The 72,089-nt window shown below is 43.9% G+C and overlaps 2 long non-coding RNA genes across 2 annotated transcripts; both read right to left on the reverse strand.

Annotated features, from left to right (window-relative positions):
* Nucleotides 1-26,914: 26,914 nt before the first annotated feature.
* LOC147964475 (uncharacterized) lies at nt 26,915-32,697 on the reverse strand. The gene is made up of 2 exons (XR_015607618.1): nt 29,299-32,697; nt 26,915-27,177 (listed from the first exon to the last, which is right to left on the reverse strand). It is a non-coding gene; the product is annotated as an uncharacterized LOC147964475 (long non-coding RNA).
* A 1,310-nt stretch (nt 32,698-34,007) lies between these two features.
* On the reverse strand, nt 34,008-37,161 carry LOC147964476 (uncharacterized). The gene is made up of 2 exons (XR_015607619.1): nt 36,391-37,161; nt 34,008-34,269 (listed from the first exon to the last, which is right to left on the reverse strand). It is a non-coding gene; the product is annotated as an uncharacterized LOC147964476 (long non-coding RNA).
* Between the last annotated feature and the right edge of the window lie 34,928 nt (nt 37,162-72,089).

Below are 72,089 nucleotides of genomic sequence, written 5' to 3' on the forward strand. Positions count from 1 at the left end.
CTCTTCAACCGCTTCAAGAGAAACGACAATGAGAATGTTCAGCTCACGTTTGATTGACTCACTGACATCACAAATGAGCTTCAAGCCCTCGGCGCTACTGAGATCACCAAGCATGAAGTCGTCAAGACACTCCTAAGATCACTTGACAGCTCGTTTGACACCCTAGCCCTGATGATACAAGAACGCCCTGACTTCAAGACACTCGATCCGTCTGACATACTTGAAAGGCTCAACACACATGAGTTTCAGCTTTTTGAGAAAAGAGACATCTACGGTCCCAACTATGGACGAACTCGTGCTTTGAAGGCAAAAGATGTTTCCTCATCTGAAGAAGAATCTGATTGCAGTTCTGATGATCCTGAAGACATTGGAAAGGAGCTTGCTATGCTTGTGAAGAAGTTCCAGAAATTCACCAAGAAGAAAGGCTTCAGAAAGTCCTCACGATCCAGCTCAAGGAATGATGAAGCTTCTGGTCATGACTACAAGCAGAGAACATGCCACAAGTGCAAGAAACCTGGTCATTACATCTCTGAGTGTCCGCAGTGGGACAATGAGAACAAGAATAAGAAGAGCAAGGAATATGATTCTGACGACAAGAAGAAGAAGAAATACACAAAGTCTTCTTCCAAGTCTTCCTTAAAGTCTTCATCACACAAGAAGAGCTCATCTGGAAAGGCTCGTGCGTTTGTTGGCAAGGAAATGGATTCAGAGGAGGAATCTGCTTCTGAGGAGGCGGAGGTGGAGTCTGAGGAGGAGTCCGATTCTGGCGTTGCAAGTTTGGCTACAGCCTACGTTGCCAAGTCCATCTTCAACACTGAAGACAATGACTTCGTCACCGACGTCGATGCTGATGATAAGGACAACTCCGCTCCCACCTACTGCTTCATGGCACGCGGTGCTAAGGTAAACTCACGCACTACTCACTATCAAGTATCCAGTGAAGATGACTCTGATTGTGGTTCCAAACCCAGCTACAAAACACTTTCTAAAATTGCAACTGAACAACATAAAGCTATGGAACATATTCAAAAACTGTTAGACAAAAGCGATGACCTGTTAGATGTTGAAATGACTCGATCTCAGTCCTTAATTGAAGACATTAAAAATCTTCATGTTAAGTATGAGGAACTTGAAAGTCATCATGAAACGCTCTCAACAACTCATGAAAAGCTTTCCTATGATTATCTTCAAAGGAAGCAAGATCTTGAGAAAATGAGAGCGGCTCATGAAGATCTTCAGAAGGAAAACGAGTCACTTCGCGCCAAACAGATCAGTTCTGCTCAGGAAGGATTTGAACCACCATGTCTTAAATTCATTGAGCATGATAACGCTACTTCTGTTGCTGGATGTTCTACTGCTGCTACTGTTGCAATATCTTCAACTGTTGATGTGGTAACTAACCCCTCTGCTGAGGATACCACTGCTATTGCTGATGAAAATGCTAGGTTGAAGACATTGCTTGAGACAGGGATGTACAAAAGTCTCAAAGGGCATCAGACACTATGTGATGTCCTCAAAAGGAAGATCCTGAACCGAAACCCTAGGAAAGAGGGTGTTGGGTTCGAAAGGAAAATAATGCTGATGGCTCTTACTGGAAACCTGAGTAGTACCCCAAAACCACATGGGTTGCTACAAAGGAACCTTCAGTGGATCCATCCGCCCTATCTGGCTTCACTTGTACTAATCCCATTGTCATTGATGAATCCCTTGATGCAAACTATAAACTGTTTCAGAATCAGAATGGTGAAGTGTTTGCCAGGTATATTGGTACTAACTGCAGGAATGGGCCACCTATGAAGAAAGTCTGGGTGCCGAAAAAGTGTCTGGAGAATCTTCCTGTGAATGTCGTCATGACACCACAAGTGAAGAAGACAAACCCCAGACCACAGGCTTCATATGGTCCAAAGGCTTCATACAGACAAAGGACTCACCTAAGTCACACTAACGCAAATGTTTTGCAGAGAAACCATACTCAGGCCCATGAATATGAGCGTGTTTCATCAAACCGCCATGTTCATAAGACCAAGAACTACTCTGCTTATTCTTATGAGTACTATTGTCCACCTGCAAGACTATTTGCTAGGGCTCCAAAGCCGAAGTTCTCAGATACTGCACTTAGACTCATTGCTTCGAAGCCACCCTTGAAGATGTGGGTGGCTAAGAAAGCTTAACTTTTTTCTGCAGGGAAGGGTCTCTAGCCGAAAATCAAATGTGTCTGAAGCTATTGCTGAGGACCTTAAACATCTTGTAGGGTGCAATATCAAATGCCCAAATGGTCTTATTATGTATTTTGTTCCTGAGTCGCTTGCTACTTGCCCTATCAGTCCTAACCTCGATCTAAGCTTTCATAATCCACTTGCTCGTCAAATGTTTATGCTTCACAATTCTCTTCATGAAGCCTATCCCCCTAACTGCACTGTAGGGTATGACACCAGCTGCTTCAGAATGGATTATTGATAGTGGATGTATTAATCACATGACGGGCAAGCGAAGTATTCTCATGGGCTCAACCTTATGTCCATCTGACAAGAGTCACATCACATTTGTTGATACTGGTAAAAGCAAGGTATTGGGTCTAGGTAGAGTTGCAATCTCAAGGGATCAGCACATGGATAAAGTGATGCTTGTTGAATCCCTTGGTTTCAACTTAATTTCTGTCTCAATGCTTTGCGATTTAAACATGATTGTGATGTTTGGAAAATATAGTTGCCTTGTTCTAATGGAATCTGACAAGTCTCTAGTCTTTGAAGGGTATCGGAAAGATGATTTGTACATGGTAGATTTCTCAGCAGGACCATAGCTTGCCGTATGTCTTCTTGCAAAAGCTTCAGAATCCTGGCTCTGGCATCGGAGGCTAGGGCATGCTGGCATGAGGAATTTGCACACTCTTGCAAAGAACAAGCATATCATAGGCATCGAGGGTGTCAAGTTCAAGAAGGATCACTTATGCGGTGCCTGCGAAGCTGGAAAGATGACGAGGGCCAAGCATCCCTCGAAGACAATCATGACAACGAGTCAACCCTTTGAACTGCTACACATGGACCTCTTCGGTCCCACTCACTACTCAACTCTTACTACTACTGCTTGTCTCTATGGCTTCGTCATTGTTGACGATTATTCAAGATATACATGGGTGCATATAATCCTCTACAAGACTGAAGTGCAGGATGTCTTCAGACGCTTCGCCAATCGAGCCATGAACAACTATGGCATCAAGATCAAGCACATCAGAAGTGACAATGGCACTGAATTCAAAAACACCGGCCTCGACACTTATCTTGATACTTTGGGCATCACTCATGAGTTCTCAGCTCTGTACACGCCACAACAGAATGGCATCATGGAACGCAAGAATAGAACACTCATTGAGATGGCCCGGACGATGCTCGATGAATACAAGACTCCAAGAAAGTTCTAGCCTGAAGCCATTGATACTGCATGCCATATCATCAACCGTGTTTATCTTCACAAGCTTCTGAACAAAACATCCTATGAACTTCTCACTGGTAAGAAGCCAAATGTCAGTTACTTCAGAGTATTTGGTGCCAGGTGCTGGATCAAGGATCCACATCACAGTTCAAAATTTTCACCAAAAGCACATGAAGGTTTTATGCTTGGATACGGAAAGGATTGGCACTCCTAAAGAGTCTTCAACCTCTTTCACTATAAAGTGGTTGAAACTATGGATGTGCGGTTCGATGAGACTAACGGCTCGCAAAGAGAGCACCTGCCAAATGTGCTAGATGAAGTTCCATCCAGTGAATCCATCAAGCTTATGGGAACTGGAGAAATCATACCGTCTGAAGCACAGCCAGAAGAGGAACTCATCATCTCTACACCTGATCAACCAGAAGACAATGCTCAGCCTGAAGACAATCCTTCTATCGATGACAATGATCAGCAAGAGCAAAATCTTCGTCCTGTTCATCCTCGTGTTGCAAATGAAGTACAGATTGAGAAAATAATTGATAGCATCAATGCACCTGGTCCACTCACTCGTTCAAGGGCAACACAACTAGCAAATTTCTGTGGGCACTTCGCATTCATCTCAATATCTGAACCCAAGAAAGTTGATGAAGCCTTCATGGAACCTGAATGGATTCAAGCTATGCAAGAAGAGCTTCAAGAATTTGATATGAATAATGTATGGGAACTGGTCAAGCGTCCTAATCCTCGTAAGCACAATATCATAGGCACCAAATGGATATATTGCAACAAGCAAGATGAGCATGGTCAAGTTGTCAGAAACAAAGCTTGTCTCATTGCTCAAGGATACACTCAAGTTGAAGGAATTGACTTCGATGAAACATTTGCTCATGTGGCTAGGCTTGAAGCTATACGCATACTGCTGGCATATGCAAATCATCATAACATTCTTCTGTATCAAATGGATGTGAAGAGCGCTTTTCTCAATGGCAAGATTGAAGAAGAAGTGTATGTTGCACAACCGCCTGGCTTTGAAGATCGAAAACATCCTGACATGGTGTATAAGCTCAACAAGGCACTGTATGGCCTCAAACAAGCCCCTCATGCTTGGTATGACACACTCAAAGACTTCCTGAAGAGCAAAGGCTTCAAACCTGGTTCCCTAGATCCCACACTCTTCACGAAGACATATGATGGTGAACTGTTTGTGTGCCAAATATATGTGGATGACATTATCTTCGGCTACACTAATCAGAAATACTGTGATGAGTTTGGATACATGATGCAAGAGCAATATCAGATGTCCATGATGGGAGAGTTGAAGTTCTTCCTTGGTCTTCAAATACGACAGCAACGCAACGGCATCTTCATATCTCAAGAGAAATACCTCAAAGATTGCCTGAAGAAGTTTGGAATGCAAGACTACAAAGGTTACATGACGCCAATGCCAGCTAAACACCATCTAGGTCCCGACGACAATGGTAAAGAGTTCGATCAAAAGGTATACCACTCCATGATTGGTTCTTTGCTTTATTTATGTGCATCTAGGCCAGGTATCATGCTTAGTGTTTGCATGTGTGCCCGATTCCAAGCGGCACCAAAGGAATTGCATCACTTAGCTATGAAGCGAATTCTTCGATATTTGGCTCACACCCCAACACTAGGATTATGGTATCCAAAGGGCTCAAAGTTTGATCTAGTTGGATTCTCGGATGCTGATTATGCTGGTGACAAGGTGGATCGCAAGTCTACATCAGGCAAATGTCACTTTCAGGGACGCTCACTTGTATGTTGGTCTTCAAAGAAGCAGAACTGTGTATCTCTCTCCACTGCTAAATCTGAATACATTGCTGCTGGATCTTGCTGTGCTCAGCTTCTATGGATGAAGCAAACACTCAAAGACTATGGCATTCATCTGAAGCAAGTGCCACTCTACTGCGACAACGAAAGCACCATCAAGATTGCTAACAACCCAGTTCAGCACTCGAAGACAAAGCACATTGAAATTCGTTATCACTTTCTCAGAGATCATGTCATGAAGGAAGATATTGATATCATACACGTCAACACTGAAGAGCAACTGGCAGATATCTTCACAAAGCCCTTGGATGAGAAAAGGTTTTGCAAGTTACGGTGTGAGCTAAATATCTTGGAATCCTCAAATGTCCTGTGATCAGGCACACATCCTAACACTTATGCATGTTGATGACTTAGATGTGCAACACACGAAGTAAAGTATATCTTCAAACAATGAAGACTTACATTCTGAGTGTGAATACATTAACGTGGAATTTGACTTCGGAGCGCCACGATAATTGTGCGCCATGTCTGGGTCTAATACTTCCTATACGGTGGGTAACGCCACCACCAAATTCTTCCCTTAGAAGTGTTTTTCTCATGGCGTTACATTTGCACAGTCTTCGCATTTTGTTTGTCTTCAATGTTAACATGGCCTCATGTTTATCTTCAATGTACTGATTTGGTTTCTGTCCTCTACAGCATTCACTTATAGCTATGTCTTCACGTTGAATTTTTTTAACTAAGTGAATGTGATCGGACCCTAACCTTTCTATGCTCCTGTCTCAAGTCTATCTATCCAAATCATATGCATTCTATTGAAACTGTCGAATGTCTTCATTGTGTCCTTGTCAGCAGCAGATACAGAGACAAACATTAAATCGGTTTTAAATGCTCAATCCTTTTGCCTGAAACCCGGAGAAGCGGGAACGACCACCCGACAATCCAGGCGTGCGTGGGAACATGGAACAACCTCCAATGTGTTGCATGATCGCCACGTGTCCTTCAGATGTGAACCATCAGGGGCACCTGCGTAATAACGTTGTGCCATCCCTGTCTCTATAAATACACGCCTCACCCCAGTCATTATCTCTTCTTCCACTCTCGCACAAACCCTAGAGCCACCGCTAGCACTCGACGACGCCGGCAACGAAGCGCTTAGCTACCGCGACCTCACCAACGCTGTCCTCACGCCGGCCGCGGACATCGTCTTCTCCGCCGTCGCCGTAGGTGTCCTCCGTCGCCAAGTTAGGGCACGGAAGATCGAACTGCTCGGCCTCCTCTTCCACTCCGTCTAGTAGTTCCTCGTGTGGTAAATAAAACCTCTTTTTATAGTCTTTTTGATCCGATAGATTCATCCTTTTCAACCACAAGTGGTTTCTGTTCCCACAAGTTGGATCTATCTCATTCTGCATCTCATAGCATGCCTAGTATGTTCACTTATGCTTCACAAAGTAGTTAGATTCCTCACTTGTACTTATTTGTGGATTCGTACAAATCTGGAACCAACTCTCTACATATGAGTGAACGTCTTCGCACTATGAGGTCAATGTCTTCTAAAATGATTTATCTTCAAAATCTTCTGAGAATGCATATGACCTCTTCCCCTTCCCTCGCACCTTTAATGTTGTCACAGGTACATGTCTGTGGGAGAATCCCTTGGTTCTCACAGTCTGCATTCCTTTACAGAGTTCTTACAGCATCATATAAATTCTCCTGAAGCCAGTTCTTGTCTGACCAGTAGACGAAAGACTTTGATAGTGTTGAAGCCTTTCAGTCTAAACTTCATGGCAACAGAAAAATCAGTCAGGAAGGGCGGCAGACAGCGTCGTGGAAACACTGCTAAGGACCTGCCACCGGATCTCTATGAACTATACAAGTCAGATCCAGAAGAGACCTATGGAGAACGCAAGAACTGAATCCAATGGATTCGAAGACATTGTGTAGAGGAATGGTTCAAGTACAGATTCGTCACCGACGAATATGCTGAGAAGAGTGCCATCAAGGGCCCCTGGGGAGATATAATATACAAAGGTCTTCAGCCCAAGTCGAAGTCCGAAGCTATTGCTCAAGGCTTCTACCCCTGCATGATTCGTGGACCTCAGCCTACTAATGCCGACCCATCCTCTCTGTTACGGTGTCGAGAAGATAATCTCTTCAAGTGCAACTATCAGTTTGCAAAGAACCCGGCCAAGGAAAACAAGAAGTCTTTGGGATTAGACTTCAACCCAGGCCCCTCTGCACCACGTGCTGACGGCACACAAGAAGTTGAACCCAATCTTGTTGGGCGCTTCTACAACTTAGAAGGTCTCATCACTCACATAATGGTTCAAGGGGAAGACGTGGATCAACCTGCAGATGACGCTGATTCTGACGAAACGCCTGCACCACCGAAGCCTGTGAAGCAAATGAAACCCAAGGCTTCAAAGCCCTCTTCAGTACCAAAGGCTTCAAAGCCCTCATCTACACCAAAGGTCTCACGGGCGAAGCCTCTAGCCACTACACCTCCTGAAGTCAGTGTGCAGTATGAAGATCTCTCACGCATCTCCAAGTCTGCCAAGTCAAAAAAGCCCATGCAACCCACTGGTCAAGCACTGACCCCTGCTGCTGTCTTGAGAAACGAGAATGACGCCATTGATCTATCTAGCGACGATGATCTTGGTGATGACACTCTTGAGCAGTTGATCAAGAGCAAGCAAGAGGCGGAAATCTTCAATGATCTTCCTCTCTTTGATGTGGAAATCTTAAACAAGTTTATTGATGAGTGGTTTGACAACCTAGATGTCAGCTTTGATGATCTTCAGATTCCCATTGGCCTCAACGTCGCCTTCCACGGAGCCATTTCTCCTGAGCTGGCTCTAGCTCAGAAAATTGTTGAGCTGAAGCATAAGATCGATTATGAAAAGGCTTAGTTCAAGAAGCACATGGCCAAGATCAATGTTGAAGACATTCAAAACTTCAAGCTCATGATGCATGAGCTCTAGGAGGCATTCCACAAGAAACGAGAAGAAGTAAAAGGTTCTCGTGAGCGCATGAAGAATCTTGCTGCCAAATGTGTTCAAGGCTATAATGAAGCTGAAAAGCGCAAGGCCTTGGGGTGACCAGGCATCGACCCCAGAATGGCTGCCAAGAAGAAGAAGCCAGTTGTGGCAGAACCAGAAGCATCAAGGCAGGAAGAACCTCGCATTGTCTTCCCAGCCAGTATGACAGGCTTGAAGCCTAAGGTCCCCACAGTGGCTTCAGAATTCAAGAAAACTAGAGTAGCTGAAGCCGAAGCCAGAAAGCGCAAGACCAAAGCCACCACTGATGATGCTCCCCCAACCAAGAAAAGGAAAACAAAGAAGAGAGACCGGGCTGCTCCCATAGAGCCCCTTCTCATCGAGCCAATTTCTGTTGCTCGTCCTATGTTTGAACATCGAGAGCGCCAGTTGATAGTTCATGAGCATGCTTCCACAGAGGCTCCTGAAGCTGAAGACAATCCAGCTGTTGACCCCACCGCAGCTGAAGACATTGGTCCTCACGACAATGTTTAAGATGATGAAGTCCTTCCTCAGATCGAGCACAATTTGGTATCATCTCTTGTGCTCACACACAGTGAGCTCATCAGCATTGGTCGTCCTCTGACGCCAACTGCTTAGGATGCATCGTGGGCTGATCACCCACAACAACAAGACACCCCAAGTTCTCCCCAACCACAAGTCACCTCACCAGTGCAAGATGACAATGACTTTGAGGCCCAGACAACTCCATCTCCACAGGTGTCACCAGCGTTACGCAGGCTTCGCAAAGGACCAAGGCCCCAAGTCACTCTTCCAAGCATTCCAGAAGGAGAAGTGCACCACCAATCGGTTGCACGTCAAGTGTTCCCAGAAGCCACTCCAACTGTGAACGCCTCTGAGTCTGAAGCCAAAATGACTGAATATATTCCGGCTGCATCAGCCAATGAAGAAGAAGTACCACGTGATGAAGAAAGAGTTGCTACACCACCAACCAGTCCTGAAGCTGTTCTCGAGGAGAACGTGTCAGACCCTCCAGCTCCTGAAGTGGAGGTTACCAATACTGAGGTGGCCACCAACATCAACACTGAAGCCAATGATGTTTTCATGGCTGAAGCTAATGTGGCGCCTGAAGCTAACGTCACCACCACCAACAACACTGCCGACAACCCTGATGTCATCATGCCCGAAGCCAATAATGAAGCCCCTGAAGCCAATGTGGCCCATGAAGCCAATGCTGCACCAGACGTAATCATTCCTCCTGAAGCTATTGTGCCACTTGCAGCCCATGTCAACGAAAATGCCAATGCTCCTGTACCCCCTCCAAGACCTCATACTATTGAGCTGGCATTTGATCGTGGTCAGCCTGTTATGGTCTGATGGCCCATTCTGGTTCCTCCACCTGCTGCGGGTTCACAATTTGACTATCATGTCGAGCACAGGCCTCAAGTCCAGAAGCCCAAGACAAGACTTCCAAGATTCCCAAGCACTGCAACCTCACCTGGGGTCTTCAATGTGAATGGCTTCGTGGCACATAACACCTTCTTCAACAGCGCTAAGAACCCTTACTCCAAACCTCGCATTTCATCGGATCGGTTCTGGAGCTATCAGCAGCGCAGCTACTACTCATGTGTCTTATACAATCAAGGGCGCATATTTCCACATATGTGTCTCGACACTGAAGCTATAGCTGGCCTGCCCTGTCTAGGAGAAGCATTGGATTGCTTCAGAGACGCTGGACTCCTGCAATTTGTCACAGACAAGGAACACTGGAATGAAGAGCTTCTATTACAGTTTTATGCAACTCTTCACATTCGAGGCTACAACAGGGATCCAAAGACTTGGGACCTTGAGTGGATGACAGGCAATGTCCATCATGAAGCCAAAGCTCTTGATATCATTGAGCTCACAACCCTGCCCATTCCTGGTGAATACTATGAACCAGGTTGTCAACAACACCAGAATGCTTTGGAGAGCATTTTTCAGAAGCCAAAACCCAACATGAGCCAAACGTTGAGCATGATGAAGCCTTTTCCTCACGACGCTAACTACCCATCTAAATTCTTTGTTGAAGACCTAGAGTATCTGCCTCGCACCATTTACCATATCATTAGAAAAACTCTATGGCCTGTCAAAGGACATTCATCTGCAGCGAAGCTTGAAGGAGCAATGAAGACTTTGGTTTTCTATATCTTCAATGGCGTTAGCTTCAATGCTCAAGACTTCTTCATCAGACAATTGGCTGCATCTGGCTCTGACATTTTTGGTTTGAAGTTCTATGCTCCATGGGTAATGCGTCTTATCAAGCTGCACTCTGCCTTCAACTATCAGCAGTCTGCGTGCAATCATCTTGTATTCTTGCCAGAGGTTGATTTGTCTATTGAAGCTATTTACCCATAGCCTTCTAAGGATCCGATTTATCTTCACAATGTTGATCGTCAAAGCTTCACCCAGCCCATTGAAGGAGTTTAGTCAGTCTCTCGTGTTTATCCCTTAGCTGGTAACACACGTGCCCCTCACGCTCAAACTGACGCCACTGGAAGCACCATTGCCCAAAGGCCTCGGAAGCGATCTCGTGTTCTCAATGACCGACAGCTTCTCGTCGCGCTACATCAGAAACAGGATAAGCATCATGACTGGCTTAAGCGTCAGATATAAAGCCTCTTGGTGGACGTCAATTGCATTCGCAATCTTCCCACCAAGAATGCCTTTGTTACACATGAAACCTGTCGGAGGTCTTGGAAGAGTTTGACATTGCTTAGTATTGAAGCTGATCTGCAAGACGATGGCTTCACAGAAAGATTCAAGTTTGACTCAACTCGTCCAAGGAATTCTCACTTGCGTCGAACTCCCTCACTTGAAGACTCCGACTATTCGTCCTCAGCTGCGACGGTGAATGCCAGAGTCATTGATGACCAAGATGATGCCACTTCACCTCCTCCAACTATAGTGCGTGTCGACACTGCACCGAGTTCTTCTGCACCACCGGACCTCAACGATGACCCTGCTTCCTCGCCTGCACCTCATGGGAACGAGTAGAAGCTCTATGTCTTCAAACCTTTTTGGTCATTACTGACAAAAGGGGGAGAAGCATATGAGTTGATAGTCTTCAAGCGGGTCCATATGGGTGGTTGCTTTACTTTTTGCTACTTTTGCCAAGTACTTACAACTCTCGCTTTTTGATACATTTGGTTCTTTGAGTTGTAACACTTAAACTCAATGGTCGTCTGCTACTTATTTGCTATCCTATGATGCGATGATAAATTCTGCATGTGCGATGATAACTTCTGCATTTAGGTCATTTTGCAGACGTCCATTTTTCAGTATGCATGTCATTATCTTCGTAATATCAAATCATGCATGATGAATTGTCATCATAAGTTGAAGAGGATCTCCACAAGTACAACCTGCCATGTGCATTTGCATTCCAAAAGCAAATTACTTACATGCACATCTTCAGGGGGAGCCTTTGCCACTTATGAAGACAATACCCTATCCTTTACAATTTCACATATTTTATTCCCTGTTGAAAACTTCAACCAGTTTGTCATCAATCACCAAAAAGGGGGAGATTGTAAGTGCATCTAGTGCCACTACTAGTTGGTTTTGGAGTATTGACAACAAACCTGGTTGAGGGACTAATATGTTTGTGAGAATTGCAGGATAACACAGGTAGAAGTCCCTCATTGATTCGGTTTTCCTACCGGAGATGACCCCTAAAAATGTATGAAGACATTGAAGTCGAAGGTGGTATGTGAAGACATTCACATTGAAGACTGTGACAAGAGAAGACATCGCGTGAAGACTATGGAGCGCGAAGACTTAGTTGTTTCATCGTTCCTTTTCTTCTTTGTTGAGTCATAGGAACCACCGTACTATTAAGTGGGGTCCAAGTGAACCAGTCAGAATGACTGAAGTGATGCTTAGTCAAAATCCTATGTCTTCGAGTGAAGACAATGAGAGCAAATCTTGTCCAGAGCTGGATAAGTCAGCTTTGCTTGTAGCTCAAGTAAAGTTGTCATGTGTGTTTGAAATTTGACCGTTGGAACACGTGTCAGTTCCTTAGTGACCCAGGGTCATTTCGGACAAATCAGGTCGGTTTGCCTAGTGGCTATAAATAGCCCACCCCCTACACCATAAATTGGTTGGCTGCTCAAAGTTAGTGTACGGCTTCTATCGTTTGAGAGAAACCCACCTCGAAGCCTTTGAGAGAGAATTCCTTGCGAGGACAAAGCCCTAAACACCCAGAGCCAAAGAGTGTTAGGCATCACTGAAGTCTTCCTGTCTGTGTGATCTGAAGACTTATTACACTTGAGGACTGTGAATCCTCCAGCCGGTTAGGCGTTGCGTTCTGAGCATCCAAGAGTCATTGTGGATCGCTGGTGAACGAAGTCTGTGAAGGTTTGGAAGTCTACCTTGAAGACTTACCAGAGTGATTGGGCGAGGACTGGGTGTCCTTAGCTCAAGGGGAATAAGGTGAAGACGCGGTCTTCTGAGTTGAATCTCAGCTTCTGTAACCAGAGGTACAGTTGTCACAGCAACTGCTTCAACGAGCCACTAGTTATATCCTTCCCATCTCTTTATTTGCGTATTGGTCCTTGTGAAGTCATTGCCTGTTTGCATTATCTATTTCTCTTCACTGTGTGACTGCTTGTTCTGATTGGCTTCATACTATCTTCCATCCTAATCTATACTGCCTAGCTGCTATTAGTCTTTGTGCTTTCATTTCATTGAATACTTGACTATGGCTTGCTTAGTGTAGTCTACCTTCCGCTGCATGGTAATAGGTTTATTTCTATCGTTTGTCTTCGAAACATCCATGTTTTGAAGACTTTCATAAAAATCGCCTATTCACCCCCCTCTAGTCGATCACTGGCACTTTTAATCCTCTTTGGGTGTATCTACCATGTATATGTCATATGTGGAGGTGGTCGTCCAACATCCGGTAAACAAAAGGTTTTGACCTTGTTCATCTCCGACATCGTCGTCCATACCGTAGATGTCTTTGGAGGTGTAGTCCAGCATGTCGGTTAGATCTTAGACATTGGCTATGAAGTGGGCGGTGGGTGGGACGTAAAATTCCCCGTACTCAGCCCCTAGTCTGGGCTGGGTGTAATTCGGAAGCGATCCTTCTGTAATGGCGAGTGATCGCATTAAGTCCAGAGCTTCATTTAAAGGCGAAGTTTGGACATAGAAACGAGAGTCCGTGGGGCTGTCCAAAGTTGGAGCCTCCTCGCGGTGCCTTCTTGACACGGACCCCGAGAGTTCGGACTTAGAGTCCGGCAGAGTGCCCGGTGCTTCGGTGGTAAGGAGGGTTTGGTTCGTCTTTGGGTTGGCCGATGACGCCGTCTCCTCCGGATCTCCGGTAGCAAGCTCCATAATTGCAGATAGTCCAGTGGGCTCTAAACTCCCGTCTTCGGACCAGACGGCCTACTCTAGATCTAAGGCCATAGTGGTAATCGGGGCCGCGAACCCTTCGAAGATCAAATCTCCTCGGATATCGGTGACATAGTTTAGGTTCCCGAAAATTATCTGATGACCAGGGGCGTAGCTGTTGATCTGCTCGAGGTGGCCAATCGAGTTGGCACGCAGCGCGAAGCCGCCGAATACAAAAATTTGGCCAGGGGGGATTTCCCCCGAAACAGCATCATTGTGGATGATCGAATGAGCCATCGAATCCTTTGTCGACAGCACAGAGGGACTCTCAATGAAAGCACCAATGTCGGTGTCAAAACCGGCAGATCTCGGGTAGGGGTCTCGAACTGTTTGTCTGAGGATCGAAGGTAACAGGAGGCAGGGGACATACCCAGGTTCGGGCCCTCTTAATGGAGGTAATACCCTACTTCTTGCTTGATTGACTTTGATGAGTATAGGGGTTACAAGAGTTTATCTACCTCGAGATCGTAATGGCTAAACCCTAGATGTCTAGCATGTATGATTATGATTGCCTCTATGGACTAAACCCTTCGGTTTATATAGACACCGGAGGGGGCTAGGGTTGTACAAAGTCGGTTTACGGAGAAAGGAATCTTCATATCTGAACGCCAAGCTTGCCTTCCACACCAAGGAGAGTCCCATCCGGACACGGGGAGGGGGGAAGCCTTCTATCTTGTATCTTCACGGCCCATCGGTCCGGCCCATGTCACATAGCCCGGACGCCTGGAGACCCCCTAATCCAGGACTCCCTCACTCGTCTTCTCTGCTGCCGCCACCATAGGTGTCTTCCACCACCAAGTTAGGGCGCGGGAGATTGGACTGCTCGGCCTCCCTTCTGCCTCGTCTAGCAGTTTGTTTGTGGTAAATAAATCTCACTTTTTACAGCCTATTTGATCTGTCAAATCCATCCACTTCAACCAAAAGTGGTTTCTACACTTCCAAATCTGGATCTGTCTCTTTATGATCTCATATCTTGCAAAGTATATTTAGTTATGCTTCATAACTAGTTAGATTCCTCACTTGTACTTATTCATGGATTCGTACAAATCTGGAACCAACTCACTTTAAATAAGTGAATGTCTTCGCATTATGAGGTCAATGTCTTCAAACTGATTTATCTTCAAAAATTTCTGAGAATGCATATGATCTCTTCCCCTTCCCTTGCATCTCTAATGCTGTCACATGTACATGTCCGTGGGAGAATCCCTTGGTTCACATAGTCTGCATTCATTTGCAGAATTCTTACATCATCATATTGACTCCCCTGAAGCCAGTTCTTGTTTGACAAGTAGAGGGAAGCCTTTCACTGTCTTGAAGCCTCTCTGTCTGAATATTATGGCTTCTGAGAAATCTGCAAGGAAGGGTGGCAGGCAGCGCCCCGGAAATACCACTCTAGATCTGCCTCCGGATCTGTATGAAATGTACAAGACTGATCCCGAGGAGAATATAATCAACGCAAGACTAGGATCCAATGGATCTGAAGATATTCGGCTGAACAGTGGTTCAAGTAAAACTTCGTCACTACTGAATATGCTGAGAAGAAACTACTGAATATGCTGAGAAGAATGGCATCAAGCGCCCGTGGGGCAATATTCTTTACAGAAATCTGCAACCCAAGTTGAAGCCTGAAGCTATTTCCCAAGGTTTCTATCCTTGCATGGTCCGAGGACCTCAGCCAGAAAATGTCGACCCATCGTCTCTTCTATGGTGTCGTGATGACAATCTTTTCAAGCACAACTTTCAGTTCGCAAAGGAGTCAGCTCCTAAGAACAGGAAGGCGCTAGGACTCCACTTCAACCCTAGTCTGTCTGCTACAAGGCCGGATAGCACACGTGATGCCAACCCTAATGTCATCAGCACCTTCAATAGCTTTGATGGGCTCCTCTCCCACATTGCTGCTAAGAGGGCCACGATGGAACAATCTGCTGGTGATGCAGACTCTGAAGATGTTCCTGCACCACCAAAGTAGAAGAAGAAGTCAAAAGCTTCAAAGCCCTTTGTTGCACCAATAGCTTTGACTGTGAAGCCATAGATGACTACACCTCCTGAACCGAGTGTGCAGTCTGAAGACTTGTCTCATGTCTCGAAGAATACTACGAAGACCAAGAAGCCCAAGAAGATTTCAGGGCATGACCTGACTCTTGCTGCCATTCTGCGCAATGAGGAGAACACCATTGATCTGTCCAGTGATGAAGATCTTGGTGATGAAGCTCTAGAGATGTTGATCAAGAGCAAGCAAGAGGCCTAGATCTTTCAAGATCTGCCTCTCTTTGATGGTGATATTCTAAACAACTTCAATGATGAATGGTTTGAGGACCAAAGCATCAACATTGATGATCTGTAGCTGCTAGTGGACATTAGCGTCACGTATCACGGAGCCATTGCCAATGAACTGGCCTTGGCTCAGAAAATTGTCGAGCACAAGAACAAGATTGATTATGAGAAGGCACACTTCAAGAAGCACATGGCCAAGCTCAGCGTGGCTGATGTGCAAATCTTCAAGAAGATGATGTATGACCTCAAGGCAAAGTTCACCAAGAAGTGTGAAGAAGCCAAAGTCTCACGCGAGCGCATGAAGTACTATGCGCAGAAATGTGTGCAAGCACACAATGAAGCTGAGAAGAGAAAGGCTCTTGGGCGTCCTGGCATCGACCCCAGGATGTCTACCAAGCAAAAGAAGAAGTCTGTTGAAGCCATACCCGAAGCTCAGAGGCAGGAATGACCAAGCATAGTCTTCCCTGCCAGCATAACTGGCTCGAAGCCAAAGGTCTCCTTAGCAACTTCTGAAATGAAGAAGACAAGGCAAGCCGAAGCCAGGAAGAGGAAGCTCGGGGACACCTCTGATGATGCTCCCTCCAAAAATAAGCTGAAGACTAAGGCCCCAAAGTCTTCAAAGAAAGAGTGTGATGCTGCCCTAGAGCTCCTCATCATTGAACCCATCTCAGTTGCTTTCGCTGCCTCTACCAACCAAGAACACCGCCTGGTGATTCATGAGCCTGCTTCCCAGAGGCTACAGAAAGTGAAGAATTTCCAGCTGTTGACCCCAACGCAGCTGAAGACATTGGTCGTGAAGACAATGTAAATGATGATGAGGTCCTTCCTCAGCTTGAGCCCTAGTCGGTATCATCGCCTGCTCCCACGAGCAGTGAACTTATTAGCATTGGTCGTCCCTTGACGCCAATCCCTCAAGATGACTCATGGGTTGAGTAGCAACAATAAGACACCCCTATGCAATATGAAACACCACATACTCCACCTGCTCAAGTCACCTATTCGGTGCTTGATGATGACAACTACATGGGGTAGACCACTCCCTCTCCAAAGGCGTCGCCAGTGTTTCGCAGGCTTCGCAAAGGCCTCGGGCCACAGGTCTCCATGTCAAGCATTCCAGAAGAGGATGTGCAACACAACAACTCACTAGCATGTCAAGTGTTTCCTGAAGCCACCGCTTCTACATCTGCCTCTGAGTCTGAAGCCAAAGCTGTTGAAGACATTCCGGTTGCATCAGCCGAAGACAAAGAAGAAGAAAGAGAAGCCACACCTCCTGCCAGTGATCCAGTCATTCAAGAGAATGTGATCGTGCCCAACCCTCCAGTTATTGAATAGATGGAGGTTGAAAACAAAGAGGTTGCCACCAACAATGCCACTGAAGCCAATGACACTGTCATGGCTGAAGATAATGTGGATGTGAAGCCCTGAGACCGTTGCGCCAGTTGTCTTCCAGTTATCCGTCGTCGTTTCCATGTCTTTCGCTTGCGTGTTGCATCTAGCCATGTCGTCATGTGCATTGCATCATCATGTTTTCAAAACTTGCATCCGTCCCGGTCTCCCCGTTCCTTCCGTAGTCTGTTCCGAGCTCTTTCACACTCGCACGCGCCCGCGGCACGTCCGAAATATTATTTTATAAGTGGCCGAAAAATGTTCTCAGAATGGGATGAAAGTTAGTGTGCAGTGTTGTTATGTTGTCAGTAGACCGCCTGCCAAATTTCATCGAATTTGGCGTTCATTTGATGCCCCAACGGATAACTATAGCGGCAATATAGCCGGTCTTCTCATCGGATGTTTTCGGTCTTCGAAAACCATTGTCGGGCTGCTATTCTCTTCTCTCGTCTCAGCCCAACTCATCTACACAGCCCATTACCTAACCCACCTAAACACTAGCCCCTTCCTATTTAAGCAGCCCCCCTTGCCATTTTGGGCATCCCTAGCCCCTAAGCCTACCCTAACCCTCTTCCCACCTGCAGCCGTCACCCCCCTCTTTGCATTCCGTGCCCGGCCACCCTTCCTCCGCCACTTGGTGCAATTCCTACAAGCATATATTCCTCCCCCATAATAATTTTTAGTAGCATCATGAATGAATTCAACAATATAACCAGCACCTAAAGCATTCTTTTCCTGATCTACAAGCATAGAAAATTTACTACTCTCCACACAAGCAAAATTCTTCTCATGAATAATAGTGGGAGTATCATAGGAAACTTGAATACTATAAATTGTTTCCACATTAAAAGAGTAATGTTCAGAGAAGGGGTATTCATAATCATGACAAGTTTTATAAATATAATCACTACTTTTTATAGCATAAGTATCATCACAATAATCATCATAAGTAGGAGGCATGTTATCATCATTATAAACTTGCATATCAAAACTTGGGAGACTAAAAATATCATCTTCATTAATCATAGCTTCCCCAAGCTTGGGACAAACATTAATTGCAGCAAATATATTCTCAAATATGTCATCCTCATCAAACATAGCTTCCCCAAGCTTGGGCCTTTTCATATCATAAGCATAATCACTCTCATCATTAATAGTATAGATAGCACCGATAGTATAGCAATTATTATATTCTTCCAAGGAAGTGCCAAAAAGATTTTCTAGATCATAAGAAGTATCATTATCTTCCACAATTGTATTTTCATGAGGCACAATAGTAATAGGAGCAGCATTATTTGTGGGAGATATCTTTTTACCTCTCTTCCTTTTTCTTTTCTTCTTCTTCACCACATCATGTGTGGGTTCAATCCTCTTTTTGGAGCTCCTTATTAATGAGATTGGTTTAATAGGAGGCTCCTCCTCGTTACTTGATTCATCATAAGAAATAATAGGAGGATATTGGGAAGTCTCTTCCCTTTCATTAGTATTATCTTCATCCTCTATTTGTTTTCTTTTCTTTATGTAATTGGCAATATAAGGATTTTCAATGCAATTCACCGCACAATACATATAAATTTTCTCTAGATCAAAATCAAGAACTCTATCAAGATTAAACTTTGGAATACCCTCAGTTATACGTTTCATTTCTTCATAACCCAAAAGAAGGCTAAGCTCTTTATGATGCTCAAGGGTAATCAAATTATCACAATGTTTGGACACGACTTGATCATGAAACAAATAGCATTGGAGCTTTAAATGACCATGTTCATTGCAAAGTTCACAAGGGGCACGAAAAATATTGAATCTATCAGCACATTCATCTAGCTCTTCTTGCAACAATTTAGTTTCTAAGTACTTATGCCTCTTGCAATATCTATCTTCCCTACTTGGTGTGTACTTGCAAACCTAGTCTACTCCACAAAAATTGACATGTTTATAGGAGGCATTTTCATCATAACTAGTGCAATCATCATTAGCATCATGGATATTCAAGGAATTCATACTAACAACATTGCAATCATGCTCATCATTCAAATATTTAGTGCCAAACATATTATAGATTTCTTCTTCTAGCACTTGAGCACAATTATCCTTTCCATCATACTCACGAAAGATATTAAAAAGGTGAAGCGTATGAGACAAACTCAATTCCATTTTTTTGTAATTTTCTTTTATAAACTAGACTAGTGATAAAAAAAGAAACTAAAAGACTCGATTGCAAGATCTAAAGATATACCTACAAGTGCTAACCTCCCCAGCAACAGCGCCAGAAAAGAGCTTGATGTCTACTACACAACCTTCTTCTTGTAGACGTTGTTGGGCCTCCAAGTGCAGAGGTTTGTAGGACAGTAGCAAATTTCCCTCAAGTGGATGAACTAAGGTTTATCAATCCGTAGGAGGCGTAGGATGAAGATGGTCTCTCTCAAGCAACCCTGCAACCAAATAACAAAGAGTCTCTTGTGTCCCCAACACACCCAATACAATGGTAAATTGTATTGGTGCACTAGTTCGGCGAAGAGATGGTGAAACAAGTGGTATATGGATAGTAGATAAAGGTATTTGTAATCTGAAAATATAAAAACAGCAAGGTAACTAATGGTAAAAGTGAGCATAAACGGTATTGCAATGCGTGGAAATAAGGCCTTGGGTTCATACTTTCACTAGTGCAAGTCCTCTCAACAATAATAACATAATTGGATCACATAACTATCCCTCAACATGCAACAAAGAGTCACTCCAAAGTCACTAATAGCGGAGAACAAACGAAGAGATTATGGTAGGGTACGAAACCACCTCAAAGTTATTCTTTCCAATCAATCCGTTGGGCTATTCCTATAGGTGTCACAAACAGCCCTAGAGTTCGTACTAGAATAACACCTTAAGATACAAATCAACCAAAACCCTAATGTCACCTAGATACTCCAATGTCACCTCAAGTATCCGTGGGCATGATTATACGATATGCATCACACAATCTCAGATTCATCTGTTCAACTAACACAAAGGACCTCAAAGAGTGCCCCAAAGTTCCTACCGGAGAATCATGACGAAAACGTGTGCCAACCCCTATGCATAGGTTCATGGGCGGAACCCGCAAGTTGATCACCAAAACATACATCAAGTGAATCACGTGATATCCAATTGTCACCACAGATACGCACGACAAGACATACATCAAGTGTCCTCAAATCTTTAAAGACTCAATCCGATAAGATAACTTCAAAGGGGAAACTCAATCCATTACAAGAGGGTAGAGGGGGGAGAAAACATCATAGGATCCAAATATAATAGCAAAGCTTGTGATACATCAAGATCGTATCACCTCAAGAACACGAGAGAGAGAGAGAGATCAAACACATAGCTACTGGTACATACCCTCAGCCCCGAGGGAGAACTACTCCCTCCTCGTCGTGGACTGCACCAAGATGATGAAGATGGCCACCGGAGAAGGATTGCCCCCTCCGGCAGGGTGCCGAAACGGGTCTAGATTGGTTTTCGATGGCTATGGAGGCTTCTGGCGGCGGAACTCCCGATCTAATCTCTGTTCTGGAAGTTTTACGATATGTAGGTATATATGGGTGCATGGGGTACGTCGGAGGAGCTACGGGGCCCCACGAGGCAAGGGGCGCGCCCCCCACCCTCATGAGCACCTCCCGTATCTCCTGACGTGGAGTCCAAGTCTATCTGGTGGCTTTCGTTCCAAAAATAACTTCTCCAGTTGATTTCGTTCCGTTTCGACTCCGTTTGGTATTCCTTTTCTTCGAAACACTAAAATAGGCATAAAACAGCAAATCTGGGCTGGGCCTCCAGTTAATAGGTTAGTCCCAAAAATAATATAAAAGTGGAAAATAAAGCCCAATATTGCCCAAAACAGTAGATAATATAGCATGGAGCAATCAAAAATTATAGATACGTTGGAGACGTATCATCTGCCGGCACCCGCGCCATGTCACCGGTGCTCGTGCCCACCATTCCCGCGCCGGATCCGGCGAGCCGCCGCACGGATCCGCTTCCTCCGCCCGTCCCCGACCCTCCTGCGTCGCGCCGTCGCCGCCGGAGAGCGCCATCGCGCCGTGTCCCTGCTCAGGATCGAGCAGGAACCGATCCATCGCAAGCACGCACGTGGGCCAGCGCCTCCCGCGTCCCAGGTCCCGTCGGCCCACTTCCCCTAGGCCCAGCGCCACCTCTGCCTTCCCTTCAACCGGCCGGCCTCCTCTGCGCCAGCTGGGCCTTGGCCCAGGGTGAGAAACCCCGCCCTCTGTATGCTCCTGTTGGGCCAGCTGGTTTCGGCCCAACTCATGTTTTTTCTCGCGGAACAATTTACTAATTATCCAGATAACGCAATTTTACATAAAAGTCCCTAGACTTCATGCATTTAATAACTCCACAACCATGCATCAGATTAAAATGTTTTAAATATTAAAAATGCTTAGATTTTCGTTTAGTTTCATAATATGTTGCTTTCATGCATGTTAAAAATGTTTAAAATGATGTTTGTGTTTATTTTGCATAATGCCATGTTAAAATGCTTTATTTCATAACTAAATAACCGTAGCTCCAAACTTAAAAAACTTTATATGTAAATGGGGTAGAAAAATGCCTAGTTTAACATGGTGCACTCATCTTGCATGTTTAACAACTCTAAAATATGGTTTAGGGCAGAATAGTACCAACTCTAAAATTTTGCATACGAGGATTTTCCGGAATTGTTGTTTGTTGTTCCGGCCTCATTTAAACTTGCCTAGATAGGTACTTTTCATATGCTTCACCCCTTGCCATGTTTAATAACATTTAATTTTGTTGAGTACATAACCGAGAGAGAACTAAATAAGTCATGTGGTGTTTCGTCAATATGGAACTCGTTGCATATTGAGCTCCGCTTAACTTGTAGTGTTGTTTGTGCACTTTGCCATGCCATGCCTCATTAAACCGGACATGCATCATACTTGATTGTGCGTCATGCTATGGTTATGCTTGTTGGTTTACCATGTTGTTTGCTCCTTTCCGGTGTTGCTTCTTCTTGTTAGTTCCGGTAACTTTGCGTTTGTGAGGATCCATTCGACTATGTCGGTTTGTCTTCTTCATGGACTCGTTCTTCTTCCTTGCGGGATCTCAGGCAAGATGGCCATTACCCTCGATATCACTTCTATCTTTGCTTGCTAGTTGTTCGTTATATCGCTATGTCGCACTACCTACCACTTGTTTTATCATGCCTCCCATATTGCCATGTCAAGCCTCTAACCCACCTTCCTAGCAAATCGTTGTTTGGCTATGTTACCGCTTTTGCTCAGCCCCTCTTATAATGTTGTTAGTTGCAGGTGAAGTTGAAGATTGTTCCATGTTGGAACATGGATATGTTGGGATATCACAGTATCTCTTATTTAATCAATGCATCTGTATACTTGGTAAAGGGTGGAAGGCTCGGCCTTATGCCTGGTGTTTTGTTCCACTCTTGCCGCCCTAGTTTCCATCATACCGGTGTTATGTTCCTTGATTTTGCCTTCCTTACGCGGTTGGGGATTTATGGGACCCCCTTGAAAGTTCGCTTTGAATAAAACTCCTCTAGCAAGGTCCAACCTTGGTTTTACATTTCCCTAACAACCTAAGCCTTTTTCCCTTGGGTTTTGGGAGCCCGAGGGTCAACTTTATTTTAACCCCCCCCCCGGGTCAGTGCTCCTCTGAGTGTTGGTCCGAACCGGGCAGCCTGCGGGGCCACCTCGGGGAAACTTGAGGGTTGGTTTTACTCGTAGCTTGTCCCATCCGGTGTGCCCTGAGAACAAGATACGTGTGACTCCTGTCGGGATTTGTCGGAACATCGGGCGGCTTTGCTTGTCTTGTTTTACCATTGTCGAAATGTCTTGTAACCGGGATTCCGAGACTGATCGGGTCTTTCCGGGAGAAGGAATATCCTTCGTTGACCGTGAGAGCTTGTGATGGGCTAAGTTGGGACACCCCTACAGGGTATAAACTTTTGAGAGCCATGCCCGTGGTTATGTGGCAGATGGGAATTTGCTAATATCCAGTTGTAGAGAACTTGACACTTGACTTAATTAAAATGCATCAACCGCGTGTGTAGCCGTGATGGTCTCTTTTCAGCGGAGTCTGGGAAGTGAACACGATTTTGTGTTATGCTAGAACGTAAGTAGTTTTAGGATCACTTGTAGCTTCACGACCATTGTGTAGCTTCTCATCTTACTCTTACTTGCGTAGGTTAGCCACCATATTTTCTTAGCGCTTGCAGCAGCTCCACTTCATTACCACATCCTACCCATAAGCTTAAATAGTCTTGATCACGCGGGTGTGAGATTTCTGAGTCCTCGTCACTCACGAATACTTCTAAATAGTTGCAGGTGCCGATGATACCAGTGTAGGTGACGCAACCGAGCTCAAGTGGGAGCTCGACGAAGATCTTGGTCGTTGTTGTGTGTCTTTTCCAAATGATTAGTAGTGGAGCCCACTTGGGATGATCGGGGATCTAGCATTTGGGGTTGTCTTCTTTTATTTTGGTTTCGTAGTCAGACCTTGATTGTACTCTGGATGATGTATGTTTAACTTGTTATTTGTGTGAAGTGGCGATTGTAAGCCAACTCTTTGTCCCTTTCTTATTCAGTACATGGGATTGTGTGAAGATTACTCCTCTTGCGACTAAACCACCATGCGGTTATGCCTCTAAGTCGTGCCTCAACACGTGGGAGATATAGCCGCATCGTGGGTGTTACAAGTTGGTAATCAGAGCCATCCCCGACTTAGGAGCCCCCTGCTTGATCGAACCGCTCACATTGTTGAGTCTAGAACAAAATGTTTTGAGTCTTAGGATTATATATATCGGAGAGTAGGAATATTTTTACTCCTCGGTCTCTTCGTCACTCTGGTGAGGTCTCCTGACCTAGAAGTTTTGTCTTTACTCTCCTCAAATTTCACGAAATTTTTTAAGGATCGCGCAGGTATCTTGGAATCGTTCCGATATTCTTGTGACGAGAACATTGTTCTTGGTGCCTCCTGACATTTAGGGGTTGTGGCAGTGTCCCGGGGAGTTGAGCTCCGAGGTGTTGTTGTCACAATTTTATCGTTGCAGTTCTGGAATACCTGAGTTTCCCGACATCTAAAAACTCTTTTATGCAGTTGTTGGTGAGATAACCTCGAGGCCACCCAGTACTGGGGCGGGAGTTCGGCAGTATTGCCATAACACGAATAACGGATGCTTTTTGAAAGTTGAGGTACATGATTTCCGAAGGTTTCTTGGTTATGTGTTGATGGATGGATACAGTTGGAGCGTAGGGCTTGTTAGTTGTGTGATATATATATATATATATTGTGCCTCCCTATATCCCCAACACCAGATTGCATAACTAGAAAGTTTTGGGAGTTTTTAGGTGGGAATTCAAGTAGCTCCTAGGATATCTTTCCAACAGATACAGGATATGAGATTGGGGTTCGACGTCTAGTGGTCCGCCTATCCACGGTTGGTTTTACAGTGGTCTCGTTGTGTCTTAAAGAGTCCTTGGCTATGCTGACTCGGGGACGCTTCGTATGTCATGTGCACTGCCTTGTACATGATGGTGCTGTACGATCGAGCCTGTGTGGGCCCCACCACGAAAACTTCGGACGAAATCTCTATCATATGTTTGTTCTGGCTTATTTTGCAAGCAAATCTTTTGTTTTGTTTTGAGTTGTGGTATTCGAGTTGCTTCAATGTCAAGTGTTGATTCCATACCTTCCCTAAGTGGTGTTCTCATATTTCTATGTGGATGCTAATCCTTCATGATCATCGAGATTGTCATGTCAATTCTTTCCAACCGGTGCGCTTCTCTTTGAGATGATCCCATCATTCTCCCCTTCCACAAGGTCAACTCTAAGTTTTTATCAACGGTGTTTGTTTCATCCGTCCCAAGTTGTCTTTGTTTTCCCACCCTCACACCCTTTTTCTTCAAGGACTTAGATTTCTTAATCAAGTATCCATATTATGGATGTGAAGACTCTTCATTCTTTTCTTTCAATGTTCTTATCCGGTGATTGTCATGAAGGTGGACAGAAGTTTCAAGTTCATCATTCTTCATTCTCTTTCTTCTCTGGTGGTCTAAAATCAAGCTTCTTTGTTGATCATATATCTTCCTCTCATTTCACATGATTTCCATGTTGGAAGTTCTTATCTAAGCATCTCATAATCGTTCACTTCTCTCTATTCATTTGTTTTGGAGTACGGAAGATATCTCAGGAGATTCGTGTTTCTATTCCTAATCCGTTCAAGTTATTTCGTGGTTGTTATCTCATTCAAGCCAGTTAATTCAACCGGTGCAATCTCTCTTCAAAATCGTTCAACGGTGTTTCTCTTGAGTGGGCCTTAACCCACATGTCTTTTCCCAGGATCTTACTTGACTCTTCTAATTTATCCGTAGTGATTCCCAAATTCTTTTCAAAAGGTTGACGTATGAATGATTTATCATCAGTCAAATGTCTTTCTCCAAGATCTTTCAAATTCTTTTCATCGTTGGTTCAACCTTTCTAATTTTCATTCCAGAGTGCCTCAACAATTGATGATGGTGTTTCTTGTCCTCATTCTCGGATTGTAAAGACCGAAGAAGTGTTTCCTCTAAATCTTGGTCCGTTCTCTTGAAGATTCATGGTTCTAGCATTATGCCATCCTCTCATAATTGTTTTCGATTGTGAGAATTATTTTCACCCATCCGGAGCAATTCAGGAGTCTTTTCATTTCGATTCTCCGGAGCCCATCATCTCAGAAGTATTCATTTCAGCTTTCAACTCTCATTCTCCAAATCTTACCGGTGCTTCGCTCAAGTATTCTCTGGTCAGTTCATGATCTCTTCGTTTCACTTGTATCTAAATTCTTCTCAAGTATCTTCGTTCATTTTCCAATTCTTCCTGCTGATGCGTTCGTTTTCTTTGTTCGTTCTTAATCTTTACGGTGGTTCGTTCAAGAGTTTTGTTCCTTGGTAATCATATCAATTCATTCGTTCTTTCCAATCCCACCGGTGTTCCATCAATACCTTCTCAAGTTTGTGCTATATCTCTCCTTAATCCTTTTCAATGAGAATGAGTAGTACGCTAAATCCATTGTGTGTCATCAATTTAGTTGTTGAAGGATACGCACAACGTAATTCTTATTATTGTTTCATCCAAGTGATCTAGTTTCTTCTTTCCAGAGTGTTCATCGTGTCACATTTCACGGTTCGAGATGCTTCATCTTTTCTTTTCCAGAAATCCAAGCTTCCCGCTTTATCTCATCGCGAAGCTCCATCTAAATCATCGCAAGACTTCACCTTATGTTCTCAACTTCTCTTTCTTTTTATAATCCTTTTATTACCGGAGTTCTTCATGGAGGCTCTACATGGTTGTTCGTCAAGGATTACTTTCATTCTTCAATGGTTCTTCAAGATTTCTCTCAAAGCTAAGATCCGCCAAGCTATACTCTAAAATAAACATGGTGTTCAACACATTTGTTGTTTTGAGGAGTTCAAGCATGTAACGCCCTCAATGCGGCTATATCTCCCACGTGTCAAAGCACGACTTAGAGGCATAACCGCATTGAAAGCAATGTCGCAAGTGAGGTAATATTCACACAACCCATGTAATACATAAGGGAAAGAGATACATAGCTGGCTTACAAACGCCACTTCACACAAATACATGAATAAAGCATTACATCATCCAGATACATTCAAGGTCCGACTACGGAACCAAAATAAAAGAAGACTACCCCAAAAGCTACACAGATCCCCGATCGACCCCAACTGGGCTCCACTACTGATCAACTAGAACGAAACAACACAAAGGACAAGATCTTCATCGAGCTCCTCCTTGAGCTTGGTTGCATCACCTGCTCGGTAACATCGGCACCTGCAAACTAGTTTTGGAAGTAACTGTGAGCCACAGGGACTCAGCAATCTCACACCCTCGCGATCAAGACTATTTAAGCTTATTGGTAAGGTAAAAGGTATGAGGTGGAGCTGCAGCAATGACTAGCATATTTGGTGGCTAACATATACGCAAAAGTGAGTGAGAAGAGAAGGCAAAGAACGATCGAGAAAACTATGATCAAGAAGTGATCCTAGAACAACCTACGTCAAGCATAACTCCAACACCGTGTTCACTTCCCGGACTCCGCCGGAAAGGGACCATCACGGTTACACACGCGGTTGATGCATTTTAATTAAGACCAACTTCAGGTTTTCTACAACCGAACATTAACAAATTCCCATCTGCCCATAACCGCGGATACGGCTTTCGAAAGTTCAAATCCCTGCAGGGGAGTCCCAACTTAGCCCATCACAAGCTCTCACGGTCAACGAAGGATATTCCTTCTAGCGGGAAGACCCGATCAGACTCGGAATCCCGGTTACAAGACATTTCGACAATGGTAAAACAAGACCAGCAAAGCCACCTGAATGTGCCGACAAATCCCGATAGGAGCTGCACATATCTCTTTCTCAGGGCACACCAGATTGTCCAAGGTTCCGGTAGGCCAGCCCAGAGTTGCCCCTGGAGGCCACCGGCAGCTGACAGGTTGGACCAACACTTAGAGGAGCACTGGCCCGGGGGTTTAAATAAAGATGACCCTTGAGTCTGCAGAACCCAAGGGAAAGAAAAGGCTAGGTGGCGAATGGTAAAACCAATGTCGGGGCTTGCTGGAGAAGTTTTATTCAAGGCGAACTGTCAAGGGGTTCCCATTATAACCCAACCGCGTAAGGAACGCAAAATCCGGGAACATAACACCGATATGACGGAAACTAGGGCGGCAAGAGTGGAACAAAACACCAGGCATAAGGCCGAGCCTTCCACCCTTTACCAAGTATATAGATGCATTAATTAAATAAGAGATATTGTGATATCCCAACGAAATATCCATGTTCCAAACATGGAACAAGCTCCAATCTTCACCTGCAACTAACAACGCTATAAGAGGGGCTGAGCAAAGCGGTAACATAGCCAAACAACGGTTTGCTAGGACAAGGTGGGTTAGAGGCTTTGTTCAACAATATGGGAGGCATGATAAGCAAGTGGTAGGTATCGCAGCATAGGCATAGCAAAAGAGCGAGCAACTAGCAAGCAAAGATAGAAGTGATTTCGAGGGTATGGTCATCTTGCCTGAAATCCCTCAAGGAAGAAGAACGAGTCCATGAAGAAGACAAACGGACGTAGTCGAACGAATCCTCACAACACGACGTTATCGGAACCAACCCGAAGAAGCAACACCAGAAAGGAGCAAACAATATAGTAAACAACCAACACATGAACATGGCATGATGCACAATCAAGTATGATGCATGTCCGGTTTAATGAAGCATGGCATGGCAAAGTGCACAAGCAATCCTACAAATTAAGTGGAGCTCAATATGCAACGAGTTGCATATTGACGGAACACCACATTGAAGTTATTTAGTTCTCTCTCGTTATGTACCCAACAAGATTAAATGTTTATTAACATGGCAAGAGGGTGAAGCAAAGTAAAACTACCTATCTAGTCAAGTTTAAATGAGGCTGGAACCAACGAACAACAAGTCCGGAAACTCCTCATGTGCATAAATTAGGTTTGGTACTGTTATGCCCTAAACACAATTTTAGAGTTGTTAAACATGCAAAGCGATGCCACCATGTTAAACTAGGCAAAATTCTACCCCATTTACATATAAAGATTATTTAATTCAGAGCTACGGTTATTTAGTTATGAAATAAATCATTTTAGCATGGCATAGGAGCAAATTTAACAAAACAGCATTTTAAACATTTTTAAACATGGATGAAAAAGACAAATTATGAAACTAGATTAAATTCTAAACATTTTACATATAAAGTTTGTTTTAATCCGATGCACGGTTAATTAGTTATTATATGCATGAAGTGCAAGGGTGTTTCTGCAAAACTGGCAGTCTCTGAAAAAATCGTTAAATCGCGGATCTGGGAAAAAATGGCTATGGGCCGAAACTGCACATGGGTCCATAGTGCAAAAGGAGAGGGGGCGGCTCACCCAGGGGCCTCGGCCCGGTCGGTGGTGAGGGACACAGGCAGGCCGGCTTGCGGCTGGGCCATGAAGAGGAGACCGGTGGAGGCAGATCCAGGCCTTGGGTGTTGTGGCGGCCCACGTGGAGCTGGGCCGTTCAGGGCAGGCCGGTTGCCGGGCCTTGGACGAGGTCGGGCCCAGGGGCGACACTCCCCTCGTCGTCTCCTTCGTCCGACTGCACGAGGCAGGAGGCCGTGGCGCGGTCAACGGCGGCCGGGGAGGGTATCCGGCGAAGCGGGCACGGCAGGGATCGGCGGGAACGGGTAGATCCGAGCTTGAGGACTCCGGATCCGGCGAGATTTAAGGACGATGAGGCCGGCAGCGAGGTCTTCCATGGCGGCGAGATGATGGAGGAGGTTTAGGTGGGTTTTGGGCCACTTTGGAGGGGTGTTGGGCTGCAACACACACGAGGCCTTTTCGGTCCCTCGGTTAACCGTTGGAGTATCAAACGAAGTCCAAATGGCACGAAACTTGACAGGCGGTCTACCGGTAGTAAACCAAGGCCAAATGACAAGTCACGGTCCAATCCGAAAACGTTTAACACCCGCACACGAAACGAGGTAGAAAGGGACACCGGGTGAAATAGGAGCGCCGGATTGCAAAACGGACAACGGGGAAAATGCTCGGATGCATGAGACGAACATGTATGCGAATGAAATGCACATGACGACATGATATGAGATGCATGACACGCAAGCAATGACAAGGCAACAACAGCGAATACCCGGAGGACACCTGGCACATCGGTCTCGGGGCGTCACAACACTCCACCACTACGAGAGGATCTCGTCCCGAGATCTATAATGGCACCGGAGGGAAAACGGAAGGGAAAAGAAGAGGTAAAATTAAGTTGCTTCTTTGACAAATGAGTGAGACCAAAGAACCTTGAAAAGGTTAAACCATTTCAAGAAAATAATACAATGGAGATAAACGAAGTTGAAAACACTCCGTTAGAAAAGAGGAACGAGGAAGGACAAAGTTGAAAGCACTCCGGTAGGGAAGAGATGCAAGGCTTGATAAGGCAAAAAGAACTTGAGCAAAGGGGCACAAAACTCCAGTTAAAACAAGATAGGGTAGGAATAAGAATGATATAATTTGGACAGCACTCCACCTGAAAGAAAAGGAATTGAATAAGAACTTGACAAGATGAGAGTATGCTTGATGAAATCAACAAGACACTGCCTTTGAAACTATTGAAAGAATGGCACAAGGGTAGAACGATTTCAAACAGCACTCCGGTTGAGAAGGGATGGAAAACTTGATAAGATGGGAGGACTTGAATAGAAGGCACGACACTCCGGTCAAAAGGATAAGCATGAAAGAACACGATCCTCACAATTCGAGATGATGAGAGAAAAGAGAAACATCACAATGCCTCCGGAAGAAATGAAAGAATAGAAGAAAGTTAATTGAAATAAAAGAATGGAGAAGAAAAAATGCCAACTTCTGCCACAAAAGAGCTTGAAAAGGCATCCTTAGGAGAAGGGTCAAACGGAGTTGTTGGGAAAACCAACAACGAAAGAGTAAGCTTGTTGTGGGCTTATGAAGAACCTCTCAAAACTATGATGTGAAATTCTGCCACTAACAGAAATGATAGATTGGATTTATATCAAGAAGGAGACGAGAAACTTATATCCCTAGGAGGATAAATGATGAACTTGGGTTATTTATAAGCACCATAGATAGCAACAATCCTTAGGGAAGGCTTTAGGTGAAGTATAACCCAAGATAACTCCAACTAAGAGGTTGATGGATTTAAAATACCTCATTCTTAACAACATGTGAATCATGAAACATGAACTCAAATTATCAAGAATGACATAATACCACCTCCAATGATACTGTAGAAAGAATTGCACTCCGGGTAGCAACATGAAGAATGCTTGAACTCCTCTGAAAAGAATCTTGATGAACACTTCGAGAACGAATTAAATCCTTGATGAACCATTATGTAGAACCTCCATGAAGACCTCCGGTACCAAAAGAATGATCAACCGGAAAGAAGGAGAAGTTGAAAACACAATGTGAAGACTTGCAATGATTTAGATGAAGCTTTGCGATGAGATAAAGTGGAAACTTGGAACTCCGGAAAAGAAAAGATAAGGCATCTCGAACCGAGAATGTGATATGATGAACAAACTCCGGAAAGAAGAAACTAGACTGATTGGATTAAACAATAATAATAATTATGTTATGCGTATCCTTCACCAATTAAATTGATGACAAGCCACGGATTTGGCATACTACTTATTCTCGTTGAAAAGAATAACAGAGAGATATAGCGCGAACTTGGGAAGATCTTCAACGAACCACCGGTAGGATTGGAACAACGAATGAATCTGATATGATAAGGAAGGAAAAGAAATCTTAAATGAACCACCGTATGAGTTGGAAAAGAACGAAGTAAAAGATAAAGAAACACCGGGAAGAATTAGCAAATAAACGAAGATGCTTGAGAGAATTTAGATTCATTAGAACGAAGGGATCACGACTGATTAGAGATCACTTGAACGATGCACCGGTAAGTTTCGAGAATGATAACTGAAAAGCTGAGAATGAATAAACCTGAATTGATGGACTCTAGATAATCAAACTGAGAAGACTCTTGAATTTGCTCCGGATAGGTGAAAAGAATTCTCACAATCCAAAAACAACTATGAGAGGATGGCAACAAGCTAGAATGACGAGTCTTTGAGAGAAGGATAAGATATGGAGGAAAAACTCTTCTTCGGTCTTCAAAATCTGAGAATGACAACGAGAAACACCACCAAGTATTGTTGAGGCACTCCGGAGTGAAAAATTGGAAAGGTTGAGCCAACGATGAAAAGAATTTGACAGATCTTGGAGAAAAACATTTGACTGATGATAATTCATACTTACGTCACACTTTAGAAGATTTGAGAAAAACTCCGGGAGAATAAGAAGAGTCAGGTAAGATTCTGGAAAAGACTTGTGGGTTAGGGCCCACTCAAAAGATACACCGTTGAAAAGATTACTTGAAAAGAGAGATTGCACTGGTTGAATTAAAAGGCTTAAATGATATAACATCCTCAAAAGAGTTTGAACGAAAGCAGAGTGGTAACATGAATCTTCAAAATATCTTGAGCTCTCCGGAACAATTGAATAGCGAGAAGTGAATGATTAAGAATTGCACCGACATGAGAAAGCATTGAAACGAGGAAAGGATATGATCAACAAAGCTTGACTTGAAACCACCGGAGATGAAAAGAATGAAGAATGATGAACGAGTAGAGCATCTTCATGAGAAACACCGGGTAAAAACATGAAGGAAAAAGAATGGAGAGACTTCCATCAATAAAATGGATAGTGATTAAGAAATCTGAATCCTTGAAGAAAAAGGGTGGGTGGGTGGGAAAACAAAGACAACTTGGAACGGATGAAGCAAACACCGTTGAGAAGAACTGATAATTGATCTTGCGAATGTTGAAGTGATCGGATCCACTAGAAGAGAAACACACCGGTAGAGAAGAAATTTAGATGACAATCTCGATGATTAAGAAGGATTTGTATTCACCTAGAAATATGAGAACACTGCTTGGAAAAGGTATGGAATCAACATTTGACTTCGAAGCAACTCGAATACCACAACTCAAAACAAAACAAGGATTGGCTTGCAGAATAAGCCAGAACAAACATATGATAGAGATTTCGTCCGAAGTTTTCGTGGTGGGGCCTACACGGGCTCAATCGTACAGCACCATCATGTACAAGGAAGTGCACATGACATAAGAAGCGTCCCCGAGTCGGCATAGCCAAGGACTCTTTAAGACACAACGAGACCACTGTAAAACCAACCGTGGATAGGCGGACCACTAGACGTCGAACCCCAATTTCATATCATACATTTGTCGGAAAGATATCCTAAGAGCTACTTGAATTCCCACTTATAAACTCCCGAAACTTTCCGGGTATGCAATCAGGTGTTGGGGATACAGGGGAAGCATAATATCTCACCCAAATCTAGCAAATCCTACATCCAGCTGTACCCATCCTTCAACACATAACCAAGAAACCTTCGGAAATCGTTTACCTCAACCTTCGAAAAGCATCCGTTATACGAGTTATGGCAATACTCCCGAACTCCCACCCCAGTACTAGGTGGCGTCGAGGTTATCTCACCAACAACTGCATAAAAGAGATTTTCGATGTCGGCGAAACTAATCTCAGGTATTCCAGAACTGCAATGATAAAATTGTGACGACAACACCTCGGAGCTCAACTCCCCGGGACACTGCCACAACCCCTAAATTTCAGGAGGCACCAAGAACAATGTTCTCGTCACAAATCGATCGGAACGATTCCAAGATACCCGCGTGATCCTAAAAAAAATTTAGTGAAATTTGAGAAGAGAAGAGTCAATACTCTACGTCAGGATGCCTCACCAGAGCGACGAAGAGACTGAGGAGTAAAAAGAATTCCTAACTCTCCGATATATATAATTCCTAAATGACTCAAAACATTTCTAGACTCAAAAACGCCAGCGATTCGATCAAGCAAGGGGCTCCTAAGGTCGGGGAAGGCTCTGATTACCAACTTGTAACGCCCTCGATGCGGCTATATCTCCCACGTGTCGAAGCACGACATAGAGGCATAACCGCATTGAAAGCAATGTCGCAAGTGAGGTAATCTTCACACAACCCATGTAATACATAAGGGAAAGAGATACATAGCTGGCTTACAAATGCCACTTCACACAAATACATGAATAAAGCATTACATCATCCAGATACATTCAAGGTCCGACTACGTAACCAAAATAAGAGAAGACTACCCCAAATGCTACACAGATCCCCGATCGACCCCAACTGGGCTCCACTACTGATCAACTAGAACGAAACAACACAAAGGACAAGATATCATCGAGCTCCTCCTTGAGCTTGGTTGCGTCACCTGCTCGGTAACATCGGCACCTGCAAACTGGTTTTGGAAGTAACTGTGAGCCACAGGGACTCAGTAATCTCACACCCTCGCGATCAAGACTATTTAAGCTTATGGGTAAGGTAAAAGGCATGAGGTGGAGCTACAACAACGACTAGCATATTTGGTGGCTAACATATACGCAAAAGAGAGCGAGAAGAGAAGGCAAAGCACGATCGAGAAAACTATGATCAAGAAGTGATCCTAGAACAACCTACGTCAAGCATAACTCCAACATCGTGTTCACTTCCCGGACTCCGCCGGAAAGAGACCATCACGGTTACACACGCGGTTGATGCATTTTAATTAAGATCAACTTCAGCTTTTCTACAACCGGACATTAACAAATTCCCATCTGCCCATAACCGCGGGCACGGCTTTTGAAAGTTCAAATCCCTGCAGGGGAGTCCCAACTTAGCCCATCACAAGCTCTCACGGTCAACGAAGGATATTCCTTCTAGCGGGAAGACCCGATCAGACTCGGAATCCCGGTTACAAGACATTTCGACAATGGTAAAACAAGACCAGCAAAGCCACCCGAATGTGCCGATAAATCCCGATAGGAGCTGCACATATCTCTTTCTCATGGCACACCGGATTGTCCAAGGTTCCGGTAGGCCATCCCAGAGTTGCCCCTGGTGGCCACCGGCAGCTGACAGGTTGGACCAACACTCAGAGGAGCACTGGCCTAGGGGTTTAAATAAAGATGACCCTTGAGTCTGTAGAACCCAAGGGAAAGAAAAGGCTAGGTGGCGAATGGTAAAACCAATGTTGGGCCTTGCTGGAGGAGTTTTATTCAAGGCGAACTGTCAAGGGGTTCCCATTATAACCCAACCGCGTAAGGAACGCAAAATCCGGGAACATAACATCGATATGACGGAAACTAGGGCGGCAAGAGTGGAACAAAACACCAGGCATAAGGCCGAGCCTTCCACCCTTTACCAAGTATATAGATGCATTAATTAAATAAGACATATTGTGATATCCCAACGAAATATCCATGTTCCAAACATGGAACAAGCTCCAATCTTCACCTGCAACTAACAACGTTATAAGAGGGGCTGAGCAAACCGGTAACATAGCCAAACAGCGGTTTGCTAGGACAAGGTGGGTTAGAGGCTTGGTTAAACAATATGGGAGGCATGATAAGCAAGTGGTAGGTATCGCAGCATAGGCATAGCAAAAGAGCGAGCAACTAGCAAGCAAAGATAGAAGTGATTTCGAGGGTATGGTCATCTTGCCTGAAATCCCGCAAGGAAGAAGAGCGAGTCCATGAAGAAGACAAACGGACGTAGTCGAACGAATCGTCACAACACGACGTTATCGGAACCAACCCGAAGAAGCAACACCAGAAAGGAGCAAACAATATAGTAAACAACCAACACATGAACATGGCATGATGCACAATCAAGTATGATGCATGTCCGGTTTAATGAAGCATGGCATGGCAAAGTGCACAAGCAATCCTACAAATTAAGTGGAGCTCAATATGCAACGAGTTGCATATTGACGGAACACCACATTGAAGTTATTTAGTTCTCTCTTGTTATGTACCCACCAAGATTAAATGTTTATTAACATGGCAAGAGGGTGAAGCAAAGTAAAACTACCTATCTAGTCAAGTTTAAATGAGGCTGGAACCAACGAACAACAAGTCCGGAAACTCCTCATGTGCATAAATTAGGTTTGGTACTGTTATGCCCTAAACACAATTTTAGAGTTGTTAAACATGCAAAGCGATGCCACCATGTTAAACTAGGCAAAATTCTACCCCATTTACATATAAAGATTATTTAATTCGGAGCTACGGTTATTTAGTTATGAAATAAATCATTTTAGCATGGCATAGGAGCAAATTTAACAAAACAGCATTTTAAACATTTTTAAACATGGATGAAAAAGACAAATTATGAAACTAGATTAAATTCTAAACATTTTACATATAAAGTTTGTTTTAATCCGATGCACGGTTAATTAGTTATTATATGCATGAAGTGCAAGGGTGTTTCTGCAAAACTGGCAGTCTCTGAAAAAATCGTTAAATCGCAGATCTGGGAAAAAATGGCTATGGGCCGAAACTGCACATGGGTCCATAGTGCAAAAGGAGAGGGGGCGGCTCACCCAGGGGCCTCGGCCCGGTCGGTGGTGAGGGACACTGGCAGGCCGGCTTGCGGCTGGGCCATGAAGGGGAGACCGGTGGAGGCAGATCCAGGCCTTGGGTGTTGTGGCAGCCCACGTGGAGCTGGGCCGTTCGGGGCAGGCCGGTTGCTGGGCCTTGGACAAGGTCGGGCCCAGCGGCGACACTCCCCTCGTCGTCTCCTTCGTCCGACTGCACGGGGCAGGAGGCCGTGGCGCGGTCAACGGCGGCCGGGGAGGGTCTCCGGCGAAGCGGGCACGGCAGGGATCGGCGGGAACGGGTAGATCCGAGCTTGAGGACTCCGTTCCGGTGAGATTTGAGGACGATAAGGCCGGCGGCGAGGTCTTCCGTGGCGGCGGTGGATCCTGTTACGAGAGAGAGAGAGAGAGAGAGAGCTCCGGTGAGGGACAGAAGGTAGCAGGAGGAAGAAGGGGCGAGGCGCGGGTCTGGCCTGGCCGGACACGGTCCTCTGCGGCGACGTTGGGTCGCCGGCCGGCGCGAGGAGGTGGGAGGAGCAGAGGCTCCAGCAGACGGCGGCGGGGCACTCCGGCGAGACGGGCGCGGGCGGTGGCGCACTTGGGCGGCGGCGCGGCTTCGGGCCCGCGCGGGCCCCGGATGGGCTCCGCGGGCCACGGCAGTGCTGGAGGAGAGAGAGGGCAGCGGTGGATGATGTGTCAGGCTGGGATTCGCCGGCGGCGGCGGTTGGACATGTCCAGGCGCGGTGGGAAAATGTCCGGCGGCGCGAGGAGGACGAAGTTAGGGTTTCATCCGCGAATTTTGGGGAGGGGATCACATATTTATAGGTAGAGGGAGCTAGGAAGCTCCAAATGAGGTGCGGTTCGCGGCCGCGCGATCATGATCGAACGACCAAGATGATGGAGGAGGTTTAGGTGGGTTTTGGGCCACTTTGGAGGGGTGTTGGGCTGCAACACACACGGGGCCTTTTTGGTCCCTCGGTTAACCGTTGGAGTATCAAACGAAGTCCAAATGGCACGAAACTTGATAGGCGGTCTACCGGTAGTAAACCAAGGCCGTATGACAAGTCTCGGTCCAATCCGAAAACGTTTAACACCCGCACACGAAAAGAGGTAGAAAGGGACACCGGGTGACATAGGAGCGCCGGATTGCAAAACGGACAACGGGGAAAATGCTCGGATGCATGAGACGAACATGTATGCGAATGAAATGCACATGATGACATGATATGAGATGCATGACACGCAAGCAATGACAAGGCAACAACAACGAATACCTAGAGGACACCTGGCACATCGGTCTTGGGGCGTCACAAAGCATTCTTCATCTTGCATTCTGAAGTGCAATTATTTCTACCTTATCATTTGAGGTAGTGGTATGTCACTCTTGACGATTTCCCTTCGTGTTTCATGATTCACAAGTTGTTCAGAATGACATATTTTAAGCCCATCATTTTCAATTCGTTCATGAGATCCATTGCAACCCACCAATCTCTTCATTGGATTTATCTTGGGTTATATTTCACCTAAAGCTTTCCCTAAGGATTGTTACTATTTATGGTGCTTATAAATGACCCAAGTTCTTCATTTATCCTCCCGGTGAAATAAGTTTCTTGTCTCCTTGTTGATATCAATCCAATCTATTGTTTCCATTAGTGGCAGAATTTCGCCTCAATTTTGAGAAGTTTTCCATAAGCCCACTACAAGTTTATTCGTTTCGTTGTTGGTTTTCCAACAACTCCATTATAACCTTCTTGGAAGGGCGCTTTCCAAGTTCATTTGTGGCAGAAGTTGTCATTTTCTTCTTCGTCCCTTTATTCCAACGATCTAGCTTCCATTCGTTCGTTCTGGAGGCATTGTGATGTTGCACTCTTTGACCCATCATATCATTTTTGTCGAGGATCATGTTCTTTCCTTTGCTTATCCATTCAACCGGAGTGGCGTGTCCTCCATTCAAGTATCCTCTCATCTTGTCAAGTTCATGTTCAATTCTGTCCATTTACAGTCGGAGTGTTGTCCAAATTATATCATTCTTATTCCTTCTCTATCTTGTTTTAACTGGAGTGGTTTCAATATCTATCTTGTCACTTAATCTCTTGGTTCTCGTCTTATCCCATGTTCCTCTTTTCTGACAGAGTGTTTTCAACTTTGTTCATCTTCATTGTATTCTTTCTTTCAATTCGTTCAACCTCTCAAGGTTCGTGGTTTCACTCGTTTGTCCAAGAAGCAACTTAGTTTACCTCTCCTCTTCCTTTTCTGCTTCTCTCCGGTGCCATCCCAGATCTCGGGACGAGATCCTCTTGTAGTGGTGGAGTGTTGTGACGCCCCGAGACCGTTGCGCCACGTGCCTTCCAGTTATTCGCCGTCGTTGCCATGTCTTTCGCTTGCGTGTTGCATCTTGCCATTGCCATGTCATCATGTGCATTGCATCATCATGTTTTCAAAACTTGCATCCATCCCGGTCTCCCTGTTCCTTCCGTTGTCTGTTCCGAGCTCTTTCACACTCGCACGCGCCCGCGGCACGTCCGAAATATTATTTTATAAGTGGCCGAAAAATGTTCTCAGAATGGGATGAAAGTTGGTGTGCGGTGTTGTTATGTTGTCAGTAGGCCTCCTGCCAAATTTCATCGCATTCGGGGTTCGTTTGATGCCCCCAACGAATAACTATAGCGACAATATAGCCGGTCTTCTCGTCGGATGTTTTCGGTCTTGAAAAACCGTTGTCGGGCTGCTATTCTCTTCTCTCTTCTCAGCCCAACTCATCTACACAGCCCGTTACCTAACCCACCTAAACCCTAGCCCCTTCCTATTTAAGCAGCTCCCCTTGCCATTTTGGTCATCCCTAGCCCCTAAACCTACCCTAACCCTCCTCCCACCTGTAGCCCCCCCTTGCATTCCGCGCCCGGCCACCCTTCCTCCGCCACTTGGTGCCGCCCCACTCGCTAGCGCCGCCGCAAGCCACCTCCAGCTAACCCGCTTGCGCCACCTCACCTCCCAGCCGCCACCCACAGCCATCCCTAGCGCGCCACCTGTCCCCTGCCCCGCGTGCCGCCGTTTGGCATCCCGCGCGCCCAGCGCCCGCGCCCCGCACTGCTCCTCCAGATCTGCCGCTGCGCCGCTTGCCGGCCTCGCCGCCTGGCCAGAGTTGCCTCCGCCGTCGGCGAGCACCACGCCCAGGTCGCCGCCTATTCTCCCTCCGTTTCTCTCTCTCTCTCTCTGCTCCTCACCACCACCGCCGTCCTGCAGGTCCGCCGTGATACGTCTCCAACGTATCTATAATTTATGAAGTATTCATGCCATGTTTACAATAGTGTTATATGATTTTGGTATCATTTGATTAGAACTAACCCGGACTGATGTTGTTTTCAGCAGAACTACCATGGTGTTGTTTTTGTGCAGAAATAAAAGTTCTGGGAATGCGATGGAAATCAACGGAGAATTTTTCTGGAAAATATAAAAATATTGGAACAAAAATCTACCAGAGGGGAGTCCCGTGGGCCCCACAAGGGTGGGGGCGCTCCCCTGTGCCTCGTGGACTTCCCGTGGGGCCCCCTGACTTGCTCTCGACGCCAACCTCTCCTATAAATGCCCAAACCTCCAGAAAATAACATAGATCGGAAGTTCCACCACCGCAAGCCTCTGTAGCCACGACAAATCAATCTAGGCCCTCTCTGGCACCCTACCGGAGGGGGGGCATCATCACCGGAGTCTATGGAGGAGGATCCTGGAGGGGCCATCATCACCATGAAGGCCAAGGACCAGAGGGGGAACCTCTCCCCATCCAGGGGGAGGCCATGGAGGAGGAAGCACAAGGGGGAGAACCTCTCCTCCTCTCTCTCGGTGGCGCCGGAGTGCCATCAGGAGGGGAATCATCGCCGCGGTGATCATCTTCATCAACATCACCATCATCATCACCATCCTCATCTCTTTTACGCGGTCCACTCTCCCGCTCCCCGCTGTAATCGCTACTTGAACATGGTGCTTTATGCCACATATTATGATCCAATGATGTGTTGCCATCCTATGATGTTTTGAGTAGATATCCTTTGTCTTTGGGTTGATTGATGATCTAGATTGGTATGAGTTGTATGTTTTATTTTGGTGTTGTCCTATTGTGCCCTCCGTATCGCGCAAGCATGAGGGATTCGCGTTGTAGGGTGTTGCAATATGTTCATGATTCGTTTATAGTGGGTTGCTTGAATGACAGAAGCATAAACCCGAGTAAGGGGGTTGTTGCATATGGGATAAAGGGGACTTGATGCTTTAATGATATGGTTGGGTTTTACCTTAATGATCTTTAGTAGTTGCGGATGCTTGCTAGAGTTCCAATCATAAGTGCATATGATCCAAGAAGAGAAAGTATGTTAGCTTATGCCTCTCCCTCGTATAAAATTGCAATGAAGACTATCGGTCATGTTAACAATTGCCTAAGACAATTCCGCACACCGATCCACCATTATTCCACACTCGCTATTTATAATATTTAGTAATATATTCTAACTTTATGATAACAACACCTAATTTTATGTTTTAGCTCTCTGATATCATGCAAAGTTATCCTCTTCATACCCACAACGTAGTTTTATTTCTCGTTTCTAGTTGGAAGCAAACGTTCAGTGTACGTAGAGTCGTATCAATGGCAGATAGGGCTTGAGAGAAAATTGATCTTACCTTTAGCTCCTTGTGGGTTCGACACTCCATACTTATCACTTCCACCTTTGGGAATTGCTACGATGATTCCCTGCACTTGGGGATTATCACGCCGGCACCCGCGCCATGTCGCCGGTGCTCGTCCCAGCCGTTCCCGCGCCGGAACCGGCGAGCTGCCGCCCGGATCCGCTTCCTCCGCCCGTCCCCGACCCTCCTGCATCGCACTGTCTCCGCAGGAGAGCACAATCACACCATCTCCCTACTCGGGATCGAGCAAGAACTGATCCATCGCACGCACGCACGTGGGCCAGCGCTGCCCCACGGCCCAGGTCCCGTCAGCCCACTTCCCCTAGGCCCAGCGCCACCTCTGCCTCCCCTTCAACCGGCCAGCCTCCTCTGCGTCAGCTGGGCCTTGGCCCAGGGTGAGCAGCCACGCCCTCTGTATGCTCCTGTTGAGCCAGCTGGTTTCGGCCCGACTCATGTTTTTTTCCCGCGGAACAATTTACTAATTATCCAGAGAATTCCATTTATAGAAAAGTCCCTAGACTTCATGCATTTAATAACTCCACAACCATGCATTGGATTAAAATGTTTTAAATATGAAAAATGCTTAGATTTTCGTCTAGTTTCATAATATGTTGCTTTCATGCATGTTAAAAATGCTTAAAATGTTGTTTGTGTTTATTTTGCTTAATGCCATGTTAAAATGCTTTATTTCATAACTAAATAACCGTGGATCCAAACTTAATAAACTTTATATGTAACTGGGGTAGAAAAATTCCTAGTTTAAGATGGTGCACTCATATTGCATGTTTAACAACTCTAAAATATGGTTTAGGGCAGAACAGTACCAACTCTAAAATTTTGCATATGAGGATTTTCCAGAATTGTTGTTTGTTGTTCCGGCCTCATTTAAACTTTCCTAGATAGGTAGTTTTCATATGCTTTACCCCTTGCCATGTTTAATAACATTTAATTTTGTTGAATACATAACCGAGAGAGAACTAAATAAGTCATGTGGTGTTTCGTCAATATGCAACTCGTTGCATATTGAGCTCCGCTTAACTTGTAGTGTTGTTTGTGCACTTTGCCATGCCATGCCTCATTAAACCGGACATGCATCATACTTGATTGTGCGTAATGCTCTGGTTATTCTTGTTGGTTTACCATGTTGTTTGCTCCTTTCCGGTGTTGCTTCTTCTTGTTAGATCCAGTAACGTTGCGTTTGTGAGGATCCGTTCGACTATGTCGGTTTGTCTTCTTCATGGACTCGTTCTTCTTCCTTGCGGGATCTTAGGAAAGATGACCATTACCCTCGATATCACTTCTATCTTTGCTTGCTAGTTGTTCGTTCTATGGCTATGTCGTGCTACCTACCACTTGTTTTATCATGCCTCCCATATGCCATGTCAAGCCTCTAAACCACCTTCCTAGCAAACCGTTGTTTGGCTATGTTACCACTTTTGCTCAGCCCCTCTTATAGCATTGTTAGTTGCAGGTGAAGTTGAAGATTGTTCCATGTTGGAACATGGATATATTTGGATATCACAATATCTCTTATTTAATTAATGCATCCATATACTCGGCCTTATGCCTGGTGTTTTGTTCCACTCTTGCCGCCCTAGTTTCCGTCATACCGGTGTTATGTTCCTTGATTTTGTGTTCCTTACACGGTTGGGGATTTATGGGACCCCCTTGACAGTTCACTTTGAATAAAAACTCCTCCAGCAAGGCCCAACCTTGGTTTTACATTTGCTGAACAACCTAAGCCTTTTTCCCTTGGGTTTCCGGAGCCCGAGGGTCATCTTTATTTTAACCCCGCCCAGGCCAGTGCTCCTTTGAGTGTTGGTCCGAATCGGGCAGCCTGCGGGCCACCTCGGGGAAACTTGAGGGCTAGTTTTACTCGTAGCTTGTCCCATCCGGTGTGCCTTGAGAATGAGATACGTGCGACTCCTATCGAGATTTGTCAGCACATCGGGCGGCTTTGCTAGTCTTTTTTTACCATTGTCAAAATGTCTTGTAACCGGGATTCCGAGACTGATCGGGTCTTTCCATGAGAGGGAATATCCTTCATGGACCATGAGAGCTTGTGATGGGCTAAGTTGGGACACCCCTGCAGGGTATAAACTTTTGAGATCCGTGCCCGCGGTTATGTGGCAGATGGGAATTTGTTAATATCCGCTTGTGGAGAACTTGACACTTGACTTAATTAAAATGCATCAACCGCGTGTGTAGCCATGATGGTCTCTTTTCGGCGGAGTCCGGGAAGTGAACACAGTTTTGTGTTATGCTTGAACGTAAGTAGTTCCAGGATCACTTGTAGCTTTAGACTGTTGCGTAGCTTCTCATCTTACTCTTACTTGCATAGGTTAGCCACCATATTTTCTTAGCTCTTGCTGCAGATCCACTTCATTACCACATCCTACCCATAAGATTAAATAGTCTTGATCTCGCGGGTGTGGGATTGATGAGTCCTCGTGACTCACGGATACTTCCAAACAATTGCAGGTGCCGATGATACCAGTGCAGGTGACGCAACCAAGCTCAAGTGGGAGCTCGATGAAGATCTTGGTCATTGTTATGTGTCTTTTCCGGATGATCAGTAGTGGAGCCCAGTTGGGACGATCGGTGATCTAGCATTTGGGGTTGTCTTCTTTTATTTTGGTTCCGTAGTCGGACCTTGATTGTACTCTAGATGATGTATGTTTAACTTGTTATTTGTGTGAAGGGGCGATTGTAAGCCAACTCTTTATCCCTTTCTTATTTAGTACATGGGATTGTGTGAAGATTACCCCTCTTGCGACTAAACCACCATGCAGTTATGACTCTAAGTCATGCCTTGACACGTGGGAGATATAGCCGCATCATGGGTGTTACAGTGGAGCCCAAAGCCAATGTGAATACTGACACCATTGTGACGCCAATCATCTCTGATGATGATGTTCCCCCTCCAAGGCCTCATACTATGGAACGCGCGTTCAATCGTGGTGAGTTGGTGACTGTCAGATGGCCTATCATGGTTCCACCCACTGCTCCCGGGCCACAATATGATTATCTTGTGGAGCAGAGGCCTCAAGTTTAGAAGCCAAAGCCTAGATTACCAAGGCTTCCAAGTGCTACAACTACAGAGGGCTCATTCAGCGTACTCAGCTTCAGAGAGGAAATACCTTCTTTGACAGTGCCAAGAACCCGTACACGAAGCCTAAGATCTCCTCTAACAGCTTTTGGAGCCATCAGCAGCGAAGCTATTACTCATGCATCTTATACAACCAAGACCGGATTTTTCCGCATAAGTGTTTGGATTGTGATGCTATAGCTGGGTTGCCATGCCTTGAGGAGTCCCTTGACTGCTTTAGGGATGTTGGGCTTCTACCTTTTGTGACTGACAAGGAACATTGGAATGAAGAGCTTCTGCTGCGGTTCTATGCCACACTACACATTTGAGGCTACAACAGGGATCCGAAGACTTAGATCCTTGAGTGGATGTCATGTGATGTTCATCATGAAGCCAAAGCTCAAGATATATCGAGCTTACTTCCCTGCCCACTCCAGGTGAGTTGTATGAACCTGGTTGTCAGCTTCATCAGAATGAGCTGCAAAGCATCTTCTAGAAGCCAGAGCCCAACATGAGCCAAATGCTGAGCATGATGAAGCCATTGCCCCATGACACCGAATACCCCAAGGAATTCTTTGTTAAGGATCTTGAGTACCTGCCACACATAGTATATCATATTCTGAGGCGTACTCTCTGGCCTATCAAAGGAAATTCCTCTGAAGCTAAACTTGAAGGCGCCATGAAGACATTGGTTTTCTATATAGTCAAGGGATTTTTACATTTGTGCACCTGGTTCCTTAGCTCTACTCATTCATCCCCGCGCTCTTAACTTTTGCTCAATTTTCCCGACTCCCATGCTAGAAACCCTCATAACTGGGACACGGACATTGTCGTCGGGTCAAAGGCTTGACCGTTAACTCTGACTAGTGGGGCCATGCTGGAGTGTGTAATATGTTCGACCTGACAAGTGGGGCCGTGTTGGGTGGTGTCGCTATTCGACCTTTGGGCTGTCCCTTGCATTAAACGTCTGCACGCACCGCTAGGACAAAAGCCTGCTATGCATGCACCCACAAAGCCTGACTGCATGCGTCGATCGAGCCTGCATGCGCCAATGCCACGATCCCTGCATGCACCGACCGAGCCTGCATGCACCGACCGAGCCTGCATGCGCTGATGCGTCTGCCACGATGCACTGACCGAGCAGCTTTGTTGCAAGCCAGCCGCCACAGATGCAGCGACGGTTACTGCCGCTGGTTCCTCTCTTCTAGCTAGGTGGCTACATATTTGTGGCTTGTGTAAAAAAAGATCCACTCCCTTGCTTAGATCTACTCATTCATCCCTACTAACAAAGCTTGCTTGCATGCACTAGGTGGTTACTAACAAGGGAACCCTACTAACAAGCCGAGCTCTCTAAGAAAACAATCAACAAATATGTAGTCCCAATATGTAGATAGGGCCAACAAGCCCATAGCACGATCACATAGTTCAAACTAGGAAGAACTTAATAATAGAATAGATAGAAAACTTAATAATAGAACTTAAGAAAAGGGGCAACAAGCCCATAGCAACTCCAACATAGTTCAATTACAACTTAACAGAACATAGACTAAAAAATATAGAGGGTTTATAACCCTAGCCGCCGCCTTCTCCACCTCGCTCCTCCTCTGGGCGCCCTTTTAACTACTCCTCCGGGGCATTGTCGATGGGGTACGGAAGAGTGTGCATGCGCGTAGCGGTGGGGAAGATGTTGGTGTACTCCATGAACCTGTTGTGGGTGGTGAAAGTGATGAACTCGGAGCCACACCGAAACACCCGGCCAAGGAGGTAGAAGGCGTCGAATGTGTTGGTGAAGTGGGCAAGGAGAGCAACCACCAACCAGTTTTGGATGACCTCCTCGACGCGGAACATCGTTGGAGATCACCTCGGGAAGTGGTGGTAGCCGGACGCGAGGAAGAACTCGGTGAAGTTCCTTGCGGTCCTCAGCCTTGATATCGCCCACACACGTAGTGTGCGATCAACGTACACGCCGGTAGGGTAGAGCCTCTCTGGCACGGTCGGTGGGAAGCGGTAGGTTGGCGGTGTACTGCATGGCTGAGGGATGTGCAGAAGAAGGAGAAGGGGTCGAAGAGCAAGAAGGGCAGATGGATGAGGTGTGGCAGAGGCAGAGGGTGGGAGATGGCAGAGGCAGAGGGTGGCTTAAATAGCCGTAGTTCTACGTGTTAGTTGGCCATGGCAATAACGGGGTCAAATGTGAAGTTAGTAGCCCGTTTTCAAACCCACTACAACATCGGGAGTGTACACGCGTGGGAAACGATGGTTTGAAAAGAAGAAGAAAAAGAAGCTAATTGCACGTGTGGGAATCCATGGTCATATATATATATTATATGAACAAAAAGAGACAATTTTTTAAGGGCTTGTGGCCATTTTGCATGATAAAAATAAATTTGGCCCTTATAAATTTGGTCATTTTGCATGATAAAAAAGATAGAAGGCTTGTGGCCATTATACAAATGCAAAATGACCCATTTTTTAATAGTTTGTGGCCATTTTGCGTGATAAAAATAAATTTAGCCCTTATAAATTTGGTCATTTTGCATTTCTATAGAACAAAAAGAACTAAATTTTCTATGCAAGTTCAATTGTTGTGTAATTTCAAACGATGCAAAAAAACAGAGCCAACACGTTCACAAAAAACAGAGCCAGCATGTTCACAAAAAAACGACGCAATTCGACAGCCCAACCAGAGCTTGGTTTCCTTTTGGGCCTAATAACAACGTTTTTTTCGCGGAGTCAGTGGTGGGCGAGCAGCCGAGCACAACCAACAGGATCGCCTCTCACGGATCGCCCCACGGTCCAACAATGCAGAGCCGTCCTTGTGATCCAATGGCCCGGAGCCTGCACGCAGCCTGCCCACTGAATTCCTTCTAGAAGACCACATTTGAGGGTTGTCGCTTGGCGCCAAGGTATGATCGGACGGCTGATGCTTGGAGCTAGGGTTAGATGAAACCCCATGGGGTTTAGAGGGGTTTTGAGCTGGTCGACGGGGTTACGAAAGCTTTGACTGAGCATAAATAATTTTTAAAAAATCAAAAAAAATGAAACCTTCACCGTTCGTCGTTTTATAAGACACACTAACGAGGAAAAATACTAAACTTGGTCTATGGTCATTTTCATGAAAAACCCCTAGTTGGCACGATCCAGGTCAAATGAGCACCATTAATTTAAAAAATCAAAAAAATATGAAACCTGCGAACAATGTTGTCTTATGTGACATGTTACCAACCAAAAATCATAAACTTGGTCTATGGTCATTTTCATGAGAAAACCTTCACACATATGAGCTATCACCTACAATATTTCATAGAGTTCAAGGAGATGAGCTGGGGTTACCTTCTGTTTTTGAAAATTTAAAATAAATCACCAAAGCTTTATTTCAAAGTGAATAAGAAGGATCTGAACTTAGTTTTCCATTTTCATATTTTAAACGTGTTTTTAATAGTTTTTATATTAAAGCATATTTTTTAAAAGAAAATGTAAAAATATGAAGATTAATTCAAAAATTAGTGAGACTTCGAATCTACACTATATAGATTGAATAGGTGTTAATAAAAAACATTTGGCTCATTTAGAGTAGGTCCAAAAAAACTTGATTACAAATGGGTTGTTTACCCTAGCCTGGGAGCTCATTTGGAGCACATTTCTCAAATTAATTTTTTTTTTAAATCCTCTAAATCACCTCAAATTTTGCACACATGATCTCCTACACAAACATAGATAGTTTGCCAAGGTTTTATTTTTTTGCATTTTCTTGAATTTACACAAACATACATAGATAATTTGCTGGTGGGAAAAAGCATGTGTTTGATTTGATTAATAAACATGAGACCGATAACATGTGTGATCAGTGAAGCAACACTGAAACAACATGTGTGATCAGTGAGGCAACACTGAAGTGATCAGTGAAGCAACACTGAAACAACATGTCTGGTCAGTGAAGCAACACTAAAACAACATGTGTGATCATTGCAGCACCTAAACTCATAGTTCACAACATCTAAATAGAACTAACCATACACCACAGGCAATTATAAGGACAGACAAATATAGATAGAATAATACATTACTAGCATCACCATAGATTCAGTTCACACCATAAACAGCCACATTCAGTTTACCAAAAGTAATCGGACCCAAAGTAAACCAAAAGATTAAGATTCAGTTCACAGCATCACATCATCACAGCATCATCACATCACTTCACGCCGGAGTCAGGGCCTTCGCGAGTGCAGCATGCTACCCCTGATCATGTAGTCCTCCCCGCGGATCGCTACATCCTCTGCATGAGACAGAAGGTGATCGAAGCGGCCATCCTTTGGCTTTGGCTTGGTGGTGCAGTAGGGGCAGTGCCACTTCCTGATCTTGCGGTTGTAGAAGGAAGCAACTCCCTTGGCCTTGATCTTCTCCACCTCCTTGGCTGTGAAGGACGCGACGTTGCCCTTGTACACATCATCTCCAAAATCATACTCCACACATGAATGAATTGCATTAATATATTATAGATTCGTATACACCATGTCAAAGGAACTAAATGAACAAGGTATAGGCTTACCTCATATTCTTCGTCGTCACTAAACTCTGGATCATACGGGTCATAGTTGGCCAGCTTCCTCTCCCCCCCCCCAACCATCATCCTCCTGAATATACAATTACATCCATCACTAGTAGCCAATTGAAAATTTAGATATGCACACATGACACATTGATCATAGGGCTAATATACTCCCAATATGACATCCAAAACCTCAACCTGAGTAGCATTCAAAAACAAATCTAATATAACTACATATGACATTCAAAACCCCAATATGACATTCAAATAACACATTGATCAATGGTCATGCACACACATTGAACAACAGAGCTAATATAACTACATATTGTGGAAAAATTTATATACTAATGAATCAAATAACTTCTTAATCAATGGATTCCATTTGGGCATATGACATTCAAAACCCCAATCTGAGTAGCATTCAAAAACAAATCTAATAGGGACCCAATCTAATAAGCATACATGTCTGTAGCATTAAAAAACCCAATCTACGAGCATTAAAAACAAATCTAATAAGCATACATCTGTGTAGCATTGAAGCACATCTAATAAATAGATCTATCTAGCATTTTTGCAACGAATTTATCCAACAAACCCTAGTACAAAAACCCCCATCCCCCAATACAGAAAACCCCGGCCCATCCGTCAAACCAACTACTCTAACCATCTGAACTAAGGTATGAATCCACAATCTAACCAATCCAACTAACTCTACAAGCTAATATCCTAAAGCAAAGCAAGTGCAAATACCTCCTCCTCCTCGCCAGGCTGCGCATCGGGGGTATCGGGATTGACTATGCCGCTCGACGTCGTCACCTTCTGCAGTGCTGAGGCGGAGCCTGCCACCTCCTTCTCCACATCCGCAGCGATTGCAAGTTTCCTCGCACCGTCGTGGATGCCACCGACATCCGCGGTCACCGCGCCCTGTAGCTTGACCACATCTCCGGCTGTTGCGCCGGTGTCGCCACGCGCTTCGGCTATCTCCGGGCAGATGGAAGCGATGAAGGTGAGGAAGAGGATGCGGTGGGGGAGAGCGAGACGGTGCAGTTGAGGCAGTGGAGGAGAGCGAGACGATGCCGGTGGGGGAGAGGAAGGCGATGCGGCAGGGAGGGGATTTGGGGGAAATTGTAGGGGGAAATGGAGGTGGTTGCCTCTCTTTATATGATGGGATGTTTCGGGCATGTCCCATGGACACATGCTACCCCACGACCGCGGTCAGTTGCATGCACCCACATATATGAGTACCTGTACAGTCAGCATACGAAACAACTATACAGGTAACGGTCAAAGGTGTACTCGGCCCTACGTGGCCCCACTCGTCAGAGTTAACAGTCAAAGGCATTGACCCAACGGGGACGTCCGTTGTAACCTGTTCTGAGGGTTTTGGGCAAGGGAGTGGGGAAAAGTGAGCAAAAGTTAATAGAGTGGGGATGAATGAGTAGAGCTAAGGAACCAGGGGCACAGAAATAAAAAAACCTATAGTCAATGGCATCAGATTCAATACTCAAGATTTCTTCATCCGACAGCTTGCTACTTCTGGGATTGATCTATTTGGCCTGAAATTCTATGCTTCATGGGTGATGCATTTGATTAAGCTTCATTCAACCATCGACTATCGACCCTCGGCACGCAACCACATTGTCTTTTTGCCTAATGTTGATATGTCTATTGAAGCCATCTACCCCGAGCCAGCAAAGAAGCCACTCCACCTTTAGAATGCAGAATTCCAAAGCTTCACGCAGCCTATTGAAGGGATTCATGTGCCAAATGCTTCAACCCCTTCTTATCCACTAGCTGGCAACTGGCGTATGTCGCATCGAGCCAACACTGAAGCCACTGCCAGCACCATAGCTCAAAGGCCTCAGAAGCGTCCTCGTGTCCTCAACGACCGTGAGCTTCTGGTCTCTTTACATCAAAAGCAGGATAGGCATCATGATTGGCTGAAGCGTCAGATTCAGAGTCTCTTGGTGGATGTCAATCACATTCGCAACTTGGCCAGCAAGAACTCATTTGTTGCTCATGAAGCATGTTGGCGGTGCTGGAAGAGCCTCACATTGCTCTGCTCTGAAGATGATCTTCGCGAAGATGGCTTCATAGAGAGCTTCAAGTTTGACTCCAGGCCTCCCCAAAATGCAAGCTGGCATCGCACTCCATCTATTGAAGATTCTGAACATTCGTCTTCGGATGCAACTGTTGTTGCGAGAGTCGTCGATGAAGAGGATGACGCCACTTCACCAACTTTGGCTGCACTGCATCACGATTCCACGTCAGGCCCATCTGCACCACCAAACTCCAACGTCGACCCTGCTCCATCTTCTACTCCAACTGGGAACGAGTAGTTCCTCTATGTCTTCAAACCTTTTTGGTCATTACTAACAAAAGGGGGAGAAGCATATGAGGTTGATAGTCTTCAAGCGGGTCCATATGGGTGGTTGCATTAATATTTGCTAAGTTCTTACAACTCCCGTTTTGAAACTATTTGGCTCTTGAGTTGTAACACTTAAACTTGATGGTCGTCTGCTACTTTGTGATGCAATGATAAATTCCGCATGAAGTCATTCTGCGGACGCCCATTTCTCATTATGCATGTCATTATCTTTGTTACTATTATATATGCATGATGAATTGTCTTCGTACGTTGAAGAGGATCTCCACAAAGTAAAACATGTCATGTGCATTTGCATTCAAAAGCAAACTACTTATATGCACATCTCCAGGGGGAGACTTTTGCAACATATGAAGACAATGCCTTAATCCTTAACTTTCACATACTTTTATCCCCGTTGAAAACTTCAACCAATTTGTCATCAATCACCAAAAAGGGGGAGATTGTAAGTGCATCTAGTGCCACCCCTAGTTGGTTTTGGAGTATTGACGACAAACTTGGTTGAGGGACTAATGTGTTTGTGAGAATTGCAGGATAACACAGGTAGTAGTCCCTTATTGATTCAGTTTACCTACCAGAGATGACCCCTAAAAATGTGTGAAGACATTGAAGACAATGGTGGTTTGTGAAGACATTCACGATGAAGATTATGACATGTGAATACATTCACTTGAAGACTATGGAGTGCGAAGACATAGTTGTTTCGTAGTTTCCTTTTCTTCTTTGTTGAGTCATAGGAACCACTGTACTATTAAGTGGGGTCCAAGTGAACAAAGTCAAAGTGACTGATGTGATGCTCAACCAAAATCCTATGTCTTCGAGCGAAGACAATGAGAGCAAATCTTATCCAGAGCTGGATGAGTCAGCTTTTCTTGTAGCCTAAGTAAATCTGCCGCGTGTGTTTGATATCCGACCATTGGACACGTGTCGGTTCCTTAGTGACCCAGGATCATTTCGGACAAATCAGGTCGGGTTGCCTCCTGGCTATAAATAGCCCACCCCTACACCATAAATTGGTGGCTGCTCAGAGTTAGTGCACGGCTTTTGTCATTTGAGAGCAACCCACCTCCGAAGCATTTGAGAGAGAGATCCTTGCGAGGACAAAGCCCAAAACACCCAGAGCCAAAGAGTGTTAGGAATCACTAAAGTCTTTCTGTCTGCGTGACCTGAAGACTTGTTACACTTGAGGACTTTGAATCATCCAGCCGGTTAGGCGTCGTGTTCTGAGCATCCAAGAGTCATTGTGGATCGTCGGTGAACGAAGTCTGTGAAGGTTTGGAAGTCTACCTTGAAGACTTACCAGAGTGATTAGGCGAGGACTGGGTGTCCTTAGCTCAAGGGGAATAAGGTGAATACGCGGTCTTCCGAGTTAAATCTCAGCCACCCTAACCATACGTACAGTTGTCACAGTAACTGGAAATGTTCTACCAAATCCCTATCTTCACCAAGCAACTGGTTCTATCCCCCACTTACCTTTACTTTATAGTTTGTCTTCATGAAGTCATTGCTTGCTTGTCTGATCTGTTTGACTTCACCGAGTGAAGACTATTTACTGTTTGGCTTCATACTATCTTCCATCCTGATCCATCTACCTAGTTGTTGATAGTCTCCGTGCTTTCACTACATTGCTTACATGACTATGGCTTCTCTAGTGTAGTCTATCTTCTGCTACATATCAATAGGTTCATTTCCACTGTTTGTCTTCAAAGACCTCATGTATTGAAGACTTTCATAAAAATCGCCTATTCACCCCACCCCCCCTCTAGTCGATAACTAGCACTTTCAGTAGTCATCTAGCCATCATGATTGTGCCCTAAGTCTCTCCCATGCATATCTTACATACTTGTCTCATATCATATTGGCTCGAGCATCAAGCATAGTGAAAAAATAGCTTTTAAGCAAAAGAGGAGAAACAAAGAGCTTGTAAGAAATAACATTGACCCATTTTGCATAGACATATCATCTTGGTCACCATACATAGCATAGTTGGGATTGAAGACGACATGTTTCTCTCATAGGTTGGTGCACAAGCGTATCTTGCCCATTTGAGCAATCGAGCTAGCGTCTCTCTAGCATCTGTACAACAAGAGCATTTTCCGTGGTTACACATTTTGATCTCACTCCTTGGTTGTGCGGATCCCATCTATCGTCTGTGTGTGTGTTCCGAGTGATATTCTTGTGTTTGATCTATTTGCTTTACTTGCAATTTTGTGAACTTTCTCAACCTCATCAATATCTTGACTAACATTTGCTTGAAATTTTTGTGCCACCGCCCTAACCAAGCTACTCCATAATATTTACTTGTCTACGTGTGAGAAACAAACCCGGTACCAATTCTCCTGCTGTGGCATTACATTGAGTGACACTTGATACATCCACAATCCTTGGAAAGGTAACTTTGGTATTGTTCTCTCATTTTCCTGCTCACCCCACTTGGTTATGATGGATAGGCCAAGTTCTTTGGCGAACCCACTTTTCGAGGAGCAAGGTGACGATCACGACTATGTCGCCATAACCACTTCTTCGTTGCCCAACGAGCTCTACATCAACAAAGTGAAGCTTTGGGTGAATGCCTCGAGGAACTCGCCACCGACCTTCGTCAATCGGAAGCAAGGAACTGCGACTACATCGATGCCAAGTTCACCACACAAATGGAAGAATTCCACAACATGATCGTGAGATGCGAGTCTTCCTCAACCTCTTCGCCAAGACGGCGCCACTCAAGCCGCCGCTCAAGTCGGCAATCTTCGCACTACTCGTCTTACGATACAAGTCCCCCGCGAGCCCGCTTTCATCGGCGTGATGCTCCCCAAGGTCGCCAAGCTCAAGAAAATCCATTCCATGGCAATGGCTTACAAGATCGAGTTTGGGCACGTGATAGGGCATGTCGACAAGAGCAAGAAGCAATGGAGCAAGAGCAAATACCTCCACAAGTGCAACGTCAAGCACCTCAAGATGGTGATGCACTCCGACAAGCACAAGAGCGTCGTGAAGCACAAGCACTTGAGCGTGTGATACGTCTCCAACATATATACTTTTCAAACTCTTTTGCCCTTGTTTTGGACTCTAACTTGAATGATTTGAATGGAACTAACCCGGACTGACATTGTTTTCAGCAGAATTGCCATGGTATTATTTTTGTGCAGAATAAAAGGTCTCGAAATGACCGGAAACTTCACGGAGCCAATTTTTGGAATTAATAAAAAATATTGGCGAAAGAATTAGCAGCAGGGGGCCCACACCCTAGCCACAAGGGTGGGGGCTCGCCCACCCCCTTGGGGCATGCCCTCCGACCTTGTGGGACCCCTGGACCTCCACCGACCTCAACTCCAACTCCAATATTCATGTTCGGGGAGAAAAAAATCAGAGAGAAGGATTCATTGCGTTTTACGATAAGGAGCCGCCGCCAAGCCCTGTTCTTCCTCGGGAGGTCAGATCTGGAGTCCGTTCGGGGCTCCGGAGAGGGGAATCCGTCGCCATCATCATCATCAACCATCCTCCATCACCAATTTCATGATGCTCACCGCCGTGCGTGGGTAATTCCATCGTAGGCTTGCTGGACCGTGATGGGTTGGATGAGATTTACCATGTAATCGAGTTAGTTTTTTTAGGGTTTGGTCCCTAGTATCCACTATGTTCAAAGATTGATGTTGCTATTACTTTGCTATGCTTAATGCTTGTCGCTAGGGCCCGAATGCCATGATTTCATATCTGAACCTATTATGTTTTCATGAATATATTTGTGTTCTTGATCCTATCTTGCAAGTTATAGTCACCGCCGGAGTGACAATAGTCGGGACCACTCCCGGTGGTGACCGTAGTTTGAGGAGTTCATGTATTCACTAAGTGCTAATGCTTTGGTCCGGTACTCTATTAAAAGGAGGCCTTAATGCCCCTTAGTTTCCAATAGGACCCGCTGCTACCTCTTGAGCTTGCATTGGATTTCCACGAAGAGGAAGGGATGATCCAGCAGAGTAGCGTAAGTATTTCCCTCAGTTTTTGAGAACCAAGGTATCAATCCAGTAGAGGCCACGCTCAAGTCCCTCGTACCTGCACAAAATGATAGCTACTCGCAACCAACACGATTAGGGGTTGTCAATCCCTTCACGGTCACTTACGAGAGTGAGATCTCATAGATATAATATTTTTGGTATAGAGATGCAAAGTGAAAAGTAAAAGGAAAAGTAAAAAAGCAAAGCAAGATTAAAGTGATGGAGATTGATATGATGAGAATAGATGCGGGGGCCATAGGTTTCACTAGTGGCTTCTCTCAAGAGCATAAGTATTCTACGGTGGGTGAACAAATTACTGTTGAGCAATTGACAGAATTGAGCATAGTTATGAGAATATCTAGGCATGATCATATATATAGGCATCACGTCCGTGATAAGTAGACCGAAACGATTCTGCATCTACTACTATTACTCCACTCATCGACCGCTATCCAGCATGCATCTAGAGTATTAAGTTAAAAACAGAGTAACGCTTTAAGCAAGATGACATGATGTAGAGAGATAAATTCATGCAATATGAAATAAACCCCATCTTGTTATCCTCGATGGCAACGATGCAATACGTGCCTTACTGCCCCTTCTGTCACTGGGAAAGGACACCGCAAGATCGAACCCAAAGCTAAGCACTTCTCCCATGGCAAGAACTAGCAATCTAGTTGGCCAAACCAAATGGATAATTCGAAGAGACTTGCAAAGATAACCAATCATACATAAAAGAATTCAGAGAAGATTCAAATATTATTCATAGATAGACTTGATCATAAACCCACAATTCATCGGTCTCAACAAAAACACCGTAAAAAGAAGATTACATCGAATAGATCTCCACAAGAGAGGGGGAGAACTTTGAATTGAGATCCAAAAAGGGAGAAGAAGCCATCTAGCTACTAACTATGGACCCGAAGGCCTGACGTAAACTACTCACACTTCATCGGAGGGGCTATGATGATGTAGAAGCCCTCTGTGATGACGGCCCTCTCCGTCGGAGCTCCGAAACAGGCCCCAAGATGGGATCTCGTGGATACAGAAAGTTGTGGCGGTGGAATTAGGTTTTTGGCTCCTGTTCTGATCATTTGGGGGTATGGGTATATATAGGAGGAAGGAGTACGTCGGTGGAGCACCGAGGGGCCCACGATCCAGGGGGCGCGCCCTAGGGGGGTGGGCGCGCCCCCCACCCTCGTGACCGCCTCTTTGACTCCTTGGAGTAGGGTCCAAGTCTCCTAGATCACGTTCGGTGAGAAAATCACGTTCCCGAAGGTTTTATTCCGTTTGGACTCTGTTTGATATTCTGTTTCTCCGAAATACTGAAATAGGAAAAAAACAACAATTCTGGGCTAGGCCTCCGGTTAATAGGTTAGTCCCAAAAATAATATAAAAGTGGAAAATAAAGCCCAATATAGTCCAAAACAGTAGATAATATAGCATGGAGCAATCAAAATTAGAGATACGTTGGAGACGTATCAGGCATCCCCAAGCTTAATTCCTGCTCGTCCTCGAGTAGGTAAATGATAAAAAGAGAATTTTTGATGTGGAGTGCTACTTGGCATAATTTCAATGCAAATCTTCTTAATTATGGTATGAATATTCAGATTAGGAAGATTCAAGACAAAAGTTCATATTGACATAGAGAATAATAATACTTCAAGCAAACCAACAAAGCAATTATGTTTTCTTAAAGTAACATGGCCAAAGAAAGTTCATCCCTACAAAATCATATAGTTTAGTCATGCTCCATTTTCATCACACAAGAATGCTCTCATCATGCATAACCCGATAACAAGCCAAGCAATTGTTTCATACCCTAATAATTTCAAACTCATAAACTTTCACGCAATACATGAGCGTGAGCCATGGATATAGCACTATGGGTGGAATAGAATATAATGATGGGGGTTATGTGGAGAAGACAAAAAGGAGAAAGTCCCACATCAATGAGGCTAATCAATGGGCTATGGAGATGCCCATCGATTGATGTTAATGAGAGGAGTAGGGATTGCCATGCAACGGATGCACTAGAGCTACAAATGTATGAAAGCTCAACAAAAGAAACTAAGTGGGTGTGCATCCAACTTGCTTGCTCACGAAGACCTAGGGCACTTGAGGAGGCCCATTATTGGAATATACAAGCCAAGTTCTATAATGAAAATTCCCACTAGTATATGAAAGTGATAACTCAAGAGACTCTCTATATGAAGGACATGGTGCTACTTTGAAGCACAAGTGTGGAAAAAAAGGAATAGTAGCATTGCCCCTTTTTATTTTCTTTTTTTGGGCCTTCTTTTTTTTCGGGACAATGCTCTATTGAATGATGATCATCACACTTCTATTTATTTACAACTCGATACTAGAACAAAGTATGACTCTATATAGATGCATCCGGCGGTGTACCGGGATATGCAATGAATCAAGAGTGACAAGTATGAAAAAATTATGAACGGTGGCTTTGCCACAAATACTATGTCAACTACATGATCATGCTAAGCAATATGACAATGATGAATGTGTCATGATAAACTGGATGGTGGAAAGTTGCATGGAAATACATCTCGGAATGGCTATGGAAATGCCATAATAGGTAGGTATGGTGGCTGTTTTGAGGAAGATATAAGGAGGTTTATGTGTGAAAGAGCGTATCATATCACGGGGTTTGGATGCACCGGCGAAGTTTGCACCAACTCTTGATGTGAGAAAGGGCAATGCACGGTACCGTAGAGGCTAGAAATGATGGAAGGGTGAGAGTGCGTATAATCCATGGACTCAACATTAGTCATAAAGAACTCATATACTTATTGCAAAAATCTACAAGCCATCAAAAACCAAAGTATTACGCGCATGCTCCTAGGGGGATAGATTGGTAGGAAAAGACCATCGCTCGTCCCCGACCGCCACTCATAAGGAGGACAATCAAATAACACCTCATGTTTCAAATTTGTTGCATAACGTTTACCATATGTGCATGCTACGGGACTTGCAAACTTTAACTCAAGCACTTCTCAAATTCACAATTACTCTACTAGCATGACTTTGATATTACTACCTCCATATCTCAAAACAATTATCAAGCATCCAACTTTTCTTAGTATTCAACACACTCAAAAGAAAATTTCACAAATCTTGAATACCAAGCATGTTATTATTAAGCAAATTACCATGCTATTAAGACTCTCAAAATAATTTAAGTGAAGCATGAGAGATCAATAGTTTCTTTAAAACAAATCCACCACCGTGCTCTAAAAAATCAAAGTGAAGCACATAGAGCAAAATTATAGCGCTCAAAAGATATAAGTGAAGCACATAGAGCAAAACTACATAGCTCAAAAGATATAAGTGAAGCACATAGAGCAAAACTACTTAGCTCAAAAGATATAAGTGAAGCACAAAGAGTATTCTATCAAATTCTAATTCATGTATGGCTCTCTCAAAAGGTGTGTACAGCAAGGATGATTGTGGCACACTAACAACCAAAGACACAAATAATACAAGACACTCCAAGCAAAACACATATCATGTTGGTGAATAAAAATATAGCTCCAAGTAAATTATCGATGGAAGTGGACGAAAGAGGGGATGCCTTCCGGGGCATCCCCAAGCTTTGAATTTTTGGTGTCCTTGGATTATATTGGGGGTGATATGGTAATCCCCAAGCTTAGGATCTTGCCACTCCTTGTTCCATAATCCATCACAAGAATTCACCCAAAACTTGAAAACTTCACAACACAAAACTTAAAGTAGAAAACTCGTGAGCTCCGTTAGCGAAAGAAAACAAAAAACCACTTCAAGGTACTGTAATGAACTCATTATTTATTTATATTGGTGTTAAACCTACTGTATTCCAACTTCTCTATGGATTATAAACTATTTTACTAACCATAGATTCATCAAAATAAGCAAACAACACACGAAAAACAGAATCTGTCAAAAACAGAACAGTCTGTAGTAATCTGTAGCTAGAGCAATATCTGGAACCCCAAAAATTCTAAAATAAATTTATGGACGTGAGGAATTTATCTATTAATCATCTGCAAAAATAATTAACTAAATATCACTCTCCAAATAAAAATGACAGCAGTTCTCGTGAGCGCTAAAGTTTCTGTATTTTACAGCAAGTTCAACAAGACTTTCCCCAAGTCTTCCCAATGGTTCTACTTGGCACAAACACTAATTAAACACAAAAACACAACCAAAACAGAGGCTAAATAAATTGTTTATTGAATAACAGCAAGGAATCATATTGGGTTGTCTCCCAACAAGCGCTTTTCTTTAAAGCCTTATAGCTAGGCATTGATAATTTTAATGATGCTCACATGAAAGACAAGAATTGAAGCACAAAAGGAGCATCATAAAGCATGTGACAAACACATCTAAGTCTAACATACTTACTATGCATAGGCATCTTATAGGCAAACAAATTGTCAAGGCAAGTAAAAACTAGCATATGCAAGGAAGCGGAAAGAAACAATAGCAATCTCAACATAACGAGAGGTAATTTAGTAACATGAAAATTTCTAAAACCATATTTTCCTCTCTCATAATAATTACATGTAGGATCATAATCAAATTCAACAAAATAGCTATCACATAAAATATTTTCAACACGATCCACATGCATGCAAAGTTGACACTCTTCCAAAATAGTGGGATCTAAAGTTGACACTCTTCCAAACCCACTTTCAATATTATTGAAAACATTATAATCCATCTCATATTCATCCTGGGGTTTAGATAAATTTTCAAGATCAAAATAAGAATCACCCCAATCATGATCATTGCAACAAGTAGAGGACATAGCAAAACTAGCATCCCCAAGCTTAGGGTTTTGCATATTATTAGCACAATTGGCATTAATAGATTTTATAATAGCATCATTGCAATCATGCTTTTTATTCAAAGATCTATCATGAATTTCTTCATAAAATATTTCATCGCAATTTTCAGATTCACGAATTTCAAGCAAACCTTCATAAAGATAATCTAGTGCACAAAACTCACTAGCAATTGGTTCATCATAATTGGATCTCTTAAAAAGATTAGCAAGTGGATGAGGATCCATAGATCTTAGGTTCTCTGTTTAGTAATAAATAAACAACTATTCTAACCATACGAGCAAACAAGAAGCAAGCGGGAAAAAAGAGGCAAATAGAGAGAGTGAGGATAGAGAGAGAGGGCGAATAAAACGGCAAGGGTGAAGTGGGGGAGAGGAAAACGAGAGGCAAATGGCAAATAATGTAATGCGAGAGATAGGGATTGTGATGGGTACTTGGTATGTTGACTTTTTGCGTAGACTCCCCGACAACGGCGCCAGAAATCCTTCTTGCTACCTCTTGAGCTTGCGTTGGATTTCCCCGAAGAGGAAGGGATGATGCAGCAGAGTAGCATAAGTATTTACCTCAGTTTTTGAGAACCAAGGTATCAATCCAGTAGGAGGCCACGCTCAAGTCCCTCGTACCTGCACAAAACGATGGCTACTCGCAACCAACGCGATTAGGGGTTGTCAATCCCTTCACGGTCACTTACGAGAGTGAGATCTGATAGATATAATATTTTTGGTATTTTTGGTATAGAGATGCAAAGTGAAAAGTAAAAGGCAAAGTAAAAAAGCAAAGCAAGATTAAAGTGATGGAGACTGATATGATGAGAATAGACCCGGGGGCCATAGGTTTCACTAGTGGTTTCTCTCACGAGCATAAGTATTCTACGGTGGGTGAACAAATTACTGTTGAGCAATTGACAGAATTGAGCATAGTTATGAGAATATCTAGGCATGATCATGTATATAGGCATCACGTCCGTGATAAGTAGACCAAAACGATTCTGCATCTACTACTATTACTCCACTCATCGACCGCTATCCAGCATGCATCTAGAGTTTTAAGTTAAAAACAGAGTAACGCTTTAAGCAAGATGACATGATGTAGAGAGATAGATTCATGCAATATGAAATAAACCCCATCTTGTTATCCTCGATGGCAACGATGCAATACGTGCCTTGCTGCCCCTTCTGTCACTGGGAAAGGACACCGCAAGATCGAACCCAAAGCTAAGCACTTCTCCCATGGCAAGAACTACCAATCTAGTTGGCCAAACCAAACGGATATTTCGAAGAGACTTGCAAAGATAACCAATCATACATAAAAGAATTCAGAGAAGATTCAAATATTATTCATAGATAGACTTGATCATAAACCCACAATTCATCGGTCTCAACAAACACACCGCAAAAAGAAGATTACACCGAATAGATCTCCACAAGAGAGGGGGAGAACTTTGTATTGAGATCCAAAAAGAGAGAAGCAGCCATCTAGCTACTAACTATGGACCCGAAGGTCTGAGGTAAACTACTCACACTTCATCAGAGGGGCTATGATGATGTAGAAGCCCTCCGTGATGACGGCCCTCTCCGGTGGAGCTCCGGAACAGGCCCAAGATGGGATCTCGTGGATACAGAAAGTTGCGGCGGTGGAATTAGGTTTTTGGCTCATGTTCTGATCGTTTGGGGGTACCTAGGTATATATAGGAGGAAGGAGTACGTCGGTGGAGCACCGAGGGGCCCACGAGGCAGGGGCACGCCCCCCACCCTCGTGACCGCCTCTTTGACTCCTTGGAGTAGGGTCCAAGTCTCCTGGATCACGTTCGGTGAGAAAATCACGTTCCTGAAGGTCTTATTCCGTTTGGACTCCGTTTGATATTCTGTTTCTCCGAAATACTGAAATAGGCAAAAAAACAGCAATTCTGGGCTGGGCCTCCGGTTAATAGGTTAGTCCCAAAAATAATATAAAAGTGGAAAATAAAGCCCAATATAGTCCAAAACAGTAGATAATATAGCATGGAGCAATCAAAAATTATAGATACGTTGGAGACGTATCACCCGCTGCCACGGGAGGGTAGGACAAAAGATGTCATGCAAGTACTTTTCCATAAGCACGTATGACTATATTCAGAATACATGCCTACATTATATCGATGAATTGGAGCTAGTTTTGTGTCACCCTATGTTATAACCGTTGCATGATGAATGCCAACCAACATAATTATCCATCATTGATCCATTGCCTACAAGCTTTTCACATATTGATCTTTCCTACGTTACTTTTCCGTAGCCACTGTTACGATTGCTACAATACTCCTACTGTTACTTTTGCCACCGTTACCGTTACTTTCATACTACTTTGCTACTAAATACTTTGCTGTAGATATTAATTCTTTCAGGTGTGGTTGAATTGACAACTCAGCTGCTAATACTCAAGAATATTCTTTGGCTCCCCTTATGTCGAATCAATAAATTTGGGTTGAATACTCTACCCTCGAAAACTATTGTGATCCCTATACTTGTGGGTTGCCAATACCTTTTTCTGGCACTGTTGCCGGGGAGCATAGCTCTATTCTCTGAGTCACTTGGGATTTATATCAGTTGATCACTACGAGGAACTTGAAAGATCAAAGGACTAAGATTTTTCCGTCAACTACGAGGGGAGGTAAGGAACTGCCATCTAGCTCTGCACTTGATTCTCCTTTTGTTTTGAGTAAACTTGTGACACCTACACATGCTATTGATTCCAATATGTCACGTGTCATTGATGATGCCACTTATGTTATGCATGATGCTTATGATGAAACAACTTCTCTGCTTGATAATATTGTGCCACTTGGTGAATTTCTTGATGAACACTTGCTAGGGTTAGAGAGAACGAAATTACTAAAACTGGAGATATTATTGAAACTGAAGATTATGATTCCCCCCTAGATATGAATTGCATGTTGTACCTGAGGGTTATGTTATGGATGAAGAAACTGCTAGAGACTTCTTTGCTTGCAATGATAGAGAGGATCTTAAGAAACTGTTAGCTAAGCTAAAAGAAAAATCCTTGAATGCTAGAATGAAATATGATCTCGCTTTTGCTACTTCACCTATCTTTGTTACTAATAAGGATTATGAATTCTCTGTCGATCTTGAGTTAATTACTTTGGTTGAAACTGATCCTTTTCATGGCTATGAATCTGAAACTGTTGTGGCGCATCTTACTAAATTGAATGATATAGCCACCCTATTTGCTCATGAGGAAAAAATTTGCTATTACTATATTCTCAAATTGTTTCCTTTCTCATTAAAGGGTGATGCCAGGTTATGGTTTAATTCTCTTGCTCCTGGTTGTGTGCATAGTCCCCAGGATATGATTTATTACTTCTCTCAAAAATATTTCCCTGCTCATAAGTAACAAGCTGCTTTAAAGGAAATATTTAATTTTGTGCAAATTGAAGAAGAGAGTCCCCCACAAGCTTGGGGAGGCTTCTTCGATTACTTAATGCTTTGCCTGATCATCCTCTCAAGAAAAATGAAATAATTAATATCTTTTATAATGGACTAATCGATGCTTCCAGAGACCACCTGGATAGTTGTGTTGGTTGTGTTTTCAGGGAAAGAACTGTTGAGCAAGCTGAATTGCTATTGAATAATATATTGAGTGATGAAAATGATTGGACAGTTCCTGAACCAACTCCGAAGCCAACTCCGAAGAAAAGGGGTATTCAATTTCTCAGTCCTGAAGATATGTAAGAGGCAAAGAAATATATGAAAGAAAAAAGGTATTAAAGCTGAAGATGTTAAAAATCTACCACCTATTGAAGAAAGACATGGTCTTGATAACTCGACACGGGTAGTAGAGGTAAACTCTCTCCATAGATTTGATGAAGGTGATATTCCTTATAATAAGTCTGCTAGACAATGCTTGGATGAGTTTGATAATTTTATTGTTAAACAAGAAAATTCCAATGCTTATGTAGTAGACAATTGAAACGTAATGCTTACATGCTTGATCACTTGAGTAATTATATAAATAGTATTGTTAATGATCTTAAGCTTATTAGTAAACATGCTTCCATGGTTGCAACTCAAGTAGAACAAGTACTTAAAGAACAAGATGATTTGCTTAATGAGTTGAATAGTAAGAATAATGATAATATTGTTAGGGTTATGACTCAAGGTGGTAAAATGACCCAGGAACCTTTGTATCCTAAGGGCCACCCTAAGGGAGTTGAGCAGGATTCTCAGAGAACTAATATTGATGCACCTAGTCCTCGTACTAAAAACAAAAAGAAAACTAATAGGACTTTGCATGCTAGTGAATCTGCTATAGCCACACTTGAGAATCCCAATGATATTTCTATTTCTAATGTTGAGACACAATCTGGTGATGAACATGAACCTAGTGGTAATGTTAATAATGATGTTCATGTTGATGCTCAGCCGAGTAATGATAATGATGTAGAGATTGAACCTGTTGTTGATCTTGATAACCCACAATCAAATAATCAATGTTATGATAAGAGAGACTTTGTTGCTAGAAAACATGGTAAATAAAGAGAACCATGGGTTCAGAAACCCATGCCCTTTCCTCCTAAGCCATCCAAGAAAAAGGATGAAGAGAATTTTGAGCTCTTTGCTGAAATGATTAGACCTATCTTTTTGCGTATGCGTTTGACTGATATGCTTAAAATGCCTCCTTATGTTAAGTACATGAAAGATATTGTTACTAATAAAATAAAGATACCGAAAGCTGAAATTTCCACCATGCTTGCTAATTATACTTTTAAGGGTGGAATACCAAAGAAACTTGGAGATCCAGGAGTACCAACTATAACATGCTCCATTAAAAGAAACTATGTTAAAACTGCTTTATGTGATCTTGGAGCCGGTGTTAGTGTTATGCCTTTCTCCATATATCGTAGGCTTGAATTGAATAAGTTGAACCTACTAAAACCTCTTTGCATATGGCTGATAAATCAACTGCTATACCCATCGGTATTTGTGAGGATGTGCCTGTTGTGGTTGCAAACATTACTATCTTAACGGACTTTGTTATTCTTGATATTCCCGAGGACGACAATATGTCAATTATCCTTGGTAGATCCTTTTTGAATACTGTAGGGGCTGTTATTGATTGCAACAAAGGCAATGTCACTTTTCATGTTAATTGTAATGAGCATACGGTACACTTTCCGAAGAAACAACCTCAAGTTCATAGTATCAATTCTATTGGAAAATTTTCAACTATTACTATTGGAGGTTTTGAATTCCCTCTTCCTACTGTCAAAAAGAAATATGATATTCTTATTGTTGGGGACATGCATATCCTCGTTGAGGTAACCTAGTGTTATTCAAAAGTTCTCCGATTTCATGTCATTCAGAAGAAGTTTGTTAATAAGACTTGATGAACCTTGTTAGTGGATTCCTTTTGATGAGCATGAGATGGATGAATTTAGAAGGCACAACTCTCTGTACCCATTTTTACTTTCTGTTATTTAGATTAAATAAAGCAAAAATAGTATTTTCTGTCTATTTTCTGAATTATCCATGCAATAAAAAATGTCCCGAAAATAAAAGTTCTCCAAATGCCCTGAAAATTTAGTATGATTATTTTTACAATATTTAGAATTTCTAGTGCAAAGAATACACCAGGGGGCCTCACCAGCTGGCCACAAGGGTGGAGGGTGCGCCCACCCTCCTAGGGCACGCCCCCTGACCTTGTGGGCCGCACGTGGCCCCCCTCCACTTATTCCAGCACCCATCCACTCCTTCTTCCTGCAGAAAAAATCACTCCATAGCTCAAACTCGTGTTCTTGCTCATCTTGCTGCCATTTTCGATCTCCTTGCTCAAAGCTCCATTCACAAAACTGCTTTGGGGATTTGTTCTTCGGTATGTGACTCCTCCAATGGTCTAATTAGTTTTTGTCCTGGTGCTTTATTCATTACAAATTTTTGCTACTGTGGTGACCTTGTTCTTGAGCTTGCATGTCAAATTTATATGGTCCAAAGTAGTTTTGGTACATGATATAGCCTCTAGGCACTTGTAGGAGTAGTTGCTATCAATTTTGTTGAGTTTTGTTCACTTTTATTTTGAGTCGTTAAAAATTTCAGAAATTTTTCAGAGGAAGAAAAATGTCCAGGAAAATGTATCAAGGTGGTTCTTCAAGGAAGCAAGGGCCAAGGCCTGCAATTCGTGAACTGGACCTTGAACCACCAAAGCTCAAGTAAAGCCTTGTGAATGGCCATCGGATGAATTTATGGACCGTGCGGGTTTTAAGGATGAATTATATGCGTACATACAAAATGCCGGCCTCGAGGACTTCTTATCGGGCAAGTGCTTACAGTATTATTATCTCACTGATTCCTTCGTGCGGAGATTTGAGTTTTCATCCAAGCGTAATACTCATATTGTCCTGTTTGATCTTTATGGTGAATCTTATACCATGGACCTAGAAGACTTTTGTGATGCATGTGAAATTCCACAATGGGGTAGTCTTAGTGAGCCTCATAAATCTGAATACAATGATTTCCTTGCTAGCATCACTGTTGGAGAAACTAGAAATATCACACAAGCCTCCATGGGGAGCATTCACTTTCCTACCATACATTATTTTGCTCTCTTCATAGGCAGATGCATTAATGGTAAACATGATCATAGCCACCTTTGTGCATCGGATCCTAGTGTCCTCAAGTGTGCAGTGTTGGATGATAAACGATATAATTTAGGGGCCATTATTGCTAGGAGGTTACATCTTAATGCTAAAGATGGAGATTTATTTGGCGGGATTTATGCAACCCATTTAGCTAAATATTTGGATGTGCCCATAAGGTAATATGATATTAAGTTGCCACATGCTTTTCTAGATTATGAGGCTATGGTACGCTACCAGTTTCTTAAAGGGGATGAACAGTTCCTCCAGTACCGACCAATCTTTGATAGACAGCACGTCGTCCATATTACTCTTCCTACTCCTGCCTTCTTTAACTTTCAGGCGAATGAACGATATTTTATAACTAGAAAGGAGGCAAACAAGTATGAAAGAACAGCGGAGGCTGCTCGCCTCCATGCTGCAGCCCTTCAGGCAGTAGCTGATGCATCTCAGTACAACACCAACTACAACTTTGGATATCCACCAGGCCAATGGCCGTAGACCAACTTAGGACAAAAGCCTAAGCTTGGGGGAGTGCGTATTTCTCACCGACATTACATTCATGTTCACACACTCATTCCAGTTGTCGGTGCTCATACTTTTTCATTGTATTATCCATGTTAGTTTATTTCCTTTTCTTGCTTTCTTCTTGTGTGTTTGATAAACCTTAAGAAACAGCAAAAAAATAGTTGTAGCTAGTTTACCTTCTATGCATGCTTAGTAGTAAAATTAAAAGAAAACCCAAAAAGATTTCATGTTCTTCTTTTGCTTGTTGGGAGCTTTCCCATGTAAATAGTTTTTCTCGTTCTTGTTTTACTTTCTTCAGAAAAACAAAAACTCCAAAAACATTTCAGTGTGTTTCTTTGAAATTATTTTCTTTTCTTTGGGGGTCGGGAGGAGAAGACCACGATGAAAATGTTGAGTGGCTCTCATATGCATTATTGTTGATCTAACAAAGAGCCCATATTACCTTGTCTTCTCCTTTGAATAAATGTTTGCAGATTCCAGCTTAGTCCAATGCATGTGCACTATTATTATGTCCACACCATTCGGTCGTGCAAGTGAAAGGCAATAATGATGATATATGATGAAATGATTGAGATGAGGAAAAGCTGGTATGAACTCGACCTATCTTGTTTTTGTAAATATGATTAGTTCATCGTTCCTGATTCAGCCTATTATGAATGAAACATGTTTGCAATGACAATTAGAGATTATAGTTATTCATGTCATGCTTAATTCGCTAGGATATTATAATGGTTTACCTTGCGTGCCAACATAAAAAATAATCTGGTTGTGATGTAGTATGATAGGATGGTATCCTCCTTTGAATCATTCGAGTGGCTTGACTTGGCACATGTTCATGCATGTAGTTGAAACAAAATCAACATAGCCTCCATGATATTTATGTTCATGGTGATTTATATCCTACTCATGCTTGCACTCAATGTTGGTTAATCTCAATGCATGTTTATGACTATTGTCGCTCTCTAGTTGGTCGCTTCCCAGACACTTTCTAGCCTTCACTTGTACTAAGCGGGAATTCTGCTTGTGCATCCACTTCCATAAACCCCAAAGTTGTTCCATATGAGTCCACCATACCTTCTTATATGTGGTATTTACCTGTTGTTCCAAGTAAATTTGCAAGGGCCAAACTCTAAACCTTCAAATAATAATCTATTTTGTATGCTCGAATAGCTCATGTACCAACTAGGCCTGACAATATCTTCCATGCTAGGTGGGTTATTCTCACGATGAGTGGACTCCGCTCATCATTCACGAGAAAATGGTTGGTAACCAGGATGCCCAGTCCCATGCCCAAAGCAAATCAAATCAAAATAATTGCAAACAAAACTCACCCAGGACTGTTGTTAGTTGGATAGTACTCGTTGTTTTGGACCAGCCGTGGAGTGTGCTTGTTGGTGGTGGGGGAGTATAAACTTTACCATTCTGTTTGGGAACCGCCTATAATGTATGTAGCATGGAAGATACCGAGATCTCTTGGTTGTTATCTTGACAATGAAAGCATACCGCTCAAAATATTATTCAATCTCTATTTCGAAACTCGAGCTTTGGCACCTCTGCAAATCCTTGCTTCCCTCTGCGAAGGGCCTATGTATTTACTTTTGTTGCTGAGACATCATCCTCTTATAAAAAGCACCAGTTAGAGAGCACCACTGTCATTTGTACGCATTGTTATTAATTTAAATTGAGTATGACTGTGACTGGATCTCTTTTACCATGAATTACAATGTCTAGTCAGTCCTTGATCTTCAGGATGCTCTACATTTATGTTTTGCGGTCTCGGAAAGGGCTAGCGAGATACCATCTTGTTATATCATACCATGATTGTTTTGAGAAAGTGTTGTCATCCGAGATTTAATATTATTACTCGCTAGTTGATTATGTCATTGATTTGAGTAAATGTGGGACCTAAAAGTTATTGTGAGTATGGTTAGTTCATGATCTATGCTGAAAACTTGAATGCTGGCTTTACATATTTGCAACAAAAAGATCAAATAGAGTTTGTAAAAGTTTTTCTTTGTCACTTTCAGTTTGTCAACTCAATTGCTTGAGGACAAGCAAAGGTTTAAGCTTGGGGGAGTTGATACGTCTCCAACGTATCTACTTTTCCAAACTCTTTTGCCCTTGTTTTGGACTCTAACTTGCCTGATTTGAATGGAACTAACCCGGAGTGATGTTGTTTTCAGCAGAATTGCCATGGTGTTATTTTTGTGAAGAATAAAAAGTTCTCAGAATGACCTGAAACTTCACGGAGCCAAGTTTTGGAATTAATAAAAAATATTGGCAAAAGAATTAGCAGCAGGGGGCCCACACCCTAGCCACAAGGGTGGGGGCGCGCCCACCCCCTGGGGTGCACCCTCCGACCTTGTGGGCCCCCTGGACCTCCACCGACCTCAACTCCCCCATATATTCATGTTCGGCGAGAAAAAATCAGAGAGAAGGAATCATCGCGTTTTACAATCCGGAGCCGCTGCCAAGCCCTGTTCTTCCTCGGGAGGGCAGATCTGGAGTCCGTTCGGGGCTCTAGAGAGGGGAATATGTCGCCATCATCATCAACCATCCTCCATCACCAATTTCATGATGCTCACCGTCGTGCATGAGTAATTCCATCGTAGGCTTGCTGGACCGTGATGGGTTGGATGAGATTTACCATGTAATTGAGTTAGTTTTGTTAGGGTTTGATCCCTAGTATCCACTATGTTCTAAGATTGATGTTGCTATGACTGTGCTATGCTTAATGCTTGTCACTAGGGCCCGAGTGCCATGATTTCAGATCTGAATATATTAGGTTTTCATGAATATATTTGTGTTCTTGATCCTATCTTGCAAGTTATAGTCACCTACTACGTGTTATGATCCGGCAACCCCAGAGTGACAATAGTCAGGACCACTCTCGGCGATGACCGTAGTTTGAGGAGTTCATGTATTCACTAAGTGCTAATGCTTTGGTCTGGTACTCTATTAAAAGGAGGCCTTAATATCCCTTAGTTTCTAATAGGACCCCGCTGCCACAGGAGGGTAGGACAAAAGATGTCATGCAAGTTCTTTTCCATAACCACGTATGACTATATTCGGAATACATGCCTACATTATATTGATGAATTGGAGATAGTTCTATGTCACCCTATGTTATAACCGTTGCATGATCAATGCCATTGAACATAATTATCCATCATTGATCCATTGCCTACGAGCTTTTCACATATTGATATTTGCTATGTTACTTTTTCGTTGCCACTGTTATGATTGCTACAATACTGCTACTATTACTGTTGCAACCATTGACGTTACTTCCATACTACTTTACTACTAAATACTTTGCTATAGATATTAAGTATTTCAGGTGTGTTTGAATTGACAACTCAGCTGCTAATACTCAAGAATATTATTTGTCCCCCTTGTGTCGAATCCATAAATTTGGGTTGAATACTCTACCCTCGAAAATGGTTGCAATCCCCTATACTTGTGGGTTATCAGTGTGAAGCACAAGCACTCGAAGCACAATGCGCACTCCGCGAGGCCACTAGAGCCGTCGACGAGCGCAACTGCCAAGTGCGCGAACAAGAGGAAGCACTTCATCAAGCACGACAAGAAGAAGCCACCCGACATGAAGAGCAACAAGAAAGGCGAAACCAAGCGCATATGCCTCGTCCTCCTCCATGACAAGAATGACACCAAGCTGAACAAGTGCTTCAAGACCATCCTCCATGCCAAGGGAGACATCATGAGGAACGAGCATTTGAGGACCTTCCTCCATGGCAAGAGCGACATCAAAACTGCCACTATGATGAATAACTCTGCTATGGCCAGGTCAACTTCACCATGCCCAAGTTCTCTGGAAGCAATGATCCCGAAGAATATCTATCATGGGCATTGAAGGTGTACAAGATATTCTGCGTACACAACTACGACGAGGAAAAGAAGATAGCCATGGCCTCCCTCAAGTTTCAAGACTACGTCCTCATTTGGTGGGAACAAGTGATCGAGCGACGACAAACAAGAGGCGAACCACCAATCACAACTTGGACGGAAATGCAGGATGTCATGAGAGCTCGCTTCGTGCCTACACACTACACCCGTGATCTTTTCAAGAAGTTGCAACTCCTCAAGCAAGGCACGAAGACAGTGGAAGAGTACTACCAAGAAATGGAGGTTGCCATGATAAGAGCCAATGTCAAGGAAGATGACGAGTAAACTATGTCATGCTTCTTGAACGGCCTCAACCACCCAATCAAGCGGATTGCCGACTTCCAACCATCCTCCAACCTTCTCGAGCTAGTTCATCAAGCGACCAAGGCCGAGCAACAAGTGCAAGTTGACTTCAAATACGCCAAGTACTCGTCCAAGACCTACGGCTCCTACACTCAAGCTCCCGTGACTTCGACACCTCCTACCTCAACTAGAGCACCACCAAGTACCGCCGACAAGTCAAGTTCCAAGCAAGTTACGCCTTCCTCGACTCATCCTCCAGCAAGCACCTACAAATCCAAGACTTCCTCATCTTCAGCGCCACCAAATGACCCCGTCAAGACAAGTTCTATCAAGTGCTTCACATGTGGTGGCCGAGGACACAAGTCCTTTGAATGCACCAACAAGAGAACCATGATCTTCAATGATGATGGCACATACGACTCCATGAGTGGAGAAGAAATGGAAGCCCTTGAGCACGTGGCCATGTACCAGTGCGTGAATGAAGATGAACATGATCAAGTCTTTTGTGACAACGATTCAATTCCTTGTCTCGTGGTCTCCAAGGTCTTGACACTCCAACACCACCAAGAAGAAGACCAATGGTGCCACATCTTCCACACCAAGGCCGGAATCAACGGTGTTCCGTGAAAGTCATCATCGATGGAGGAAGTTGCCACAGCTTGGAAAGTGAAGAGCTATGTTACAAGCTACAATTGGCCAAGAAAAAGCACCCTCGTCCATACAAGGTGCAATGGTTGAGCGACTCCAGCACTATTCAAGTGGAGCATACGGTGCAAGTTTCCTTCAAGATCGGCGCCTACAGGG

The sequence above is a fragment of the Triticum urartu genome, chromosome 6A, assembly GCF_056163025.1.
Source record: "Triticum urartu cultivar PI428250 chromosome 6A, HENAU_Tu73, whole genome shotgun sequence".
In the NCBI taxonomy this organism is placed as follows: domain Eukaryota; kingdom Viridiplantae; phylum Streptophyta; class Magnoliopsida; order Poales; family Poaceae; genus Triticum; species Triticum urartu.